Source organism: Saimiri boliviensis, chromosome 11 (genome assembly GCF_048565385.1).
Source record: "Saimiri boliviensis isolate mSaiBol1 chromosome 11, mSaiBol1.pri, whole genome shotgun sequence".
NCBI classification, from domain to species: domain Eukaryota; kingdom Metazoa; phylum Chordata; class Mammalia; order Primates; family Cebidae; genus Saimiri; species Saimiri boliviensis.
The window spans coordinates 241,622-301,199 of record NC_133459.1 but is presented as its reverse complement, the minus strand read 5'-3'; the positions used below and the strand labels follow the sequence as shown (position 1 = coordinate 301,199).

The following is a 59,578-nucleotide window of genomic DNA, read 5'->3' as shown; positions in this document are numbered from 1 at the left end:
CCAGCCCACTCTCCAGGCAGCCCCCTGCGAGCCCTGCCTCCCTCTGTTCTGAGTCCCCTCCCTCTCCTCTCACCCAGTGGCCCAAACCAGAAACCCAGGGTCATGCCGCCACCTCCACACACCACACGCCCTCCTCGCCGGGCACAGGAAGGCACACTGGCTGGGCCTCCCGCCAGAGTGGACACTGAGCCTGGCTGCGGGTCGGTGCCACACTGGAGATGAGTGACTCATTGGTAACACTAGGCCCGAGTCATTCCCAGAGCCCACCTGTCCCATCCCTGCTCCCCAGACTGGCCTCCCCTTAGCACACCTGGTCCTCAGGAAAGAAGTCCAGCCCTGGAGCCAACAGAGCAGCTGCACTTGAGCCAAGGGCCCAGCGTGGGGGGGTGGGCGGGGCAGGGCCGGGGGCCCCAGAGCAGCCCCGGCCTGGAAGGCCCCTCCCCCCCACCAGCCACCCCGTGTTCCCAGGCCTGGCAGCACCGGGTCTGACCCATAACCCAGGGGCCTGGTGGGGTGTAGAGGGGAAGGAGTCCCTGAGAGCGCGTGAGGAGACCAGAAGTGAAGGCGGTGGGGGGTCAGGCGCACACACCAGCATCCACACGCATCACGCACACGCGTGCTCACACACCCACCTGCTCAGCCTCCTGCTCACTAGCCAGGACAGAAGGGGCCAGGCAGGTCCACGCTCTGCCCCAGACACAGCTGGCCAAGCTGCTCCACGGTCCCCGAGAGCCCAGCGCCCTGGCCCCTGCCTGGTCTGGACTGGGAGGAGGGACGCCTGGCCTGGCCCCGAGACAGCACGTTCCTCAGGCCTTCCCTCACCTTCGCCTCCGGCACAAGTGTCAGCTGGGAGCCCAGAGTGACCTCAGTGCCCAGATATTCCCAGGAGCTGTTGGGAGGATGTTCCCAGAGCAGCAGGGACCTGGGCCCTTCCTGGAGGCAGCACGTGACCCCGAGTCACGACTTCAGGAAGCAGGAGGCTCCAGCAAGCAAATTCCAGGCTGGGTCTCACCATGGCTCCCGCACAGAGCTCCCATCCCCCCCCCACCCCTCCCTCTCTGGACCTCCATGCGTTCCTGAGACACCCTATCTTCCACCCCAGCCCTCACCCCCCTCTCTGAGCATCTGCCCCCACACCCTGCCCCTACTCTCCCTGGTCTGAGCACCCAATCCCCTCACGAGCTCCCGCACCCCTGCTGAGCCCCCACCCTCTCCCATGCTGGACCCCCATCCCCTGCTGAGGCCCCTCAGCCCCCACGGAGAGTCCCTCCTGGAACTGGCAGGGGCCCGCCCTCCTCCACAGGGCCTTCCCCGGCCCCTTCTGCAGTCACGGTTCCCACTTCCCAGTGTCCCTTGGGCTCCAAGATGCCTGGGGCAGCACTGGAGGAGCCTCTGGGTCCCCACTGAGGGGTCAGGGGCACCTGTAGGGGAAGTTGCCTGAGGCCTGGGGGTGCAGCCTGTGGGGTATCACCACCAGCTCTCCCACCAGGGTGGGCCCTCACGGTGGGGATGGGGCCGTGGCACCGGGTCTGACCTGCCCTTGCATGGGGTCCACTGGGCCTGCTGGGAGACAGCTCGCTGGACAGCCTGAGGGTGCAGCTCGGTCTACACCAGGCCCTCAAGCACATGGCAGAGTGTGCACTGCGGGTGCAGTCCAGGCCACTGGCTGCTCCTCTAGGCGCCCCCACACCGTCCATCCCAGCCCTGCTGGCCTCGGCCCCCAGACTCTCACCAGCTCCAGCCCTGGTCTTTGCACAAACCAGTCCTGTAGTGTGCTCTGGCGTGTGGATATTAGGGCACATGTGAGAGAGTGTGTGGCACTGAGAGGCATGTGTGAGGGCAGGTGACACGGGGGGTGAGCGTGTGATGGGTGTGTGTGACATGGGTGTGTGAGCGTGTGACGGGTGTGTGACACGGGCGTGTGACACGCACGACATGGGTGTGCGCGTGACAGGTGTGACACGGGTGTGTGAGCGTGACAGGTGTGTGACACGGGTGTGAGTGTGTGACGGGTGTGTGATGGGCGTGTGACATGCACATGGGTGTGTGCGTGACGGGTGTGTGACACGGGTGTGTGAGCGTGTGACGGGTGACACGGGCATGTGACACGCACATGGGTGTGTGCGTGACAGGTGTGTGACACGGGTGTATGAGCGTGTGACGGGTGTGTGACACGGGCGTGACACGCACATGGGTGTGTGCGTGACGTGTGTGACACGGGTGTGTGAACGTGTGACAGGTGTGCGTGTGACGGGTGTGTGTGTGACAGGTGTGAGAGTGACACGGGCATGTGACACGCACGACATGGGTGTGTGGCAGGTGTGACACGGGTGTGAGCGTGTGACGGGTGTGAGTGACACGGGCGTGTGACACGCACGACATGGGTGTGTGCGTGACGGGTGTGTGACACGGGTATGTAAGCGTGTGACGGGTGTGTGACACGGGCATGTGACATGCACGACATGGGTGTGTGCGTGACAGGTGTGTGACGGATGTGTGAGCGTGTGACAGGTGTGTGTGACACGGGTGTGACACGCACGACATGGGTGTGTGTGACAGGTGTGTGACGGATGTGTGAGCGTGTGACAGGTGTGAGTGTGACACGGGCGTGACACGCACGACATGAGTGTGTGCGTGACGGGTGTGTGACACGGGTGTGTGAGCGTGTGACAGGTGCACATGCGTGTCAGCGTGTGGCACTGAGGGGCGTGTGAGTGGACTCAGCCTGTGTGAGCGTTGGACATGGCTGTGTGTGACGGTGTGGCACTGAGGGGTGTGTGGACACGGGGCACATGTGAGTGTGGACATGGCCATGTTGAAAGCAGGCATGTGTGTGTGTGGATGAGGCAGGTCAGCGCACGGGTGGGTGTGGGCAGCGAAGTGGCAGGAATGGCTGGGTGCAGACTGCAGTGACCCCAGGCCGGGCTGAGGTTGTGGGGACTCGGGGAAGGTCTCTGCTGGGAGGTCCACCCAAGAACTCAGGGCCCCGGGGACCTGAACCTGGGGGCGAGCAGCTTCCAGAGGTTGCTCCGGGCTCCTGGGGCCGGAGGGGGAGAGGGCTTAGTCCACACCCCAGCCCAGACCTGCCCAGGCTGTGCCGACCCCACCAGGCTCCGACCCTCGCTCCTCACTCACTACCCTCCAGCCACCTCTGCCTGGCCCACCAAGGTGGGGACGAAGCCAGCCAATCCCTGCGGCCACACCCTCGGCTGGCACAACCCACAGAGTATAAATGGACGTGCCTGGGAGCCCACACCCGGCAACTCACACCTGCCTCCGACCAGAGCTCTGCCCTGCGCATTCCCTGTGCCCCGCCTGTCTGGGACGGAGCAGAAGCCACACCTGCCAGACCAGTGCCACCAGCACAGCCACTGGCAGCCGGCCTGGGAGAGTTACCTGCCAGGTGGAGCACAGGCCAGCGGAGGAGAGGAAGCAGACGCTGGGGCAGGACAGCCCCAGGCCCTGGAGCCCCACTGTGGCCGGCGAGGACAACCATGCCCAGGACCCCCTGACCGCCAGTGCCAGGTAAGGCCAGCTCAGCCCACGCTCACCCCTCACCCACACAGGCTCAAGGTGGGGCCCCATCATGGAGGGGTGGGGCCTGGGGCCAAGGAACTGGTTCTGTGGGGTGCTCAGGCCACAGAGGACACTCCCCAGGCCCCGGTGCCCGGGGCACTCACGACCTCACAGTGACGGTGCATGACTCAGGTGGTCACGGTGGCCTGTGTCATCCCACCAGCCTGCCTGGGACTCACTGGCAAGTCAGGGGTGGGGCAGGGCTGTGCCAGGAGGCACGTCACAGGGACGCACAGTCAGCCCCTCAAGGCTCACTGTTACCCCTTGACCCTTCCCTCAGGTGGGACACCTGTGGCCTGAGCCACCAGGGCCAGACAGTCCTGTGGCTCCTTGCAGGGGAGCCAGAGTGTGGGGGAGGGTGGCAGGGCAGGAGGCAGGGCAGGGCCGCAGGTCAGCTGAGATGCCCACCTGAGCCAGGTCAGGGGCAGAGTGGCATCCCCACGGCCCTGCCATGAGGTGGGAGTGGGTCAGGGAGAAGAAACACACCCTGCTTCCCCCTGGGTGGGTGGTGGAGGGTGTCCTGAGCGTCAGACGGGGGCTGGCCCAGAGGGAATGGCTGTGCTGGTCCAAGTCCCCACTCCCCGTGCCCAGACCCTCAGCAGCCAGACAGGCCGGCCCTGAAGGCCCCAGGCTGTGGCTGGCACGCACCTTCCTCAGGCACTGACCTGTGCCTGGGCCCTCCCTGTCTTCCCGAAGCCCCTGGGGCTCAGCTCGGCCCCCAGACCCAGAGACCCCCACATGCCACCCTCACACAGCTGCCTGCAAATCGGGCCTGCAACACCCAAGCCAGGGACCCATCCTGGGATCCGAGTTCAAACTCACTTCACCTAACTTGGAGTCCCCGGCCTGCCTGAGAGCCACATCTGCTGGGGCCCAGGGGCTGCTGACTCCCTTGGGGTGGCCCTGGCTGAGTCTCCCATGCTCTGGGCAGCCTTTTCCACATTGTGGTGTGTGTGAGTCCTGTGACGTGGGCCCTGTGGCGTGTGTGAGTCCCGTGATGTGGGCCCTGTGGTGTGAGTCCCGTGACATGGACCCTCCCGTGACGTGGACCCTGTGGCATCTGTGAGTCCCATGATGTGGGCCCTGTGGTGTGTGTGAGTCCTGTGATGTGGGTCCTGTGGTGTGAGTCCCGTGACGTGGGCCCTGTGGCGTCTGTGCGTCCCGTGACGTGGACCCCGTGGCATCTGTGAGTCCCGTGATGTGGACCCCGTGGCGTCTGTGAGTCCTGTGACGTGGGCCCTGTGGCGTGTTTGTCCCATGACGTGGGCCCTGTAGAGTGAGTCCCGTAACGTGGACCCTGTGTCGTCTGAGTCCTGCGACGTGGACCCTGTGGCGTCTGTGAGTCCCGTGACATGGGCCCTGTGGCATCTGTGAGTCCCATGACATGGGCCCGGCCTTGCATAAACAGTGGCAACTGTGGCCCGTCATCCTTACCATGATTTCCGTCCAGGCAGCAGGGCCAGGCGGGGCAAGGCCAGCAGGAAGCGCCTGCCGAGTGGTCAGTGAGACCCCCGTGCACGTGGCCGGCGTTCCCAGGGTAGGCTCACCACTGTAGCAGCCGTGTGATGACAGGTGGCGAGGGCTGGATCATGCTTGGGGCACAATGACCTCCCGGAGCACCGGAGGAACTTTTTCTAGGAGTGCACGGGGAACAGAGCCCTTCCCCGGGATCTCTGGGGCTGGTGCTGGGCAAAAGAGAAGGAGAGGGGGAGACAGAAGACCACCAGAAGGGGTGGCCTGTGGTTGCTCACCACAATCTCTGTCCCACAGCTCAGAGACGTGTCCTCAGGCCAGCAAGTGTGGCACACGGCTGTGCCACCCCCTTGCCGGAGCAGCTCCACAGCCTCCATGCCCCGGTCCCCCAGCTCGGCCGGCAGCCCCCGGTCCCCTGGCACCCCCGGCTCGGAGAAAGTGGCCTCCCCCCTGGAGTGCTCCATCTGCTTCTCCGGCTATGACAACATCTTCAAGACACCCAAGGAGCTCTCCTGCACCCACGTCTTCTGCCTGGAGTGCCTGGCCCGGCTGGTGGCTGCTCAGCCCGAAGGCAGCCCCGGTAGTGAGGCTGTGCCATGCCCCTTCTGCAGGCAGCCCACGGCCGTGCCGCCCGCCGGAGCCCCCGCTCTGCGCACCAGCCGCCAGCTGCAGGCCCGGATGCCAGCGCATCTGCGGCGCGAGGAGCCCGTGTGGCTGGAGGGCACCAAGCTGTGCTGCCAGCCGCCACCTGCCACGCCTGGCCGCAAGCCTGGCTTTGTATGTGTGGACGTGGGCCTGAGCAAGCCCGCCCAGCCCCCTGAACCCCTGCCCGTCCAGGACCCCGCCCCCCGCCGGGGCCGCCTGGCCCACTGCTGGGCGCGCTGCAGGGACTGGAAGCGCATGGCGCTGGTCTCCGCCCTGCTGCTGGTGCTCTTCTGTGTGGCGCTCTGGCCGGTGCAGTGCGCCCTCAAGACGGGGAACCTGCGCTGCCTGCCCCCGACCTCCCAACCCCCCACCACCACGGCCGCCTTCCCCCTCGGGCTTCTGACTGGCAACTAGGGTCACCAGCCTTGTCCAGGTCGGCCATGAGTGGCTCCCCAACTGGGGTCTCAAGGGCGCAGCAGCCACTGGAAGCCGGTCCCTAAGGACCCGAAAGCAGCCCAGCATGTCTGAGGATTCCACTTGGGCCCCGCCAAGTCCAGGCTCCATTTAGCTTGTTCACCCCTCACTCTCCAGGCTGGGCCCTAATGGGGTGGACGTGAGAGGGTCTCCAAAGCCTCCCAGAACCACAGGCTCCCACAAGCCGCAGAGACCACCTGCAGCTCCTGTTATGCAGATGGGGAAGGGCCCAGGAGGGAAGCCGGTCAGCACGCCGCGGTCCATGCACACAGAATCGCCCGCCAGGGAAGGGAGGGAGGGGCCTGCCAGGACCCAGCTCACACTCACGTTTCACCCCCAGGCCCTGCCCAGGCCTTCTTCAGGCGGGGCTGGTCCCTGCCGTTGGGTGGGGGTGCTAGTCTTGCCCTCTGACTGAGGGGACAGAGTGGGGGCAGGGCAGCCCCCAGTGCAAGATAACCATGGAAACTTCCAGCTGCCCTCCAACCCTTGTGAATTGTAGATTTTTAAATAAATTATTTGTATCCATCTTCTTTAAGAGGGCCTCACTCTGTGTGCCCCTGCCCCAGCCTCGACCGAGATTAGACCCCAGCGGGATCAGGCTCCCAGCAGCCACTGGGACAGGGGGGCCCAAGGTTCCAGGGGATCCAGCTCCCAGCCCCTCTGGCTGTGGACAGGCAGTGGGTTTCTGGAGTTGGCTAGCGCCTCAGCAGTGTGAGGCTCCCCATGGAGATGGGGAGAGCCCGGGACACCTGAGGCAGGCCAGGCAGGACCAGAGGGAGGGCTTCAGCTGGCCCAGAGCCCAGTGGCTGACAAAGGGAGCCTTTCTCTTCCCCCATCCCCCACCATGGCCACACTAGACTGCACCTCCAGGAAGTCATGCCCCATGGCCCTGCCAGGGTCCTGACTAGAGAACCCCAGAACCTGTGACCCCTGTGGGAACCCAGGCATAAGGGTCCCCAGAAGCAGAGGTAGGAACAGCCAGCGTCCAGCCTCCAGATCCGCAGACCTGCGGCCCCCACAGACCCTCTGGCCCTCCCAGGGCCAGCCTTGCTAGACAAGAGGCAGAATGTGGCTTCACGAGGGCTGGGCAGGAGGCTTGCCAACCCCAGCCCTACCTCGTCTGCCATAAGCCCCGGGAATCCTGCACCACCAGGCCGGCACAGCCAGGCCAGTTCCAGCTCAAGCAGGTCTCACACCCCTGACCCCAGAGCCCAGGGACTTCCTGCTCCAACCAGCTGGGCCTCTGGCCGGGGTGGGGAGGGGCTCGGGAAGGCCCCACAGAAGCCGAGTCCAGCTCTAGGGGCCCACAGACACCCTTGCCCCAGGCCCCCATGAAGACACAGAACAGAGAACACAGCACTTTACTGGAAGGCTGCAAAGCCACAGGCCATCCGTGATGTGGGGAGTGCAAGCACGGGCCGCGGCAGTGACGTCACTCTGTGACACACAGGCAGGCACACACAGACCCACACCCTTGTCACCGGCAGGGCCAGACGCATGACGCTGCACAGGTGGTCACAGGAGCACCTCACGCACACCTCACTCCACAAACATCCACCCTGTGACTGATGAGGCTGAGTCTCCCTGGGGCCACGTCCCAGACCACGGGAGCAGGCAGGGCCCGCAGACCGGTGTCCTGGCCGCTCAGACCCGCACTGAGAGGCTGAGCTAGCGGTGCACACGAGTTCACACACGGTCACGCGTGGGCTTCGCAGCCGCCACTCCCTCTGCCGCCCCTGGGCCTCCATGAGCTGGGGACGTGCTGTGGCTCTGTCCTGGACACAGTCCCGACCCGCAGCTCCCGCCCCACGCGGGCACGGCCAGGCCGGGCGTTCCCTGTGGCTCCTCAAGCACCCGCCGCTCCGCAGGTTCGCATCCTCGCGGTCCCAGGGCTCCGGCGTCCTGCGCGCGGAGCAGCGGCTCAGCCCTGCGCCGCGCACACCCCTAGTCCCTCCCGGAGGACCCGGCCCCTTCCCGGCGACCCATTCATACCGCGGGCGCCCGCGGAGACGTTGGCCGGGGGCTGCAACCCTATTCGCGGGGGGCGGCGCCCACGTTTTGGTTCTCGCGCTCCCGGACCGCTCGGGCGGGGGTGAGGGGCCGCCGGTCACCATGGCGACGCCAGCGCAGGCCCCGCCCCGCGCACGCCCCGCCCCCACCTGCTCGCGCAGGCGCAGTTGCTCGCACTGGATGTACCGCTGCAGCGCCGAGTACACGAACTTGTACTGCGCCTCTGTCTGCACCATCCCGGAGCGCAGCCGCCGAACCAGCTGCATCGTCTTCGGGACGTCGAAGTCGCAGTCCAGCCTTGGGGACACGCGCGCTCAGGGCGGGGCTATGGCTGTGGGGCGGGGCCTGCATGCAGGGGCGGGGCTGCGGCTGAGGGGCGGGGCCGGCGGGCAGGGGCGGGGCTACGGCTGAGGGGCGGGGCCGGCGGGCAGGGGTGGGGTCGTCCTGAAGGGTGGGGTTACAGCGGGGCCGGGAAGGGGCGGCTCACCCTCCCTGCGGGTGACATCCACCAGGATGCCAATCACGGTGATGGTGCCGGTGCGTCCGGGGCCGCGCTGAGGACAAACCAGGCGGCCTTTGATGAGAGTGGGGGGCGGGGCCGCCCCACCCACACGATGGCTCCGCCTGCAACGTCCCGCGTGGCCCCACCGGCCCCGCACCTGCACGGCCCGCGTGGCCCCGCCCTGCCGCACCTGCAGTGCACCAGCACGGTCCGGGCCCCCGGCTCGCTGCTCTGGGCCCGGTTCCCCTCGCCCGGGAAGCCAAGGACGCCGTGGTCCGGCCAGCTGAAGTACTAAGGTGCTGCACGGTGCGCGGTGGCTCCTCCTGGGCGGGGCAGACGGTCAGTGAGACCCCCGGGAGGGAGGGGTTGGGGGGGAGAGGCTGAGGCACAGCAGGGTTTATCTGGAGCGCCCAGGTGGAGGGGCTGCAGGGGCCCGGGCGAGCAGGAGGAGGGAGGAAATGGCTCAGGTACCTGGAGAAGGGAAGAGGAAGCTGGAGGGGGGAAAGCAGGCTGTGGGGACAGTGATTCTATAAGGAAGAACCAAATGTGAGGTCTCTATGGGGACCCGCAGGACCCCCCCCCCAACCGGGCGGGGGCTGCGGGGAGAAGCAGGTAATCTACCCGGGACAGAAATGGGCGCCGCTGGTATACAACAGAGGCCAAAGCTGCAGTTTGAAGAGGTGTATGTGAGGAGCGGCCGCTCGCCCACAACTGAGAATGTGGCCACCTGAGTGGCCCGAGCCCAGGCCTGGGTGAGCCTTCTGGGTTGAAGGGTGTGGAGGCCCCCGAAGGAAGTGGGGTTAGATGCAGCCAGGTGTTGGGGTCTCCCAGTGCAGGCCCACAGCGGGCACGCTCCACGGCTGCCGGGCTCACCAGGCTCTGGCCGCCACACCTGCAGCTCCCACACACAGTCGCCCTTGGCCTGGCAGCTCCCAGGTTACGCACACGCACCGGCCGGACTCCTGGCTGCCGTGCAGCTCGGGCCCGTACCGGAAACACCTGTTCTGGGGAGAACGCTTGCATCCGCCTTCCCGGCAGCCCCCGGCACCTCCCTGGCCCCGTGCCCTGCAGAGACACAGGCATGTGCGTGCAGCCACGGGACTCTCTGGGACCCTCCCCAGTCCCACGGCTTCCCACAGGCTCCTTGGCCTGGGCGGGATGGGCCCCAGGCAGCTGAAGTGTGCGGAGTGGGATGGGCACTGGCGTGCCCACTGGCACCTCGCCCCTACCCTGCCTCGCTCCACCTCCCTGGTGGTCATGAAGATGACACGTGTTCTCCTGGTGCACCATGGCCCAGAAAGCAGCCACCGTGGCAATGTACACGCTGGCCACACCATGGCCTGGCTCCTCCTCAGGGTCAGTCTGAAAAGGGGTGAGGTCAACTGCTGCTGGTTCCAGAGGAGAAACTAGTCCATGCAAATGACATGCAAATGACCTGTAAATGATATGCAAAGGAGCCCTGGTGGCTCACACTTCTCACTCCAGGCCCTCAAGGGGCTAAGGACCAAAGCCTATCCAGTCTCTCTGAGACCCCTGCGGACTGCCGCCCACCGCCTCCCCGGAGACCCTGGTTCTTCCTGGGCCCCCCAGGAACCATGAGTCCAGGCCCGCCTCCCGTGCACACCCTCCCTGATGTAGCTGGCATTGACGTCATCAGTTCCAGGCCTGCTGTCATCATGTCGAGCAGGATTACTCGAGTGGTGTCAGCTGGGAAGGGAGGTGCCGCTCAGGTCTCCAGGGTGGAGCTCATGGGCCCCACCCTGCCTCTTTGCCCACAGACCCCTGGAGAGCAGAGATGGGGGGTCCAGGTGCAAGAGGGAGCCTTAGGTCAGTGGTGGCAGAGGCACGGCCTCCCCCCACCTCCCCCAGGCCTGACGGATGAAGCCCTGCCCTCTGCCCTCACAGGGAAGGGTGTTCTTGTAGTGATTCTTGGGCTTGTTCTCCACCCACTGTCCCTCCTTCAGGGGTACAGGAACCCACATTCCTTCTGCTGCAGCACCTGAATGTGATGGAGCCTTCAGCCTACAGCCCCAGTCCGTCCCAGATCTTAGATGCCTACTCCAGCCCTAGATGTCCATCCCCAGACCCTAGATGCCCACCCCAGCCCATCCCAGACCCTGGATGCCCACCCCCAGCCTGTACTGGACCCTGTGCTCCTCTCAGGCACTTGCCCCAGCCCCAGGGGACAGAGTCGGAGGGTGGCAGCCATCAGGGCGCACCTCGAACTCCTCCCAGAAGCCCTTCTTGGCCTTTCTGCTGGCATTGGTGGTCCTGCTGAGCTCCTGTACCTGGCTCTCAAGGCTCCAAGTACTGATCCTCGTGGCTTAGAGGGGCTGCCACAGAGATGCCCATGTCCAAGCTGTGGGGGACCCAGGGCCCCTAGGACCCCAGCACACACCCCCAGGGCCCAGTGGAGCCCACCACACCCCCCGCCCCGAAGACCCCAAAATACCACCCTTGAGGGCAGCTGCCCCAGCCCCCACACCCCTCCACCTACCCCCCTGCCCCGGGCCCCAAACCCTCATCAGGTCACGGAGGTCGCCATCATGTGGACACTGGGAGAGGCTTGCAGGCTTCTCCTTCACGTGGCCATTCAGGCGCCTAGGGTTTCCCCTGGCAGGTGGTCTTCTCTGATGCCAGTCAATCCCCAGCCGCTTTCCCCTCATTCACATCCCCCCTGGAGGTCAGGGCCACCCTGCCCCGGGACCCTGTGAGTTCACACATGGGTAACCCCGCTTCTGGGCACTGAGGAAGGAGAGCTAAGGACCCAGGTCCCACTCTGGACCCAGGGCTCTGGTGCTGGGGAGGGGCCTACCTGCTGGAGGTGCACGACGGCCCCTGCCCTCTCCACCATCGGACTCTTCCTGCACTGCTCCCCCACGTCCCCGACAGCGAGGGGCCTGGCCAAGGCCACTTGCCCTTCCCAGGGGCCCCCGCGGCCCTCCGCCCCCTCCCACCTGTAATCGATCGTGATGCGGGCGCCCCGTGCCCTGCGCCTTGTCCTATTCCTGTGCCAGCACCGGCGGCGTGGCGTCCCCAAGCTTGCTCTGACTCACACCGGGAAGCTGCCGGGCGCCCCTTCACCAGCAGCAGCTTCTCGGCCTCCTTGCCAGACCACCTGGCAGGGGACAGGGGAGCACAGGTGAGGGGCAGAGACGCACATGGATGGGGCACAAGGCTCAGATAGACGCACGCAGACCTTTGGGGTCCAGGCAGCACCCCCATCCAGGCCCCATCGCTGCTCTGCCCGCCTCCCTGGCCCTCACCCCGTCCGGGAGCCGGCGGAAGGCTGGCGGGCTCTGCAGGGGCCGGCACCAGCCACCAGGTGGCAGCCTCGTCCTCAGCAAGGAGGGGCCCAGCAGCCTCCCCAGACCAGGCCTCCGTCCGGGCAGGTGCAGCCCCTGCTGGAGGGACCAGCTCGGCCCAGGGCACCACCCAGGAGGAACCGGCTCCCCAGGGCACCCGGGCGACCTTCAGGAAGAAACCCTCTGGGCCTCGGACTTCCAGCCTCCGAAGGGAGGGAGGCGCCTGCCTGCCCAGCTTACAGCAGCCCGGCCGCCTGACGGGCCTCATCTCCCGGAGGGCAGACGCTGTTCCACGCACGATGGCGTCCCAGGTCTGTTAACACTTGATGGAGAGGAGCGACTCAGAGAGGGGTGAGGGTGGGTGCGCAGGGAGGGGCGAGGCTGACGGGGCCTGTGTGGCCCCTGGGGGCCAGGCTCCGTGTCTCAGCGCAGGTCAGGAAGATGGGTGTCACGGAGGAGCTGGGTCCCGGCTCTGCACACCTCAGGGCCCAACTCAGGCAGAGGCTGGGGCTGTCGGTGTCGGGAGGGGAGGCTGCAGCCTGCAGCCCTGCCCCTTCCTGGAGAACAGCCTGCCCTGCCCCGGGACCCCCTTCATTCACATCCGCCCCAAGTTCAGGGCCGCCCTGCCCTGGGACCCCCCTCATCCACATCCCCCCTGAGCTCAGGGCGGCCCCAAGCCTGCGTATGAGATCACAACTGCTCCTTACTTTCTTGGCGTGCGTCTCCAGTGCTCAGGACTAAATTGTACGCATGTGGAGCCCCAGAGCCCAGAAGGTCAGCAGAAAGAGCCACACACGTGAGTGACAAACGGAGGGACGAGGGGCGGGGGCGAGGCAGGAGGCGGTGAAGGAAGGAGCCGAGGACTCAGCGCCCCAACCCTCTGCCTTCCTGGCTGCGATGTCTCCCCAGGGACGGCTCTGGGACATCTTCTGGCTGCACAGATGACACCCAGCGGGCCGGCGCCTCAGGACCTCCACACCCAGGTCCCCAGGACGGCGCCCCCACGCCCCACACTGGCCCAGTCCACTGGTTTGTGGAGTCATAACCTGTGCACAAATGGGGGGGGGCTGTGGCCTGCCCCGGCTCCGGCGGCCCCTCCACCCCACAAAGGGCTGTTGCTGGGCTCTTTCTGGAATAAAGGCCACACAGCAGTGAATGACAAAGGCCTCCATGGCCAGCTGCACTGGCTCATGCCTGTAATCCCAGTTACTCAGGAGGCGGGCAGATTGCCTGAGCCCAGGAGTTCAAAACCAGCCTGGGCAACACAGCCAGACCTCATCTCACTTAAAAGGAAAAGAAATAAAAAATAAAGGCCTCCACAGCCTCTCATTCTTGAGAGGAATTGAGTGGGATGAGTCGGTAGAGGGGCGGGGGTAGGTGCAGAGGGAGGGGGCGGGACCAACAGGTGCTAAGACCTTGCTCCACCTGTGGCACCCCCAGCCCTGGCTGGACCCCTGGAGACCCCATCCCTGGCTCTGGCCCGCCCTGGTTGGGTCCCTCTCCCCCTGGGAACCCCATCCCCGGCTCCGGCCTGCCCTGGCCTGGTCCCTCTCCCCCTGGGGACCCCATCCCAGGCTTCAGCCCGCCCTGGTTGGGTCCCTCTCCCCCTGGGGACCCCATCCCGGGCTCCAGCCCACCCTGGTTGGGTCCCTCTCCCCCTGGGGACCCCATCCCGGGCTCCAGCCCGCCCTGGCCTGGTCCCTCTCCCCCTGGGGACCCATCCCGGGCTCCAGCCCGCCCTGGCCTGGTCCCTCTCCCCCTGGGGACCCAATGCCGGGCTCCAGCCCGCCCTGGCCTCTTCCCTCTCCCCCTGGGGACCCCATCCCCGGCTCCAGCCCGCCCTGGCCTGGTCCCTCTCCCCCTGGGGACCCCATCCCTGGCTCCAGCCTACTCTGGTTGGGTCCCTCTCCCAAGCCCCAGCTCCCCCTCCTCCTTCAGGTGCTGCCTCCATCCCTGGAGCCTGCCCTGCCCCTCTGCTCGCCTCTGAGCACAGCTTCTGGAAGAAGTGCCATGGCTGTGTGATTTGTGAATGTGAATGAGTTAAAATTCAGCAACGGCAAAACTGCTGCTGCTCACGAACACCGTGGTGCGGCCGGGGCTGGTCGGCACCGCCACCCTCACCCACATCTTCAGGGCTGGGTCCCGCCCTCCAGGCCCACGCAGGACTTGGCGCTCGGGCTCCTTGTGGCTGGTCAGAGCTCCGTCCTTCCAGCGCGCCTTCTCCGGTGGCTCCACGGAGGCTGCACTCCCCGGCTTCCCACCTTCCCTGGCTGGGGCCCTTCACCCTCCTCCTCTTTTGGAGCCCTGATTGGGAGCCCCCAGGCTCTGAGCTCCTAACCGACACCTGGCTTCAGCATCGCGGTTTGGAACGTTAACAACACCTGTTTCCTGACATCTGCAAAACTCAAAGCTCCTGATCAGGCTCCACACCCCTGACCCTGTTCATCTTTCCCATTCGGGCAAGGGTGCCGGCCCTGCCCTCTGCCCCGCCCCCGGCCCCTTTTGGCACACCCCTCCCTGGCTCTGATCCATCAGCCCCTCTGGTTCTACCTTCAAAAGGTGCCCAGAGACCACACAGGGTGGTTTATGCCTGTAACCTCAGCACTCTGAAAGGTCTGAGGCGGCCCAGTCACCTGAGGTTGTAAGTTTGAGACCAGCCTAGCCTAACCAAGAAGGTAAAACCCCATCTCTCCTAAAAAAACAAAAATTAGTGAGGCATGGTGGTGTGTGCCTGTAGTCCCAGCTACTCAGGAGGCTGAGGCAGGAGAACTGCTTGAACCTGGGACGTGGAGGTTACGGTGAGCTGAGATCGCGCCGCTGCACTCCAGCCTGTAAGACAGAACAGGACGTGGTTTCAAATTTTAACAAAAGGTGCCCAGAACTGACCAGTTCTCCCACCACGCCTGGCTCCACCTGACCCCACAGCCACGCATGGCAGACAGGGGCTCTCAGGAATTGCAGGTTGGAGCTGCTCCCAGCTCAGTGTTGGCCTCTATGGCTCTCAACAGACACAGAGTTCCGTCAACCCCGCCCTGGCTAGCCACCTTGGCCTGCCCTGAAGCAAGGCACACACCTCCAGAGAGGCCCTCCCAGGCTGGCACTGACCCGTCCCTGTCCCTGCTTCTGTGTACAGTGCCGATAACAGCAGGCAGATCCCCCATGTTTGTGTTCACTGGTCTCCCTGTGTCTTTGCCTCTAGAGGAGGGCCCGGGGGAGTTGGCCCCGGCCTCAGTGGCACCCCAGGGCCTGCACACTGGTTCAGGGAGGCCCAGGCACTCAGAGGATCTGTGCAGGGCCCCCAGCAGTGAGCAGACCGCTGTCCACACCTGACCTGTGGGGAAAGGGGCATAGCCAGCCAGGCACATCCTGGGCACTTGCTGGAGTTGCTGCCTAAGCTCCTTCCCATGAAACTGGCTTGGTGGGGGGGCCAGACCTGGGGGCAGTTCCCACTGGGTGGTCCTCGGGGAGGCTACCAGGAAAGGCTTCCCGGAGGAGGAGTGCCACAGGGTGACCTCCAGGGCCAGTCATGGGAGAGCGGGGAAGGCCACCGGGAAAGGGTAAGCGCAGCCCTGGACCCAAACTGAGATGCCGCAGGTGCGGGGGTCGGGGGCAGGGACTAGAACCCAGGAGGGAGCTTCCACCCATGGCCTCAGCCTCCACCCACCCCCCAGAAGGGTGATGCCCAGGTGTGGGGGTGGGGACGAGGGTGGGGACACAGAGTGCGTGAGGGACCTTACCTGTTCTGTGGGGACTCTCAACCATACTTCCCCCCTCCTCTCCTGCCCGAAAGCTACCACCGAGTCTGTGGCATGGAAATCTCCAGGGGTGGGGCCCGAGGGCTGTATCGGCTCACACCGCCACCCCCATCCCTCTCAGGCAGCCGCTGCAAGGAGGGGAGGCACTTACGTTGGTACCTTTCTATGCACTTATCAGAGAGAGCAAAGGCTCTTACGATTCCTCTCTTCTTACTTCTCACAGCTTCTAAGAATTTACAAGGGCGCGTCGGGTGGGAAAGTGGAACATGAAGGTGGACGAGGTTGGTGACCGTTGGAGCACGGCACCTCGGAGAGGTGTTTAAGCCCCCGGACGTCTGTGGGTCGGCTGGCCAGTGTCACACCTTCCTCGAGAGCCGGCAGAGCAGCGTTTTCTCTGAACTCCCCAGTGAGAGGGAAACTCCCCCTCACGGCCTGCTAAGTCACGGGCGCCTCCCCAGGGCACTTCCCCAACGCTGCTACCACAAGGCATTTACTCTGGCCTTTTACCAAGGGACATTTACCATGTCCCTTCAGTTCCAAATTACATTTCACCCGATTATGTCTATACTATAAGAGGGCTGGGCGCGGTGGCTCACGTCTGTAATCCCAGAACTTTGGGAGGCCAAAGTGGGCGAATCACCTGAGGTCAGGAGTTCGAGACCAGTCTAGCCTGGCCAACATGGTGAAACCCCATCTCTAAATAAATAAAAATACAAATAAAAAGACTAGAATGTTCCTACACTAAAGCAAAGATTAATAGAGAATAAAGATGTAATAAGATTGATTATGTAATTGATTGTGTGATTGAATCTAAGTCTAACTGGTGTCATTGCTGTAACTAAGTGATCAGTCATTTATTGTGCTGGGATAGATTATGCCTTCCGTCTCTTGACGTGGCACCTGGACAACTTTCTTCCCACACCCACTGCCATCCCAGCCTGAGCCTGGGCCTCACACTGGGCCTCGAGGTGGAGCTGGGTGCTCAGCAGGCACGGGGGAGGCCCCGGTTCCCAGCTCCCACCCCTCCCCTGGAGGCGCTGCTCAGGCAGGAGAGGGGCTTGGAAGGCCCGATCCCCATCCCAAGGGCTAAGGGTCACCTCCGTGCCGAAGGGCTCCTGGCTCTGTGGGGGGCCGGTGACTCGGCTCTACCCTGGTGACGTGGCCCAAAGCTGAAGGGACAAGGTCGTGGGGACTGTGAGGTGGGCGGGACACACTGGGCTTTCGGCCCCCAAGGCCCCCAACAGGTCTAATGAGGTCACCCAAGAGGTCAGCCTGACCCAGACTGGCCGCCAGCTGCTGCAGCTCCCTGTGTGGCTTTGGTCTTGGCGTCTGATCCGTTGGGGGAATGGGTCCGATGCTGGGACCCTGGGACTCCCCCTGAGGAGAAGTGTGGGTGGGAGGACCCGTGAATTGCTTGTCAATGCTCGCACACACACACGCACACACACACACACACACACACACACACACGGGCACTGTATGGGGGCTGCTTTACCCCATGCCGGGGCCTGGCCACACCTGCCTCTTGGTGGCCGGCATGCAAGGCCGGGGGGAGGGTCTCAGAGCTCTGGAGGTGCCCTTCCCACCTCCCTCCCTAGAAGTGGAGGTCTCTCCTGCAGCCCCCAGGGCCAGCCACTCGGAGGCGGAGGAACCACAACCAGGGGGGACTCTGCCTCTGAGACCAGCCACAGCCCCATTTCTGTCCCCAGTCCCTGAAGAACAGGGGACCCAGGGGCTTGGGGGGCCCACCTTGGAGGGGCCCAGGACCCAGACACCAGCATTGCAACAAAACATGCACCAGTCAGGACCTCAACAGCCCAGCTCTGCCGCCCCATGTCCGAGTGGTGTTCACTGAGGTGCTGCTGACCCCCAGACCATGAGGAGGGGCTGGGGCAGCGGGGTGGGCTCGACCCTGGGATTTGGCCTGGCCTGCCCAGGCCTGATAGGGTTGTGGGCAGGGTCCCAGGGGCCAGAGGAGTAAACAGTCCAAATGGTCATCCCAGGGCAGGGTAGGGCAGGGTGGCAGGTTGCGGCAGAGCCTGGCCCGGGGCTTTCCCAGGCGGGCCCCGGTCACACGCTGATGACATGCACATGGCTCTCCCTGAGCCCCAGCACTTTGCCCAAGGGTCCTGCCAACCCGTCCCCAAAGGGACAGTACACAGCAGCCTCTTCCTTCCTGGGTTCCGGCTGGACGCAAAGCATGAGAAGCACAGGGCTTTGGACTGACAGGTTCTTGGTGACCTGACTCAGTTCCACTGTTGCTGAGCCTAAGGCGCCCAGGACCCTCCAGGAGGCTGCCCGGGTTCCCCACACACACCTCGTTTGCTGGGTAGGGTGGACCAAGGGTCTCTACAGACCTTGAGCTCTGGCCAGGAGAAGGCCTGTGAGCCCTACTGGTCCCTTCACGGATCTGGGGGTCACTCACGGTCACAGGGCAACTCCTTGAGCTCCAGGCTCGCCAAACCCCAGGCTCCAAAAGTGGGGGCTCTGGGTGTTGTGCCCGGACCTGGAAGTGGTGATGTGTGGCTGTCACCTCCGAAGCTCCCGGCTGATGGCAAATTCACGAGGCAAGGTGAGCCCACATGCGTGTGCACTCAAGCAGGTTGCAGGGGTCCAGCAGAAAGGGCAGGAGGTGCCCGGTTCCTGTAAATGTACCACCTCCCTCTCGCTGGAGGCAGGAAGCAGGCCAGACCGGCGGCCTGTCCCAGCTCTCATGCACATCCGCCCTGAGCCCCCCAGAGAGACAGGGATCCTGCCCTCCACACTGGGCTCCCTGGGGGGTCTGGAAGGGAACCTGGTCCCGGCAGGTGAGCAGAGGCCACGCCTGGGTTGGAAGAGAGACTCGGCCTCCAGGACCCCCTGGTGTTGACGCCTCAGTTTCAGGACTGGGAAAAGTGGGGTGCCCCCCGACAGACTGCATCGCCGGGGTAGCCAAAAGGAAGTCTGGAGGAGGGCACGGGGCCCAGGGGACAGAGGGAGAGGCTGTGTCAGCCACCCTCAGGACACCTTCCCGGGGTCGGGATGCTGCTGACTCTGACCAGGCCCAACCTCTGCAGCCCTTTCCACCCGCCTGAGGGAGGCCAGGCCTGGCGGACCAGGGACCAAGTACCCTCGCAGGGCCTGCGGGTGGAGGGGGTGGGGCGCGTGGGACCCCAGGTAGCGCGAGGACGTCCCGGGTGGCATCTCACCACGCCCACCCGTCGGGGCCCTCGGCGCTTCCCCTGGACTCTGGGCTGCGTGCCCCGGGCTCACCTGCACCAGGTCGGGTCTCACCGCGCAGCTCGCCGGTACCCGGGGTGCGCTCTGGGAGGCCCCGCCCCGTCCCCGCCCCACGCCACGCCTCGACCACGCCCCCGGCTTCCTTAAAGGGCCCGCGCCAGCCATCGTGCTGGGCGCTCGGGAGTCTGGGCTGCAGGCAGAAGCTCGGCGGTCCCCGCTTCAGAGCCGGGGGTCCCGCGGGCGCTGTAGTCGGCTCCATCCCGCGCTCCCTTCCAAGACCCTCCGGCCCTTCCGGGGCCGCCTCCTCTGTGGACAAGGGCAGGGGCTCCAGGCTTGGGGGGCGGGGCCCCCGGGACCCCGGCCCTCGCCTGCGCTCGGCCGCCCCCTTTTCATTGGCCCCGGGTTTTCACCTCTCAGACCCATAGCTTCCAACTCGGGACCCACCAGCGCCTCTCCGCCCGCGAGGCCTTTCTCCTCCTCACCCCAGGCCACGGAAGGTCTCGTCACCCTCCAGGTCCCATTTGAGTTCTCTGGGAGCTCCTCAAACCCCCTCTCCTGGTTCTGCGCCCCCTCCTCCTCCCTCCTCCATTTCCGGCATCGGGCTTTTTCTCCCCTCCTAGGCTCACCCAGCAGGGGCACCTGCCCGGGCTTAGGCCCAGCCAACCCCTGCCTGGCACCCCTCGGCCCCTTGGACCCCACTCAGGGGACCCCTAGCTCCCCCAGCCCTGCCCTCCCTCCAGACGCATCAGAGCGAATCCACCCAAAGCTCCGGTGCCTCCAGCTCCATCTCCACCTCCCTGAGAGCCTTTTCTCACCTCCTCAACCCACCCATTCTCCCCCAAATCCCTCCGTCTGCGCCCCTGCAGCCGAGCACCCTGTCCCAGACAGCGGCGTCCTCATGAGATCCAGTGGCCTCCTGCTTGGAGCCCTCCCGGAGCCTCCCCACCCACGCAGTCCCCGCTGCCCATCTCCATCCAGCCCCCATTGCTCTGACCCGTGGCCTCTGCCCCTGCACGCCATCCCGATGGACCCACACCACGTGCTTCACCCCGGGCCTCCTCACCTGCCCTCCCCCAGCTCATCGTTTGGGTCTGGGCTTGGGCGTCTGTTTTACCTGGACCTTTCCAGAAGCCCAAAATTAATCTGCTCCCCCACCTCCCACCACCAGAGACCTGTGTGTGCTGCTGATCCTGGACCCTCTCCTCCCTGACCCCTAGCACCTGCCACCTGCCAGGCACACAGGGTCACTCAGCGTGTCCCCAGAGAACCAAGTGCTGAAAGGCTGAGAAAGCAAATGTCCAGACGCATGGGCCCACCTGGGCGTGGAGCTCATGGCTGTTATTTTCCTTTTTTTTTTTTTTTGGAGAGATGAGTCTGGCTTTGTGGCCCACACTGGAGTGCGGTGTTGGCATCTCGGCTCACTGCCACCACAGAGTTGAGTGAGATGCCAGCAGGCCAGGGCTCTGGTGAGGATGGACACGTTTTCAGACTTTATTTCACAGCGATCGACAGAAACGTACTGGAGTTAGTAACATGGCGCCCCGCCTCCCCGCTGCCCGCTTTATCTGGTCCTGCTCCTCAGAGGACTGGGCTGGGGCTGGGGCTAGAGGTGGAGACAGGATGGGCCGTTGCAGTTTAAGGCATTTCTGGCTTCAGAGCCATCCCTGCCAGCCCTGCACCTGCCCCTTGACGTCGGTCAGACACTGGCTGGCCTGGGTCATTCTGAGACAGGGGTGACCATCCCTGGCGCTGGAGGGAGGATTTGCGGCGAGGCAGCCCTCAGCCGCTCTCGGCTGACACGAGAAGGAGGGGACCCACCACTCCTGGGGTCAAATGAAACAAACACATGAACACGGCAGGTGGCCAGGCCCAGATGCCCAGGCGGGCAGCAGAGGCCAACCGCATCCGACAGGGGCTCTGCTCAGGGGCTCCTCACAGGGCCTGGGGTGTGGCACAGGGACACGGCCACATCCAGGGTGCCTGGGTGGCTGGGCAGGGTGAGCTGAGGGTCACGGCACCCAGGTCGGCCCTGGTCTGGCCTCTGCTCCCTGGGGCTGGCGCAGGCAGCAGGGGCGGGACTTTGGAGCTGGCCAGTGGTAACATTGTTTGTAAGTCACAGTATTGGCCCCGGAGGCCCAGGCAGGACCAGGCCCTGGGATCTAGGCAGCCCTCGAGAAGGCCAGCCGCGGCCCAGAGCACACACAGGGAGAAGCAGCTCAAATGGGAGCTTGGAAAGCCCCGTGGGGGCACCCAGAGGAAGGGCCCCATCAGGCCTCACAGCCAGACGGAGTGAGGGTGACTCGGGAGCCTCGGCTGCTTCTCGGCAGGCGGGGACGCCATGGGGGAGGCACAGTGCAAGGCGGGGCTCGGTGCCCAGAGGCAGGGGGTGCATCCTGAGGCTGCCAGCCACACCCAGCCCTCCACGCTGCCACCTTGCCCGTACGTCCCTCGGCACCAGGTCTGTCTGCAGCACGGCTGCCTGGACGGAAGGGAAGCCGGGCCAGCAGTCCCTCCGGCCAACACGCAGGCAAGAAAATCATCAAAAAGCCACAAGTTTACAAAAATAGAAAATAATTGCAGCGGGGAGTGGGGGCTCTGGTGCCAGCTCACGGGGCGGGGCAGGGCCGCAGCTCCGGCTTGGCGACGGCGTCCTCCAGCAGACGCAGTGGGCGCCGGCCCACCACCACGTCCCGCAGGCAGCCCGCGAAGCCCGTGCCGTAGGCCTTGGGCAGCGCTGGGCCCGCTGGCAGCTCTGGCAGGCCCCCTGCAGCACAGACAGCGGGAGTCACCAGCTGCGACTCGGTGATGCCAATGGGCACAGGGACCCCCCGGCACCCCCACGAGCAGGTGGTCCACGGGAGGCTACACACAGGCCCTCGCCTCCTGACCCCACAGCACTGGAGAAGAAAGGGCCCAGCCTGCCAGCTTACATGCTGTCCTGACTCAAGGCCGGCCCCAGGGTGGAGTCTGTCCCTCAGGTATCAGGGGACCCTCCAGTCTCCCCAACACACTCACCAAGCCACAGGGCTCCATCAGTGTCCAGCTGCGTGGCGCCCAGCGGGGAGGAGCCAGTCACCGGGGCCTCATTGCCCACCTGCAGGGAACCTTCCCTCTGCTCCCTGGAACACAGGAGGGGGACCATCAGGGGCCAGAGCTCCCTCTACCTCCTCTAGACCCAAACTCCAACATCATTCCTATGCCTCACAGGTGCCTCAGCCGGGGGACCCCCCCAGGTGTCACCCTCGGGGGCAAGGAGGGGGTGGCCTTGACCCCAAGGAGAGCACCAGGAGCCAATGCCAGGGACATTCCTGCAGCTCAGGCTTTGCTGGAGGCGACGCCAGGCTCACACCAGAATGGCCCCAGCGGCATGTAGCAGGGCAGGGATGCCTTTCAGACCAGGAAACCCACCACTGCTTCCCCACAGCTCTCGTCCCTCCCTCCTCCCGCTGGCAGTGACCTCGGCTCAGGGAGCGAAGCGTGTCCTCCCTGACCCCTGGCCACAAGTGACTGGGCACCGCCCAGCTGGGCGAGTCTGGGCAGCACTTCCCACTATTTTGGCATGCTGAGTCCCCTACTAACCTATGTGCCACGACCCGCAGCCAGCGGCTGGTGTTGACAGGCACGGTGGAACGCAGCACCACGGGCTGAGAGCCCAGGTTGTAGCTCAGCTGTAGGTGCCCGTCCACTATGGCCAGTGCCACATAGTCTGCCCGCTCAGTGGCCTTGCCGCTCCAGAGAACCAGCCCCTGCGTGGCCTCCGTACGCAGGCTGAGTTCAAAGTGGTTGCTCTGCAGCGCCTTCTCGCTAGAGGGCAGAGGGTGGGTCAGGGCCTCCCAGAGGGTGGCAGCAGGGGGGAGGGGGGCAGGAGGACAAGGGCCCCAGCTTCGGAGGCCACAAGGGCTGGTGATGGGATCCAGGGGTCGCGGGTGGGCAAACATGGGCAGTGGGAGGGAGAAGAGGGATGGAGACGGGGCAGCCTGGCAGAGATGAGCGTGGCGTGGGAGGACAGATGGGCCAGCCGGGGGTCTGCAGGTACTGCTGCCACATGCTCACCTGTGAAGGGCCCCGGAATCCAGAGTTTTGGGGCTTAGAAGCAGGAAGAGAGGGAGGTGGGTAAGCAGGGGACAGGCGGCCCAATGCAAACCCTCCTCAACACTGGGGTGCAAGGAGCAGGCACCCACAGAAACCACGCATGACCTCGAAGATCACTAGCCCGCCCACCAGAGCCCCACCAGGGACACACATAATATGTGTGTGCAGACACGTGAGGGCACAGACACCCATGTGCAGGCAGTGGGAGAGCACAGCCAAGGGTGGGAGCAGAGATCAAGGAGGTGGGTGTAGGGTGGCATGGAGTGGAGACCTGGGGTCAGATGCCAGGGACACACATGCATGTGTGCATGCACACAAGCCTACACAAGGAAACACACCTGCATGTTCACACAGACCTGCACACACACACACGGAGACACACACCTGTTCACACAGACCTGCACACACACACACACGGAGACACACACCTGCATGTTCACACAGACCTGCACACACACACGGAGACACACACCTGTTCACACAGACCTACACACACACACACACACACACACACACACAGAGACACACACCTGCATGTTCACACAGACCTGCACACACACACACGGAGACACACACCTGCATGTTCACACAGACCTGCACACACACGGAGACACACCAGCATGTTCACACAGACCTGCACACACACACGGAGACACACACCTGCATGTTCACACAGACCTGCACACACACACGGAGACACACACCTGCATGTTCACACAGACCTGCACACACACACGGAGACACCTGCATGTTCACACAGACCTGCACACACACGGAGACACACACCTGCATGTTCACACAGACCTGCACACACACACGGAGACACACACCTGCATGTTCACACAGACCTACACACACACACGGAGACACACACCTGCATGTTCACACAGACCTGCACACACACGGAGACACACCTGCATTTTCACACAGACCTGCACACACACACGGAGACACACACCTGCATGTTCACACAGACCTACACACACACACGGACACACACCTGTTCACACAGACCTGCACACACACACGGAGACACCTGTTCACACAGACCTGCACACACACACGGAGACACACACCTGTTCACACAGACCTGCACACACACACGGAGACACACACCTGCATGTTCACACAGACCTGCACACACACACGGAGACACACCAGCATGTTCACACAGACCTGCACACACACACGGAGACACACACCTGTTCACACAGACCTGCACACACACACACACAGAAACACACACCTGCAAGTTCACACAGACCTGCACACACACACGGAGACACACCAGCATGTTCACACAGACCTGCACACACACACGGAGACACACACCTGTTCACACAGACCTGCACACACACACACACAGAAACACACACCTGCATGTTCACACAGACCTGCACACACACACGGACACACACCTGTTCACACAGACCTGCACACACACACGGAGACACCTGTTCACACAGACCTGCACACACACACGGAGACACATACCTGTTCACACAGACCTGCACACACACACACACAGAAACACACACCTGCATGTTCACACAGACCTGCACACACACACACCTGTTCACACAGACCTGCACACACACACGGAGACACACACCTGCATGTTCACACAGACCTGCACACACACGGAGACACACACCTGCATGTTCACACAGACCTGCACACACACACACACCTGTTCACACAGACCTGCACACACACACGGAGACACACACCTGTTCACACAGACCTGCACACACACACACACGGAGACACACACCTGCATGTTCACACAGACCTGCACACACACACAGAGACACACACCTGCATGTTCACACAGACCTGCACACACACCTGCATATTCAGATACACACAGGTTTACACATGGACACACATGTACATGCACACACCCACACCTACCTGCACACACACACAGACATATACACACACCTATATGCACGCAAACCTACACACGGACATACACACCTGCATACACACAAACCTACACACAAGACACATACCTGGATATTCACACGCATATACATTTCCCCCCACATATACTCACATGGACACATGGACACATACACACACCCCTAGATGTCCCCCACATAAACATGGACACGCATATGCACACCTGCATGCTCTCACACACATATACATGTCCCCCACATATACACACACGTACACACACACACATCTGCATGTTCTCACACACATATACATGTCCCCCCACATATACACACATGTACACATGGACATGCACACACACTTGCATGTTCTCACACACATATACATGTCCCCCACATATACACACACGTACACACACACTTGCATGTTCTCACACACATATACCTGTCCCCCCACATATACACACATGTACACACAGACATACACACACCTGCATGTTCTCACACACATGTACATGTCCCCCCACATATACACACATGTACACATGGACATGCACACACACTTGCATGTTCTCACACACATGTACATGTCCCCCACATATACACCCACGTACACACGGACATGCACACACACACACAGCTGCATGTTCTCACACACATATACACATCTCCCTACATACACACACGTACACACGTATACATAGACACACAGCTGCACATCCACTCCATATACACAGAAACGTACATATATATCACACCTGCATGTTCACACACGCACGCAGACATGCACACGTGTATGCAGCCGCAGTGGCGGGGGTTGGCTGTGGGGTGACCCTCGGCCTGTGTGCTGGGAGAGTTGACTGCACTTTTGAGGCAGGAACTAGCCTCCTGCTGCAAAAGAGCACCCACCCTCACCCTCCGCCACAAGGGATGGACAGTTGCAGGGCCCCACTCAGGCCTGTGCTCCCCACCGGGAAGAACAGAGGAGAGGGAGAGGGAGGGAGCAGGTGGGGGCCGAGCGCTACTCACACTGGGATCTCATTGGCCAGTTCGCTTGGAAACAAAGAGACAGACAGTGAGAGGAACAGAGGCGGCAGCACCGGGCCTTCCCTCCTGGCCTCGGAGCGAGCGTGTGTGGGGGTTGCCCCGAGGGCACGGGCGGCACAGGCGGCACGCGGAGGATGGCACGTTACCTCTCAGTCACAGCGTTGAGGTACTCGATGAAGGTCTGTCCGTCAAAGGCTAGGGCATCCAGGTCCCCCGCCGCCTTCTCCACCAGCCCTGTGACACCAGCAGATGAGGATGGGCTCCGAGGCTCCTGCCGTCCAGCCTCTGCCCTCTGCCCTGTGCCCAGCTCACCCTTCTCGCAGTGTGGCCCCGAGAATCCCCCCGGACACAGGCACACGTAGGCTGCCTCCCTCGGGATGCAGGAGGCCCCATTGAGGCAGGGGTGGCCTGAGGCCCGGGTGCAGGGGTGGTCGGCAAAGGATGTGACGTCCACCTGCCGTAGCACGTGCTCCGGGGTGAGCAGCTGGAGGCCTGCCAGGGAGACCTGCAGGGGCAGGGTGAGAACCGCGTCCCGCCGGCTACCCTCCCACCCCAGAGGCCCTGGTGGGACGCCCCATCTCCACTTACCATCTGGATGGCGCCGTTGAAGCCAGAGGACACCGCAGCAGCACGGGCCAGCTTGCTGAAGTCGGGGGCCCCCCCGACGTAGAGCGGCTCCTTCAGGTTGAGGACTGTGTGTGGAACCTGTGGGGGCACTGGGTGAGGGCTGTGCAGAGCCCACCCGCTGTGCAGACCCAGGGCCCAGCCCCCTGCACACCCATCCACTGCCTATCTAGGGGGCAGTGTTAATCACACAGACGTGGCAGGGTCCTTAGTGGGGAGGAGGTACCCTAGGGAGGCGGCATCAGAGATGGGGAGCAGACAAGGCCGACAGTACCTTGCGGGATTTCTGGCCTCCGGAGAGCGGGTGGGGTTGCAGAGCAAGAGCAGAGAGCAGGGAGGCAGAGGAGGCAGAGGACAGGACAGGCGGCCAAGAGAACAGGGCAGAGAAACAGCTCGGTGAGCGATGGCGGGGGCGGGGCCGCTGCCCGGAGGAGGAAGAGCAGGCGGCCGCGGGTCCCCTCACGGCCCCGGGCACTCACCGGGGACTCCCCCAGCACGCGGGGGCCATCACCCACACGCATGGCACCCTTGCGGCCGTTTCGCTCCAGTGAGACGCGGGTCCAGGCGCCCAGAGTGATGGGCTCCTTGCTCCTGGTGAGGAGGGGCAGGGTGAGTGGGCTCTGGCCACCGCCAGCCGCCTGCCTGCCCAGGGCCCCAGACACCTGGCCCCGGGCCAGCGCCCCAGGCCCAGAAGGTCACCCTCGCTGGCCCACCTGATGACCGCTGCACCCTTGCCCAGGTCATAGCGGAACTCCAGGTGGCGGTCCTGCAGCGCCAGCGACACGAAGTCCCCCTTGCCGTCCGTCTTCTGCCCGTTGTAGAGCAGGAGGCCGCTAGGGCCTCGCGCCAGGAACACCACCTCCAGCGCCATCTTCTCCCTGGGGTCACAGGGAGTTGGAGTGTCTCGGTGTCCCCAACAGGACAGATGCAGGTGGGGGCCGGCCCTTCCCCCGCACCTGACCCACTGACCCCAGGTCCCGTGCGAAGGTGTGCAAGCCTCTCAGCTCCAGGTGGGAGAAGCCGTTGAAGTCAGCCAGGAAGGTCCGGAAGCCGTCCTGCCCTGAGGCTGTAGGGAGTCACCCAGGCTTCAGTCCCGACCCCCAGGGCCTCCTGCACCCCCTGCCGGCCGCACATGGAAACCAACTCAAAACCTAAACTAGAACTGCACCCTAACTGCGATGCCACCTGGACCGTACCCGCCCACACGTTTGACCTCCCCACCCGCCTCACTGAGAGCCCCATGGCCCCGACCTGTCTGGCAGAGGGTGCCCCCCCGTCCCAGAGGGCACTGGCACTGGATGCCACCCTCGGGCAGCACACGGCATGGTGCCGCGCCGTGGCAGGGGTTGGGCTGGCAAGGGCTCTTCTCCTCGGCGCAGGTCGGTCCTGGTGGAGGAAGATGGCATCGGTTGGGCATTGTCCACAGGCCCTGGGGTCCCGCCCCCACCCACTCTGGCCCCACCCTCACCAAAGTGGCCAGGCGGGCACAGGCAGTGGAACCTTCCAGCCTCCAGGGCCTGGCATGGGGCCCCACCATGGCAAGGGTTGGGCAGGCAGGGGTGGTCCCCACACTCGCCCACGCCGGAGCCCCAGGCTGCAGCCCCGGGCCCAACGCTGAGCTCCAAGCGCTGGTTGTTGACGTCCAGCAAACGGATGCAGCCCCTCAGGCCAGTGCCAACGAAGATCCGCTCCAGCACCCTGCCACCAGGAGGAGCACCGGGTCAGGGTGCAGAGGCCACAGGCAAAGCCACCCCCAACAGAGACCCCAAAGGGCAGGAATCAGGGTTGGGGCCGCACCACCCTCCAGGGAGCTCACACAGTAGCCTGGTCCTCAGGTACACCGCCCACAAAGAGGTCTGTGTCCAGGTTGAGGCCGTCGGTGCCACTTGGGCTCTCGCCTAGAACGGGGGTCTCACCATCCACTGAGAGGGTGCCCCGGCGCCAATGCCGCGACAGCTCCAGTCGGTGCCACCGCCCCGGCTCTACCGGCACCGCACTGGTCAGCACCGCAGGCCCCGAGCCTGTGTCAAACCTGAGGGCGGAAGCAGGTGCTCAGGACCATCGCTGGCCCGGACGACCCCCACCCCACCCCACCCCACCCCACCCACCTGAACGGCACTTGGCCCTGCCCTCCCTGACCCCCTAAGTGGCACGCGGCCCCGCCCCGCCCACCTGAGCTGAACCCCCAAGCTGCACGAGGCCCAACCCCTCCCCGCCCCCCGAACTGCACGAGGCCACGCCCCTCCCCGCCCCCCTGAGCTGCACGAGGCCCCGCCCCTCCCCACCCACCTGAGCTGCACGGGCCCCGCCCCACCCTGCCCACCTGAGCTGCATGAAGCCCCGCCCCTCCCCGCCCACCTGAGCTGCCCAAGGCCCCGCCCCTCCCCGCCCACCTGACCTGCACGAGGCCCCGCCCCCTCCCCGCCCACCTGACCTGCACGAGGCCCCGCCCCTCCCCGCCCACCTGAACTGCACGAGGCCCCGCCCTTCCCCGCCCACCTGAGCTGCACGAGGCCCCGCCCCTCCCCGCCCACCTGAGCTGCACGAGGCCCCGCCCCGCCCTGCCCACCTGAGCTGCACGAGGCCCCGCCCCTCCCCTCCCCGCCCACCTGAGCTGCACACGGCCATCCAGCAGCGCCAACGCCAGGAAGTCCTTGCCCCGGGCGTTGCCATTGTACAGCAGCAGCCCCTGAGGCTCCAGTGTCCGGAATTCCAGCGCCAGGCGCAGCGTGTGGTAGGCGCGGAGGGTGGGGAAGGCCAGGAAGGAGTGGCCCCCGAAGGCCGGCACAGGGGCGTGCAGCCCTGCAAGGGCGACCGGTAGGGCCGGCTGGAACAGCTCCGAGGACTCCCCACTTTTACTCCTGAAACCGCCCCTTAATCCAGGCCGCTGCCCCCAGCCCAAAGCCTGATGGTGGTTGAGCCCCGCCCCCACCCGTGCCCCGACCCTGCCGCCTCCCCGCCCTCCCCTGCAGAGGACACCCTTACCCCTCTCACAGACGGCCCCGCCCCAGCCTGCCGGGCAGCTGCAGGTGAAGGCCCCACCTAAGGCCCGGTCCTGGCAGGTTCCCCCGTGGAAGCAGGGCTGCGAGTCACAGGCCTTGGGAGGCTGCTGGAGGGCTGGGGGCAGAGGCCGGCGTCCGGGCACACGGCTGGGGGCGGTGGGGGGGGGCCGACGCGTGGTGGGGGCTGCGGTGGTCTTGCCGACGGGCCGGCGTGTGTGACTGGGGTGTGGGGCCCGAGGGGTCACAGTAGAGGGCGGGGGACGGGACGCAGTGGTGGCTCTGGCCGTGGCTACCGCAGCGATGGCTCCCGACGTGGCCCCGGTGAATAACGCAGGAAACCAGTCTGTGAGCACAAAGAGCCGTTAGGGTTTCCTGGAAGCAGCGCCAGGAAGGGGTGGGGGCGTGGGCATGCGCAGAGGGTCGGTAAGCCGTGGCACACGGCCTGGCACTCACCAAAGTCCATAAATCGCACGTGCTCCTGCAGTGGCCTCCTCACCCCCAAGGACCGGCGCCTGGACACCTGGAGCTGCCGGAGCAGGGCCCGGGCCACGTCGGGGGCCCTGAAGGCCGTGGCTGGGGAGGAGGGGGCACTGAGCGCCGCAGAGCCCCAGGCAGCCCCCACCCATTGCCTCCCCGGAGGGGTGCGGGCTGGGGGTCTCACTGGGGTCAAAATGCACATCCACAACGGCACGGACGGATCTGCCAGGCCCCAGGTCCCGCAGGCGGACGCTCCGAAAATCCTTCTTGACGTCTGAATTCCGGAAGAGGTCGTCCAGCTGTAGGCAGGCAGTGGGCGAGGACTCGGGGGCCGCCCCAGCTGGCTGCCTGGTGCCGCTCTGGGTGTCTGGGGAGGAAGGCCCGTGGCTGGGGGGCGCTGCGCCTGCACCGTCTTACCGCGCTCTCGATGCTCCTGGCTGTTTCCCCAAACAGCTCGGACTTGGGGTCAGCCATCTCTGGGGTGTAGAACAGCTCCTGGCCCTCAACGCCCTCCAGCTCCAGCACGCCCTGGAACACCCTGGTGGCTGAGGGGGGAGGGGCAGTGAGGCCCTGCCTGGCATCTGCCTGGCCTTCAGGCTGGCCCCGGCACAGGCCCCAGCAGTGGGCCACACGGTGCAGGGGAGGGTGGCTGTTAGTCAGATGGCCATGAGGTTAGTGAGGACCCCAGGGTAGGGCTGGCGTCAGTTACCAGGCGGACTCCTCGGAGCAGGGTGCCACGCCGGCTTGCAACAAGAGAGACCGATTAGGCGCAGGGTCCCGGGCACGCACGTGTTTGTGGGGGCCGAGTCCCAAGACCATAACCCCCCGCACTGACCTGCTGCCCGGGCGAGGGACCGGCACCCCGGCGGAGCCCAGGCCGCTCCTCACGCCCCTCGCCCAGCCGCCCACTCACCGGGGCAGTTGGAGCCCTCCGCGTCCAGCGAGGGCGTCTTCCCATCCGAGCAGCAGCCCAAAGGGGCGTTGTCGCAGGAAGCCCTCTCGATGGGCGGCCCAGGGGTCGCCACGCTGCTGCCCTCCAAGGGCTCAAGGCCTGCAGAGCCCACGTCTGAGCCCAGGCCCTGGCAGAGCCTCCCCGGGCCCGCCACCACCCAAGTCCAGATCCCTGCTCACCCCCAGAGCCACCCCCACTGGCCTCCTGGTCCCCGCTCAGCTCCTCGTCCCCACTTCCATCAGCGCTGCCAGATTCACCAAAGGCAGACGCCACGAGGCTGGGTGCAGGGGAGGGTGCCGTGGGGGGCACGGGCCACACAGTGGTCCTGGGGATGCCGGCGGTGGTCTGAGGTCTCGATGAGGGCGGAGGGGTGGCCTGGCTGTGTGTGGTACTGCTGGGAGCCAGGGGGAGGGCGCTGGGGGGGGCTGGCAGTCCCTGGCTCAGGAGCCCTGGGGTGGTGACGATCACGGAGGCAGATGTTGGGTGAGTCCTGGGAGCAACAGCCTCTGCAGGGAGAGGGAGGTTGGCAGGGGGACCGGTTGGCAGAGGGGCAGAAGCAAGTGGCTCAGGGCGGGTGGGGCTGGACTTAGGGTGGGGTCAGGCCTTCCTGGCCAGTTCTGGGGCAGTGCCTGTCAGGCCTCACCCTGGCATGGGCCCAGGCTCTGGATAGAGAGGTGCAGGCCCTGGCGGCAGGCGATGGTCTTCAGCTGACACTCGTTGCCGTACGTGACTCCATCTGAACCGCAGACCTGGGGCGCAGAACAGGGGTGCTCAGGGCGAGGCCCCTCCCCACTGCCCCCTCTGAATTTCACACCCCTCACCTTGGAAGCATTGGCCTCCGGACAGGTAAGCGTCGGGCAGACACAGTGGGCCGAGCCGGAGTCCTCCACACACAGCGCACCGAATTCACAGCGCACCTCCGCACAGGTCTTGGGCGCAGAGGCGTCTGGGCCACAGGCATGGGAAACCCCTGTAGCTCAGGTGGCCTCACCCCAGCCCATGAAGCCCCAGGGCAGCGCCGGCCCTCACTCACCAGCTTCACAGCCCGCAGGGCCCAAGGCACGGCCATCTGGACACTGTCCGCACTTGGGCCCAGCTGCCCCGGGCTTGCAGGAGCACAGTCCAGACATCTGCTCACAGTCGTCCCGCACGGCGCCCTGGGGATCGCAGCTGCAGGCTTTGGGGGAAATGGGGGAGGAATCTTGTAGGGCTGAAGGCCCCACAGGGTCGTGGGGTGTCCCTTATGCGGTGCTGAGGCGCAGGATCCGAGATATAAAGAGACAGGACACAGAAGTACAAAGAAAATGCAGCTGGGCTCGCGGGGCCACGCCACCTATAAGCGGAGTCAGGCGAGGCCCCGAATGTCCAGAAGCGTGAGTATTTATTGTGTATAGGTTGGGGGCAGGGCAGTGAGTGAAATCATCTTTAAGGATAGTGATAGGGTCGTGAGCAATAAAACATGGGGTCCATCCCCATTAGGTCACCGAGGCCAGGAGGTGGACAGCGCGCAGCAAGGGCCCCGTTCCCATGAAGGCAGGGGCCATGTGCAGTAAGGGGTCCACCCCCATTAGGTCACCGAGGCATGTAGGTGGGCCGTGCGCAGTGAAGAGGGTGCAGAGTGCGATACTTCTGTCTACGGGAAACTAATTCTAAGAAGATTCATAGGAGGATGCTTTAAGTCTCACAGCAGTGACAGAGCTGTCACGGTTACTGCCACCTTCTGGCAGCTTCCAGTGGGTTCTGTGGGAAGATGCTTTTCGAGCAGCACAGTAGCAAGAGCTGATAAAGTTCAGTCACCAAGGTGGATTGCGGGTCTGAGGGCAGCCTTCCACGAGAACCGGAGCAAGGTCCTACGACTCCTTTATCAGGAGGAGTGGCTCTCGCCCCAAGCCTGCCATACAGCGGGTATCTTTACGACACTGAACGCTGCCGCCTGGGCCATGGATTCTTGTCCGGGTATAACTGTTTTCTCTTAAATCATGCTCTGCACTGTGTCTGCTCTAGGCATTCCTCCGACTACAAGCTGCTTATTCCTTAATTTCGTGTTCTGCACTGTGTCCGCTCTAGGCATTCCTCCGATTATGAACTAAGATATAATTATATATATGTACGAAAATATTCTTTAGGTACTCACATTATCAACTATTATGTGATTATATACAGAGAATTATATAAAAGGATTCTTCAAACCCTAATTCTATAAACTAATATATGACTGTATAAAGGATTATATAAAAGGAAATAACTAAGTAGTAACACTATAAAGTGAGATATTCCTCAAACGCTAACTGTGCCAGGGCTCTGCTGAGCTCTCATTCCTCAGTGCCTATATAGGGGGTTACCCACAGAATCTGATGTCTGCACCTGGACAGGCTTCCCCACCTCTTCCAGAGCCTGGCCCCTAACCCTGGCTCTGCCAGCCCTAGAAAGGTGTGTCTGGCCAGGGCCTGGGCAGGTGAGGAGGGGCGTAGCCATGGGGGTAAGACAGACAAGAGGGCCAGCCCCGGGCCCCATCACTCACGTGTGCAGCCACTGCGGCCATCAGTGACGATGCCTCGGAAGTTCCAGAAGCCAGGCTCACAGCGGTCACACCTGAGGCCCCCCACACCGGGGCGGCAGGAGCACTGGCCTGTGGCCGGGTCACAGGTGCTGCCATAGGAGCCATGGGGGTTGCACTGGCAGGCACCTGCAAAGCCAGGACAGGATGAGGTCACGTGGCCACACAGCTGCACCAGGCCAAGTCAGGACTCAGCTCAGGTACTCACTGGGGCAGCCAGCCAGGCCCACACCCCGGGCCATGGTGATATTGTCCTGGCAGCAGCCGTAGGGCGTCTGGGAGCAGTGAGAGGGGGCCACAGGTGGCAGCGGGGCGAAGGTGGGGCCTGCAGGGAAGGGTGCAGAACTCAAACTTCATGCAGTGCTGGACACCCACCTGGGCCCAGCCCCTCTACCTCAACCTGCCCCCACCATCACCACTAAGCCCTCCCGATCCCAGCTCCCAAAGGAGCCTGGGAGCCTGGGGCTGCGATCACAGATGAGGCCACCACATCACACACGAGGACGTGTCTGTAAATGCAGGCCCAGGAACACAGAACACAGAGTACCCAAAGATCACGGACATGCAGCTCCGTGACACACAGAGGAGCCGTGCACACGCAGATGGGCGTCCTTGCAAATCGAGACCCGTACATCTAAAGATGTCAGCACGTACTCACCCACGTCCCTCCAAACCCATGCGGTGAACGTACCACTGCAGACACGCATCTGTGTACGCGCCTGAGCCCACAACAGGCACCACTCATGATATAGAGCCGATCCGTGCATCCAGAGAAAGCACCCACAGGTGGAGCCCCACGCGGTCACGCTGCCTCCCAGCATTGGAGCCTGGTCTGGTGCAGGCTCACAGACTGACGGACACACACCCACACACACAGCTGCACAAACGTGCACCTGCAGCACTGGGGGCTTCTCGCTCACAACACAACATGCACGTCCACACGAGCCACCCACATGCCAGCTGCTCGTGTGCCCACGGAAACAGGCCGCTGCCCCTGTGCCCAGGATGCCGTGTGCAGAGCCCTCTCACCTTGGCAGGCTCCCTGAGCCACCACGCGGAGCTCCCGCTGTGACTCGCACCTGGCCTTCTTCAGGTCACACTCGGTGCCGTAGGTGACCCCGTCTGAGCCGCACACCTGGAGGGTGGTGTCAGGGTGAGCCGCTGCAGCCCCATCCTTGCCACCCCCCCCAGAGCCGGGGTGCAGGGCTCACCGGGCTGCCTGGGACACCCTGGCAGCTGAAGTCGCAGACGCACGGCCCATCCTCCGAGTCTTCGTCCCAGATGCCACCTTGCTGCCGGCACAGCTCCTGCTCACAGTCACCATCCTCCCCGGAGCCAGAGCCTCCGGAGCCGCACTCCGCTGCAGGGAAGCGGGGCCGCGTCAACCAGGGGCTTCGTGTCCAAGGCTGGAGCCCAGCAGTCTCGCCGGCCGTCCCCTGGCCTACCCTGCTCACACGGCCCTGCCCGGGCCTCCTCAATCTGCTTCTGCTGCTGGCAGGCGGCTTCCCGTAGCTCACAGGTGCTGTTGTAGGTGACGCCGTCGCTGCCGCACACGGGGCCGGGCGGGGGGTGCTCACACCGCGGACACACGCACCGCCCCGCAGAGCACACAGCCCCAAAAGCACACACGGCATGTCCACAGGTCTCTGCAGGAGACAGAGCCGGCGAGGGTCAGCAGGCCCCGGCTGAGGGAGGAACAGGACCTCAGACCGCCGGGCCCCACTCACCGCAAGGTCCAGCTGAGGCCACGTGCAGGCTGATCTGGTGAGTGCAAGCGTGAACGTGCAGCATGCACTCGCTGGCGTACGTGTGACCGTCGGAACCACACACGGGCTGCGCTGAAGCCACGCACTCGGAGGGGCACACGCAGCGCCCGGTCTCGGCCTCGCACAGAGCTCCAAAGCGGCACTGCCCGCAGTGGTCTGGGGAGGCGGCTCCGTCACCACGGTGCCCAGGAACCTCCCTCCCACGGCACCCACCCGGCCCCTCGCCTGCCACTGACCACAGGGTCCTTTCCGCACCACCCGGACCTCCCGCCCGAGGGTGCAGGCCGTGGCCTCCAGCTCGCACACGCTGCCGTAGGTGACGCCGTCGCTGCCGCACACGGGATCGTAGAGGCCCGAGCACGCCTGCCGGCATTCACACGCCGCCTGCCCGTTCTTCACCGCACACGTCGCCCCAAACGCACACTGAACCCCGAGGCACGGGGACGGGGCCTGGTCTGTGGAGGACACTGGCACTCAGCGGGCCCACAAGCCCCCCTCAGCTGCGGGCAAAACCCCCAGCCCCACGCAGCAGTCCCTGTCCCAGGGAGGGGATGGTAGAGGAAAAGACAACACAGGAGAAGGGCCAGATGCACAGCAAACACGGCAGAGAAAGCGACAGACACGCGGCAGAGGCGGGTGGGACACACCCAGGAGGCCCGGCGTGGCCACGGGCGGGGCTGCCCCCAAGCTCGGGGCTTCCTGACCATCCACAGCAGGCTATGGGAGGGCCAGGCTTCCTCAGCCTGCCCAGGCCACTGACCCCTGACTGCCAGCATCCCCGGGACACCCATGCATGTGGGGATGTGGGGGGAGCTCTCCATGGGTGGGAGGAGTCTCGTCCCCCCCCCACCGAGCCACACCCAGGGCTGCACGGGGGAGGAGGTGTCTGTCCACTTGCTCTGAGGACCACAAGGCCAGGCAGCAGCAAGCCACCCCCCCGCCACGCCGGGGGCAGACCTCGGGCTGTGGGCTCCTGGCGGGCAGGCACGGCACCTCATCCTGCCAGCAGGTCAGGCTGGAAGACACAAGAGGCGGAGCCGACAGGGAAGAAAAGACCAAGGAGAAGAGACAAGACGCAGAGAGAACGACCAGAAGATAGAAGAACCGAGAGAACCGACCGAGACGGACACGGGCAGGCAGAGCCATGGCGCTGCGCCCACATGGGACACGGTGGCCACCGCCTCCACCTGGCCCGCCGTGTCCTGATGCAGACACTGCCTCCAAACGGGCTGAGGGCTGCCCATGTCCCAAGAGTGAGGGCCCTGGTGTCGTGTCCAGCCTGCCCGCCCCAGCAGTCTGTGCTCACTTAGTGTGGAGAAGCACGAACAGACCAGAGAGCTCGCCGGGACAATGTGGCTGAGTGCAGGGACCACGGAGCCCGAATGAGGCCCTGCCTCTGCCCCACCAGCCCCTACCAGGGTCCTAGGCACCCTGTGCACAGTTTCTACCCTCCCCAGTGACCAGCCCACCCCCCCAGACCCCAGGAGGAGCGTGACAGATGAAGATGGTGTGTGATGTCTGGCCAGGGACTGATGCAGGACCAGCCCTCACCCTGCCTGGCCTCCACCCTGGGGTGCTCACCACACGGGCCCTGGTGCTTGCTGGGGATGGCACGCTGCTGCCGGCACTCGGCCTGCTGGCGCCAGCAATCATTGTCATACGTGCGCCCATCCTGGGCACACACAGGCCTGTAGGCCCCGTCACAGGTGACACGGTCGCAGGAGCAGCGGGGACGGCCACGGCGGGAGAGGCACACGGCATTGAACGGGCACGGCTCCGGGCACTGGTCTAGGGAGCAGAGATGAGGAGATCATGGAGGCCAGAGCACCCTTGAGCCCTGCCCTGGGATATGCAGAGAGCACAGGAGCAGACGGCCCTCCCCAAAAGAGCCACCCATCTCGAGGCTGGCACTGCCCAGAGCCCTCCCCTGGGAAACTGCCCACCCACCTCGAGGCTGGCACGGGCCAGAGCGCACTTTCTGCAGGAGGAGGCCACGGGCGGCCCCCGATCGGCCCATGACACAGTCGTTTTCGTAGGTAACGCCGTCGTCCCCACACACTGGCACCCGCCGGGTAGGGCAGCTCTCGGGCCGTAGAAGCATCTCCGGGCGCCGCGTGCGCGGGTTCACGCGGCAGCTGCGGCTCAGCTCGGCGAGGGCGCCCTGGCAAGGGTCTGGGGGTCGAGGGCAGGGGTCAGGACACTGTTGCCGCGCGCCCACAGAGGTCGAGCCGTGCGCCCACCGCCGCGCTCACCGCAGGGGCCGTCGAACTTCTTGAAGATGTTCTCCTGGCGGGCACAGGCGCGGCGCAGGAGCTGGCACTCGCCGAGGTAGTCAGTGCCGTCGCTGCCACATACGGTGCCCTCAGGGGCGCCCCGGCAGGTCTCGGGGCACAGGCACGAGGCCGTCAGCCCGTCGGCCGAGCGCGCACACGTGCTGCCGAAACTGCAGGTCACGTTGGAGCAGGGGTCCCGGGAGCCTGTGGGCGGGGCTCGCCTGTCACACAGGCCAAACTCCCACCGCCTTTCCCCAACGGGCCCCGCCCCGCAGGTCCCGCCCCCGGCCCCCTGGCCCTTCACATTCCCACACCGCAGGCCCCGCCCCTCCGCCCACAGGCCCCCTCCCAGGCCCCGCCCCCACACATGCCCCTCCCCTCCGGCCCACAGGCCCCGCCCCGGCCCCGCCCCCAGGCACCTCCCCGCCCCGCTCACCGCAGGGCCCGCCCCACAGCCCCTCCCACCCCGCCCCCGGCCCACCCCATACCTGCCCCTCCCCTCGCATGCCCCGCCCCTCCGACCTACAGGCCCCGCCCCCGCCTACAGGCCCCGCCCCGCTCCGCTCCGCCCCGCCCCGCTCCGCCCCGCCCCGCTCCGCTCACCGCAGGGCCCGCGGCGGAGCAGGCGGATGCGGCGCTGCTGGCTGCACTGCGCCCGCTGCAGCTCGCACTCGTTGCTGTAAGTGGAGGCGTCCGAGCCACACACCGGCGCCACCACGCTGGGGCACGGGCTCTTCTTGCACACGCAGGACGCCCGTCCCGTCCCCTCCGCGCTGGGTTCGCACACGGCGCCGAAGCCGCACAGCATCCCCCGGCACGCTGGGGCGGGTGTGGGGGAAGGAAGGGGTCAGGGCGCCGCGCCCACTCCACACGCCCGCGAGACCTTGCCGAGGTCGCGGCCCGTTCATTAGCTGCCCCCGCGGACGCGTCCACCACGGACACGGGGCGGCCCTGCCCCTCGCAGACCCCGCCACCCAGGCTTCCCGCCAGCCCTGGGCCTCTCCAGGGAGCACATTCTCCCCCACCCCGCCCCTGCAGCCGCGGAGAGGGGCGTCTCCTGCAGCCGGCACCTGCCCCTGTTTCTGCGACGGGCGAGCACCCACTTCCCACCCACCTGGTGGGCCCCCAACGAAAAGCAGAGATGCCTCGAAACCAACTCGGGCACAAGTAGACCAGGCCCCAGTTGTGCACCAGACCCCCTCACCGACTCAGCCGGTGGCGCTCCGGGTGTCCCTTCCCGCGCTGCTGCAGCGTCCAGCACACCCGAGCCTTGCCGCCTCCCACCCGGGTCCGCCCAGGTCCCGCCCGGCACTCAGGGACTTGAGGGCACCACAGGGGGGTGGTGAGGTCTGAGGCCTGGTCACAGCTCTGACCCACCTCTGGCACCTCCAAACCTTCCTGCTGGATCCCTGCACCCAAGGCGGGTAGGTGACCTTCCAGCGGCCTCTCCTCCCCAACTCTTCCCCAACTTCCCTGCAGAAGTGCACATTCCGGCCTCCGCTGCCTCTACTACCTCCTATTTTCCCTGGCCAGCGCCCCGCCCTTCCCACCCCCACTGGCACCCGTCCTTCCGCAGCCTCCAGTCGCTCCCTGGGATCTCTGGGGCACCCACACTCCCCCTCCTCCCCCTGCATCCCCCTGGGCCCCACTTTATCCCTGCCTCCTCCATCCCCCTCACTCTGACAAAGCGACCTTCTTGGGAGATGCAGGAACTGTCTTTCATTTTAGTTCTTAACTCTTGCAGACCTTAGTGCCTGGCACACATCCCTTCTCTACACCACGTGGCCGGCAAAGCCGCCCCAGGCACGTTAAAACCCAGAGGCCCTGGGGCAGCCCCTTCTGAGCACTCCCCACCCCCAGGATGGCCCACCCAGGATCAGGGAAGGGCCCATTAGGGGCTGCAGCTGTCTGCATTTAATAAATATTTAATTGGGCCCAATTATCATTAGTAAGTCACGTCAGAGGGGTGGCTACCACCCATCACTTCCCAGCACGCTCGGGAAATGGGGCAGGAGGGACCCCCCCCTCCCCGTCTCCAAGGAGGGTGAGTGCACCGGGAGCTGGAGCCAGCTGTTGCCATGGCAACAGCCAACCCCAGGCTCCAGTGCTGTCTGGGTGTTCCTGCCCCACCCCAGAAGGCTGAGTGAGGGTCATCAGCCTGCCATCTCTGCAACCCACCCATGCCCCCTCCACCCCAGCCCTGTCCTCCTCCCAAACCTGGGCTGTACGCCCCCCTTCCACTCCTCTCCCACCTCAGGTCCTGTAGCCAGGCTGCTCTGCTCTGCACTACCTACCATGGGACTGTGGACAGGTTTTCACCTGCCTGTGCCTCCGTGTCCCCTTCTGTGAGTAGGAGTAACGGCACCTATCTCCCAGGATTGTGGGGTAAATCGGCCAGAATCTGCAAAGCTTAGAGAGTGCCCAGCACACAGCACTATGTGGCCTGTCTGCTACCACCGTAAGTACTGCAATGAAAGCTGCCATCACCACTGGCCACCCCTCTGTCCTGGCTCAAACTAAACTCAAAACCACGTGCACCCCCGGCCGCTTCACTTCCCGCTGCCCTCAGCATCTCCCTCTCTCTTTTGTCCCTGTCTTGTCCAAGGCCTTCGGACTCCCAGCCCAAATCCAACGGGCACCTACCGATGCCCAGCCAGCTGTTCTCCTGGGCTTCAGCTGGACCAATGAGGCAGGGCAGTCGAGAGACCCTGGGTGCCTGGGGGGAACCTCGGAGCCAGGCTGAGCGCCGGTCTCCCCACCCGCATCTGGTGCACCCGGCCGGTTCAGCCCCTCCCCCTCTGCCTCCAGGGTCTCCGAGAGTCCACTCCTCTTGGGACGTCCTCGGATAGGAGTGGGGGTGGCAGTGTTTGATGATGTGACGCTACCAGCCAGCACAGGGTTTAAAGATCACGGCGCTGGTCCCTCCTTCCTATTCCCACCCAGGCTTGAAACACATCGGCCCCTCAAGAGTGAGCTCAGTAAGTCACCGCCTCCAGGAAGACCCCCCTTCTATGCTCAGGCTGCGGCTTGGGTGAGGGGCCGCTCACGCCACAGCGCTGCGTAACCGCATGCTTCCCCGCAGGCCTAGGGGATCACAGAGGCTCCACGCGTGATCAGCGCAGACAGGTGCACGCGGGGACGGCACGCACGCACGCACCCGCCGGCGCCGGACGCAGTGTCGGCACGCACGCACGCACGCACCCGCCGGCGCCGGACGCAGTGTCGGCACGCACGCACGCACACACACGCCGGCGCCGGACGCAGTGACAGCACGCACGCACGCACGCACCCGCCGGCGCCGGACGCAGTGACGGCACGCATGCACGTTCACGCTGGCGCTGGACGGACTTGGGGACGGCACGCACGCACGCACACGCTGGCGCCAGACGCAGTGACGGCACGCACGCACGTACACGCTGGCGCCGGACTTGGGGACAGCACGCACGCACGCACACGCTGGCGCCGGACTTGGGGACAGCACGCACGCACGCACACGCTGGCGCCGGACGCAGTGACGGCACGCACGCACGTACACGCTGGCGCTGGACGGACTTGGGGACGGCACGCACGCACGCACACGCTGGCGCCGGACGCAGTGACGGCACGCACTCACGTACACGCTGGCGCTGGACGGACTTGGGGACGGCACGCACGCACGCACACGCTGGCGCTGGACGCAGTGACGGCACGCACGCACGTACACGCTGGCGCTGGACGGACTTGGGGACGGCACGCACGCACGCACACGGTGGCGTTGGACTTGGGGACGGCACACATGAACGTACACGATGGCGCCGGACGCAGTGACGGCACGCACGCACGCACATGCCGGCGCCGGACTTGGGGGTTGCCCGGGCCTGCAGTGGGCTGGGAGAGCGGGTAGGTGAGCAGGTGGTCTGAAGACAGGGTGGAGTCTTCCCTGGGAGTGCGGAGTTTGGGCACTTGGGAACCGGAGCTGGATTCAGGGGCGTGAGATGGAGGTGCCTCTGCCTCCTGAGCCGCCGTCCACTCTCACGGCACGCACGCACACGCTGGCGCCGGACTTGGGGCGGCACGCACGCACGCACGCACGCACACGCTGGCGCCGGACTTGGGGACGGCACGCACGCACGGACGCACACGCTGGCGCCGGACTTGGGGACGGCACCCACGGACGCACACGCTGGCGCCGGACTTGGGGACGGCACGCACGCACGCACACGCTGGCGCCGGACTTGGGGACGGCACGCACGCACGCACACGCTGGCGCCGGACTTGGGGACGGCACGCACGCACGCACACGCTGGCGCCGGACTTGGGGACGGCACGCACGCACGCACACGCTGGCGCCGGACTTGGGGACGGCACGCACGCACGCACACGCTGGCGCCGGACTTGGGGACGGCACGCACGCACGCACACACTGGCGCCAGGCACAGCGCATCGCAGCAGCCACGCCCCGAGCCGTCAGTCCGCTCGCCTCGCCAGCCAGACGGCAGGAAGAAGGTGAGACACAGCTGAGGCCGCCCTGCTGGAAACGCAGCGCTGGCCCAGACGCAGCCGTGCTCCGGTTGCTGCCCACGCGGCCCCTCCTAGATGCAGTTGGCGCACCTCGGCCCGAGAGCCCCGCGTTCCTGCTGGGTCACCTCGGGGTCCGGCCGCGCCTGCCCCAGCTCCGCCGCCTGCAGGAGCCCCGCCCCGGTCACTCTCCCACGGCGTGCTGGGCCCCTCCCTCGCCATGTGCAATGCTGGAGGCGGCAGTGCTTTTTATAGGAGCGGGTATATTTAACTCCCTTCCTGGTCCCGGGTAGGCTGGGGGATGGAGAGAACCCAGCCCTGCTATGGGCCCTGGCCCGTAACTATGACCGCAGTGAGGTGGCGCGTGGGTCATGACGGCCTTGTTGTGGAGCCCTCCGTGTGCAAAGAAAAGGAGACACTCCCCAGCCTGCTGGGCGTCGGGAGAGGAGGCTGAGGACCCTGAGAGAGGGGACCTCCCACCTGAGCACATCTTTAAATCCACGTGGCTTCGGGCCTCTTGCTCACAGGTGGTGCAAACTCAGTTCTTGCCCTGGCCCCAGCCACCAGCGCAGACCTGTCTCCTCCCCAGGACCCAGCCCACTGGGAGGGTTCAGGCGCCTTCCTGCAAGACTCAGGTCCTTCTCCGAGTCCCTACCCTCCTGAACTGGCCAGGCGGGAGGACAAGCCAGCTGCTCACCTACCTTTCTCCCAGCCCACTGCAGGCCCCTGCAACCCCATGTCCCCTCACACACCTTGGGTCACAAACCACCCATGGTGCGGCGCTGCGCTGACCACAGGGCTCCTGAATCTCAGGAGGGGAACAGCAACCCCACCAGGAGGAGGCCCCTCGGAGGCCACAGGCCTCTCACCTTGGCCATGCAGACAGCTCTGCCCTTCACACAGTCCAAGAGGAGCCTGGCACTCTTGAGGGGCCCTTGAGATCCCACAGGAACAGCCTGGGGAGTTGGAGGGCCATCAGGGGCTGAGGCTGGAGGCCAACAGACAGGTCGCAGGGCCAGAACCCAGGGGTAGGCCGGGTTCCCCACAGCCACTGCCCCTCATTCCCACTGCCCAGCTCCTCGCCCCAGGCCCAGAGCTGACCCTGCCCGGACTCCCTGGGACCAGGAGCTGAGTGGCCTCGCGTGGGAGAACAGGCTGCTCGCTCACTGGCTCAAGGCTCCTGGAGTGAAGGACAGTTGACTGTAGGCAACCCCAGCCTGGGCGGCAGCCCAGGAGGCACAGGCACCTCCATCTCACAACCCTGAATCCAGCTCCGGTTCCCAACTGCCCAAACTCCGCACTCCCAGGAAGACTCCACCCTGTCTTCAGACCACCGAGCACCCCAAGCTGCCCCCACCTCTCAGCACACGTGGGCAGCACAGAGCTGCGGACAGTGGAATGGAGGCCCCACTCCCACCAGGCCCAGGCCCACAGCCACCTCCTCCAGCCATCGTCCCCCACTCCCAAGACCTGAGAGTGGCCCAGATGACCTATCCAGCTCAGGCCCTGTCCTCAGGCCACTCCAGGATTCCCCAGGTTGTCCTCCCCACCCCATGTCCTGGTCAGGAAGGCCTCACAGCACAGCCCTCGAACAGACAGCCCCGCATTTGGGACTGAACACAAGACCCAGGGAAGGGGCAGGTGCTGAGAGGACAGCTGGGTGCCCCTTCCCCGCCTGCTGGAGAGGACCCCAGTCTTGGGGAGGGAGGCGCCAGTCCCCCCGTCCCTGCTCCCTCTAGGTGCTGACCGCTCCCTCTCTCCCCCTCTCACTACCCTGATGACAGCGGCCCAAACACCAGCAGCGCCCCAGGAAGACAGGCCCCACCTCTCACAAAGCAGGTTAACAGGGTCAGCCCGCCGTCTCCCTCACTTGTGCTCCCCGCGACAGCCTTCAGAGTCCCAGGGACAGACTGGCCTCCAGGCCCCTCCCCCAGCCCAGCCTCCCCTCTGGGCTCCCGTCCACTTCCAGCCTCTGTCCAGCCCCACCCTTTGCTTAACAGGGAGAAGGGAGGACAAAGGAGAGGAGCCCTCTGACTAGACTGGCCCTGCCCCACGTGGGCAGACACCACCTCACAACCTGTGGGTACCAGGACTGGTTCCCAATTTTGAGGCTGAGGGGGCCAAGACCCAGAGAAGTGAGAGCCATGCTCAGGGGCAGCCACCTCCAGACCCCCAGCCCTGTCTGCTGCCCCCCGCTGTGGACTCCCAGGACAGGCCCACGTGCCCTTGTCCAGCCTCCTCCCCACTCCAGACACACTTCACACATCTGGGGTGCACACCCCCAAATGGCCCTGACTCCCAAGCATGCCATGGCCCATCCAGGTCCCCAGACAGCCCCACTCACCATCAGGAGGCGTCGGAGGCACTGGGGTAAAGTGGGTCCCAGGTTTGTCTGGAAGAAAACAAATCTCCAAGTTAGGCCCCCTCGGAGCAGGCCCTTCCCTGTCCCAACCCTCTGCCCGGACGGAAAGGGGGTCACCCCTGCCCACCCCTCCTGCACCCCAGAGATCGAGGCCAGGAGGCAGGGATGCTGAAGTGTCCAACCCTGACCCCATGGGCTGCTTGAGGCCGTGGGGTGGATGCAGATAGAGACCCTTGCTTTTCTCCGCCCCTCCAGCCAAATGGTCATGGCCTGACCTCTGTCAGCCGGGGCCCCAGGCACAGGGGTGCAGGCAGATCCCGATTCCGAAGAGTCCACCGCAGGCCCTGCCCTACGCGAAACTGCCCCTCCCTCCCCAGCTGTCGGAGAAAGAGTTTCTGCAGCTTTGGGTGAGGGCCGGGACCCAAGGACAGGCCTCCAGGGTCCCAGGGGTCTGGACAGTGACCCATCCCATCACCAGGAAGCTGTGGGCAGCCCCTGGGGTTCCGCCGCGGGCCCTAGGCCCTATGCGCCCGGCTCCGGGGTTGGGGCTTGGCCAGTGCAGCGACCCGGCCCGCGGCCACCTACAGTTGTTGAGGAACAGCAGCACCGCGAAGCCCAGGGTGGCGGTGGCCAGCAGGATCAGGCAGGCGTTGCAGGGGACCATGAAGCCCCGCACCAGCAGGGACGCGCCAGGCGGCTGCCGGGTGTCCCGCGCCAGCGGCAGTGGAGGCATGGCCCGGGGCTCCAGCTCTGCACCCCGCTCTGAGCGCGGGGGCTCCTCACGGGGTGCCCTTAGGCCTCTTCAGGGCTGCTCGCCCCATCCTGGGACCCCTGGGGCAGCAACAGCAGCTGTGCTCTCAGAGTTCACCCAGGCACAGCCCTGGGTACGCCAGGTCCCTGCGCCAGCCCTGCAGGCTCATCGTGGGAGGAGTGCAGGGTTCTCTCGGAGTCGAAATCCCAAACGTGGGCTCAGAGCAGGAGGAGAAGAGACTGGGAGCCCGCGGCCTCCGCTGCTGCCCCCACGTCCGCCGGGCCGGCCGCCCTCCCCGGAGCCCGCCGGCTGGAGACGCGGTGCGCGCGGCAGGCAGGTGCGCGGGGTCCCGGCGCCCAGGTCCGGGCAGCTCCTGTCCCCGGTAGAGGCGGGAGCGGCGAAGGCAGCGCGCAGGCAGGAGGGGCGGCCGCGTCAGGAGCGAGGAGAAAGCGCCGCCTGCGGAGGCCGCGCCGGCTCCCAGGCTCCCGCCACTGGGCGAGCAGCGCCAGCTCCCCTGGCCCGGCCAGGGAGGCGAGTGAGGGGCGAGGGCGCCGCGGAGGGAGGGCGGGAGCAGAGACAAAGGAAGCCGCCTCCGGGGACCCCGGCGTCCACGGGGAGTCGCAGAGGATCGCGCGGACGCGGACGGGAGAGCGCGGCACAAAAGGCAACGCAGGGCAGGCGAGGGCGGCGACGGAGCTGGGGGCGCTGGGGCTGGGACTGGGCAGGAGATGGGACTCGGGCTAGGGGTGCTGGGGCTGGGGCTGGGGCGGGGCCGGGGATGGGGCTGGGGATGGGGATGGAGATGGGGGCGCTGGGGCTGGGACTCGGGCTAGGGGTGCTGGGGCTGGGCCGGGGATGGGGCTGGGGGCGCTCAACCGGGACTGAGTCGGCGGCGGGGCTGGGCCGGGGGAGCAGGGGTCGCGCCGGGCAGGGTCTCCTGCTGGAGTGGAGGCGGGGGCGGCCGGGGCAGGTCGGGAGGAGGATGCGCCGGGCGAGCAGGAGCTGGGCAGGGCGGGTCCGCGCCCCGCGCCCGCTGGGGTGAATCGGAGTCGCCGCCGGGGGCTCGGGCGGGCGGCGTGCGCTCGCGTGTGCGCGTCGTGCGTGTGCCCGAGTGTGCGCCCGCGGCCCCACCCTGGCGGGGCGTATTTGGGGGAGGCCCCAGGTGGGGCGCACGCTGCGGGGTGGGGTGAGGTGAGCGGCCCACGCTCCCCTGGGAATTGACGGCGGCACCTCCTGTCGCCCGCGGCCCCCCTTCCCGCGCGGGGCGGGGCCATGCAAATGAGCCCCATGCAAATAGCGGCGGCGCCTCCCTGCGGGTCTGGAGCGCCCCCCAGAGGCGGCTCCGGGAACGGCTGGGCCCTGACGTCACTGCGGCCCCGGGTGGGGGTGGGGACTCGGCCCAGCGAGGACCCGCGTCGCGGAGTCCCTTCCCCACAGCAGCCCCCGTAGGTCGCCCCTTTCCCCGGCCGCTGCCCAGCAGGGGAATCCGGGGGTCAACGAGGGGCCCATCTGGTCCGGTGTGCGCACCATCTCCACGGTCCACGCCAGGCCTCCACGATGCACCTCGGCCCTCCACACCCCTAACTACCCGCAGCCTTTGGAAGAAGCCCCTGCAATTACCTACCCCCGTCCCCCAAGCCCCAGCTCCAGGAAAGCAAGGACCTGGCGCCAGGGCGCTTCTGCTACGCCAGTCCCCCCGGCACCGCGGACCAAGCCGTCTGCCACATGGCCTCACCCACGCTGCAGACGACAGCTGCCGGCAGCCACCGGTGCCTCCACGTGGTCACACCCAGGCCTCACCTCAGTCCACCCGGAGGACCCACTGCCCCCACCCGCCTTCCTGAAGTCCCCCAGCCGCGTCTGTGGGCCCCTCGACCCCCACAGCCTCCTCGCCTCCGGGTGCTGGGTCTCACCTTCCCGCTGAGCCTCCTCCAAGAGCCCCGCCCAAATCCCACCAACCAGGCGTCCAGCCCACGTCCCATCACCCACACTGGAAGCCTCCACATCTCTATGGCCATGGAATCTGGTGTTCCAGTGAAACCTTGCAGGAAAATCCAAACGCAGCCAAGGGGTCTCCCGCACCCCAAACCACGTCCCATCCACAGGAGCTGTCAAAGGAACCACTTGGAGACCCACCCCTGCTGGCCTCACCCTCTCAGGGCAGCTCCCATCCCATCCACTCCGCCCCGCTGGACCTTGGCACTGTCCATGCCAGGCGGAGTGTTCCAGCGGCACTGACCGTGGGCACCTCGGGCAGGGACTTTTTATCTCCCCAGCGTAGGGTGTGGCCCAGGGACGGGAAAACCCAGAACAGGACTTGCTGTGCACAGCTCTGGCAGCTCACACGCACTGCATTTCTCACCTCCCAGCTCAGAGTCCCAGGGGCAGTGCCAGGGTCAAAACCCAGGCTGTGCTACCAGGTCACGTGCCAACCTGCCTGCTGCCACCACCTCCAGCCATGGGATCTCTTGGGGGCTCTGCAGGAGGAAGTAATGCAGGTACCAGGACGTGGAAGGGGTGGGGGAGCCCCAGGTATGGGCTGGTGGAGGGGGCCTCAAACACTGCCTGGGGAGTTTGCCCCCACACAGAGAGACCATGGGATCTGCCAGCCAAGGGGGTCCAACAGGCTGAAAGTCACATGGTGGGCCTGGTGAGCCTGGGCTGAGGCCGACACTGGAATCAGGCTTAGGGCCTCTTGGGCTGAGCCAGGGGGAAGGGGGACCACGCAGGCAGCCTGGCTCCACCCAGCCCCAGTCAGTGTCTGAGCCCCCCACAGAGGCTCAGATGCCTTCAGAAAGACAAAGGGCCATTGAGGCCCCAGGCCCAGCCAGGGAGGGGAGCTCAGGCGACTTGAGCTATTTTAGGATCTTCAAGAAAAAATCATTCAGCCCTCACCAGCCCACCAGGCTCATGCGTGGGAAAGTGCAGGGCACTCTGAGCCAGGCATGAGCCCCCTGGTCTCTGAGCTCACACTCACAGCACCTTGCGCTGCGCACACACCGCCACAAAATAGGTGCCCCAGGCCTGCCCAGCACCACCCTGCTCCCCGACGCCCCACCCCTGGAACCCCGCCCAGCCCCATTGGGGCCCCAGTCCCAGCCCCAGTCCCAGCATCCCCTCCCACCCAGCCTAGGTGTAGCCGTAGTATCAGCTGCTATGCGTACACTCACAGCTATACCCACAGTCACCAGGTGTCAGACATGCACCCCCCCACCACCTGCCGGCATAGCCACTGATGTCCCCACACCACCTGCCGCGTAGACACTGACGTCCCCACACCTGCCCGCCTACAGGCTGACGCCCCCTCCACCTGCCCGCGTACACACTGACGTCCCCCTCCACCTGCCCGCGTACACGCCGACGCCCCCTCCACCTGCCCGCGTAGATGCTGATGTCCTCACACCTGCCCGCGTTCACGCCGATGTCCCCTCCACCTGCCTGCGTGGACGCTGATGTCCCCACACCTGCCCTTGTGGACGCTGATGTCCCCCTCCACCTGCCCATGTACACTGACGTCCCCACACCTGCCCACGTACACGCTGACGCCCCCCTCCACCTGCTCGCGTACACCGACGTCCCCACACCTGCCCGCGTAGATGCTGACATCCCCCTCCACCTGCCCGCGTACACGCTGACGCCCCCTCCACCTGCCCGCGTACACGCTGATGTCCCCCTCCACCTGCCCGCGTACACGCTGATGTCCCCACCTGCCCGCGTAGACGCTGACGTCCCTTCCACCTGCCCGCGTACACGCTGACGTCCCCCTCCACCTGACCGTGTGGACGCTGATGTCCCCCTACCTGCCCGCATGGACGCTGATGTCCCCCTCCACCTGCCTGTATAGACACTGGCTGTTTCACACACCTCTGTAACATTGTGTCTCTCAACCCCCACCCACACACCGGAAGGCATGTTCCCCCCACACTCACAGGCTTATCCTGCCCTCAGAGGGAGGGTTGTGGCCTGGAAAGGTGGGAGCCCTGGGGCCCTCTGGCAATTGGCAGGCTGTGGCTCAGTTCCTTTGGAAAGGGGGGGTGGGGGTGGGGGTGGGTGCCGTCGGCCACACATTGCACGTGCAGGCATACAGGCTCTGAAGCAGACACCGACTCCTGGTTTAAGCAAGCGCGCTTGGTGCCCCCACCCCCAGTCAAGGGAAACAGCTACCATGGAGCAGTCAGTGCTTACAGGGGCTGCCAAGCAGGGGCTGGGGAGCTCTTCCTGCCGCGAGAGGGGATGGCTAGCAGGGAGGCCTCCGAGGCAGGAATCGGCCGCGGGGTCACGGCGGTTGCGCTCCAGCCGTCTCCCCTGCTGCACGTCCACAGCATCTCTCTCCCACCCTCACCCAAACCACAGGGACCACTGTTCCCTGCACTCACCTTCACCCCTCAAGGCACAGCTCACCCCTGGCTTCCTTGGGAAGCCCTGTGGAGGTGGTCGTAAGAGGATCCATGGCCAACCGTGAGTGTGTGAATGGGGACAGGACCGATGAACGCATCAGTGAAGTGCATGGCAAGCCCTGTCCACGCCCAGGCGTCCCCTGGGAGAGAAGTGGGTGCACGGCCCCTCCCCACCAGCACTGTGGGCCATGGGCGCTGCGGGCCTGGGAGCCGTGGGCCGTGGGCGCTGTGGGCTGTGGGCACCGTGGGCCGTGGGTGCCGTGGGCTGGGTGCTAGGGCTAGGGCTTCTCCAGTGGGGCTGCATGGGTGCCTCCTATCTGTAGATACACAGGGGCTGCTTCTCCTAGGGCTTGGTGTGAGGGTGGCCAAGGCGGGCTGCCAAGGGGCAGGGCAGGGTGGCTCAGGTGGACAACAGACCCCCCTCCCGCCCTTCCCCTGCTGCCCCCAGACAGAGCCCCATCTGGGCAGGGGTGGGCATCTGTGTCAGTCTGGAGGTCCCCATGTGAGGGTACAGTGACCCAGGACCCTCCTGTCCTCACTGTAGCCCCAAGAGACCCCAATGTCCTCATGCAAACATTCAGAAGCCACATTGGGCATCCCAGAGGCAGCGCCTGCAGAAGGTACCGGGCCCTTTGTCAGGCTCAGGGCAGTGCTGGATGCAGTGAGTGGGGGGCAGGAGACTGGGCAACCAGCAGCAAACTGAGGCGAGACTCACATGTGCAGGAGGTCAGAGGCTAGAATCCAGCTCCAAGATCCTCCAGGACAGGACAGGGTCACCCACCACGAGATCCCCAGGACAGGACAGGGTCACCCACCACCAGCCCCACCCCTGCAGCACCGGCCTGGGCTGAGTCCAGGGAAACGGGGCAGAAGCCATGGCCCATGGGCGGAGGCTCCAGCCACAGTTCTGAAGGGCACGGGCTGGTACATCTGAGGCTGCAGGCATGTGCACACACGTGCATACAAACACACACGTGTATACAAACACATACACACACATGCAGGCCACACAGCTGGAAACAGCCGGCCGCCTGTAGGACAGAAAGCTCCCCTTCTCCCACGCCTCTGCTCAGTGGGGGGACTGCAGGGGGAGGGGGCGGGGAGGAGCCATCTCCCCTTTCCCAGGTCCCGCTGTGAGCTGCCCCTGGCAGGGGGCCTTCCTCAGAGGAAGTTCCCAGGATCTGCACTGGGGGGTGAGGCCCCTTCAGGGGGGCTTCCCTCTGTGCTGGAACCTACATTAGAGAGCCGCTTCACCCCCCCCCCCAGATCCCAGCCACAATCTTGCCACAGCCTGGGGGTGCCCAGGACTCCTCCGGAGCCCCAGTGTAGCCCGCGCAGCAGGCGGGGGGTGCGGGAGCACAGCTGGCGACTGTCACGGGGTGACATTTCAGCCCTGAGCTTCCTTCTCATGTGTGAGGGGCAGGCACCCCAAGTGGGGGTCAATCCTCAGGCGGTGGGACCACCACGTGATTATGTCTGCAGCCCCAGTCCAGCTGGGCCTCGGCGGCCCTGGGGAGCCCAGTCCAAATGGGGAGGGGATGCCAGAACTAGGAGTGCAGGAAGGGGGTCCATTCCTGCCCCACCCAGGCCACTGGAGGGGTGGAGCGTGGCACCCCACCCCCAGCTCTGAAGTGGGCTGTGGACCTGGGTTCCACAGGGGGTGGCAGCCTGCTGCTGCAGCTGACAGCTGTTTTCCACCCTCCTGTGGTGATGGGGGCAGGTCAACCCTTCAGGAAGGAAGCTGCATGGGCCTGGCCAGAATGACCTCTGGCTGGACCTGTGGCCCTGAAGCATGGGCACCCCCCTTCTCTTGAGCAGTCCCTCCCGCTCTCTGCAGGCTGTGGGGCTACAGATTCCCTCTCCTGATACTGTGGGGACAGGAGCCTGTCCTCGCCCTAAACCTCTTCTCCCCTCTCAGCCTGGAGGCTGCAGCAGGTGCCATCCTCACCGCCACCCACAGAGGCCCCACCAGAGTGGCCAGTGTGGACAAGCGGGAGGGAACCCAGCTCCAAAACAGCTTTCCACCTCCAGTCTGCAGGGAGAATGGAGCCAGGCTTTTCTCTGGGTGGGGAGTGAGGGGTGGGGTGGGGTCTGGAAAAAGCCTAGTATAGTTTCCACCAGCTCAGCCTGGCCCTTCAGAGGCCATCCCCACAGAAGCGAGCTATCAAGCTCCCCTACCCCTCCCAGCACCTAGCTCCCTTTGCTTTCAGCGGGCAAAGCCCACCCCAGGGCCACCCCAGTGAGCCCGTGGCGAGGCAGGGGCAAGCCCAGGTGAAGTCAAAGCCGAGACAAGTCGGTTCATGCACTGGGGAAGCACCCAGCCAACTTCCCACTGGGAGCCCCTGAGCGGGCAGAAGACAGAGGTGGGCCCTCCCGATCCCGCAGACCCCTCCCAGCTGCAGGAGGGAGACGGGGCAGCAGCCTCCAGCCCAGGCCTGCCTGTGGGAGACCCTAAGAGAGGCCCATGGGGTGGGGCTGGGGGGATCGGGGGCTGGATGAGAACCTAGAGTCAGAAGGGGCAGGAGAGGGTGGCAGGAACGGAGAAGCTCCCTCCCCCTGTGCAAGAGGAAGGTGGAGAAGTTGGGGGCAGGAACTGAGCCCTGGGCAGGAGAGGGGGACGGGCCCAGCCCTCTGGGAGGTCCGCCTGCAGCCCAGAAACCTCACCCATGTCCTAGACTTCCCCACACTGAGGGGAGCCTGGTCTGGGGCTGTCCAGCCCCTCACCCCCAGCACCGATGCTGCCCCCTGGGCCGTGGGACCCTGGGCTTCCCCCAGGACTGCCGTCCAGAGGCCTAGACAGCTGGCCAGACAGGGAGGAAGGGAGGGCGGGAAGGCCGGAATACAGGCGGGGCTGGGACCCGGCCGCCAGGACCCTGGGCTTCAGAGTTGGGCAAGGCCGGGCTGGGAAGACGCCAGACTCACTCCGACCCTGGTCCCTGCCCTGTCCCTGTGCCAGGCCCCAGCAGGGGCAGACAACACTTCCTTTCTCTGCTCCTGGCTCCTATTGGGGCGGGATGGGCCCCAGGCAGCCTGGAGGGCCCTCAGCCAGCGTCCCTGGGAGGCATCAGGGGGGCTCTACGACCAGCCTTTGTGAGGTAGGCTGGGAGTGCATGCTCAGTGTCCAGACAGGTCAGGGTGGTGAGGGCCGCAGGAGTGGCCTGCTCAGCCGCCAGCCCTGGGCAGCTAGCACTGCGGAGACCAGGCCAGTTCCCTCGAAAAGCAGGGGCGGGGGTCTCCTTCCGGAGGGAGCAGCGGGCCTCCTCCCCTGCCCAAAGGTGGCGCAGAGGGAGGGACACATACCTGCCTTAGTTATGCCAGGAATGTGGCTCCCCAGGCAGGAGGGGGAGGAGCCTGGGGGCTGTGGACTGGGGGAGGGGCCCTGGCTGGGCAGGGCCAGGAAGACGGGCAGGGCCAGGAAAACCAGGCAGGGCAGAGCCAGGCGAGAAACTGAGGAAGGAAGTCCCCGTGGAGTCGGTCCAGGTGTGGCCCAGCAGCAGGTTTGCCTCCTGCACAGCGTGGGCAGGCCTGGTGGGGGCGTGGCCTGGGAGGACGTGCCCTCCCCCACCCTAAGAGCTCGGAAGGGCCTTTGGCTCCAGGACGGGGGTTCCCCATTAAACGTGGGGCCCAGCCGGGCGAGGTGGCTCACACCTGTAATCCCAGCACTTTAGAAGGCCGAGACGGGCAGATCACGAGGTCAGGAGTTCGAGACCAGCCTGACCAACATGGTAAAACCCGTCTCTGCCAAAAATACAAAAATGAGCCGGGCGTGGTGGTGCACGCCTATAATCCCAGCTACTCAAGAGGCTGTGACAGGAGAATCGCTTGAACCCAGGAGGCGGAGGTTGCCACGAGCCAATTGTGCCATTACCCTCCAGCCGGGGTGACAGAGCGAGACTCCATCTCAAAAAAAAAAAACAACAGGTGGCAACTAGTGGACTCAGGAGTGGCTTCCGAAGATGAGGGGCCACCCAGACTTCACCCTGTGCCCCGGGAGGTGGGGTTAGAGTCAGATAGGGAGAGGCCAGCTAGGCACAAGGCCCCTTCATCCATCCCCTCACTAGGGTGAGGCCTTGGCTCCCAGAGGGCCTAGGGTGGGCTTCAATGTCCTTATCTCCCACAGCTGAGGGGAGGGGAGGGCACACAGGACCGTCCCTTCTCCAGCCAGGCCGGCTCCAGGGACCTTGTGCCTCGGGGCTCACCCAGGCTTCTGGGAGGCATTTTCCCCATCCTGGCACCTGTGCGCCCAGCCCCTGCAGACATGGCTGGCCGGCTTCCAGAGCAGAGGCCCACCTGTCCCATGGGAAGCTCCTGGGCTCCTGGGCACCTTCCAGGGGCCCTGCTCATGCTGCTTCCCTCCCAGAGGCGAAGCCACCGACCCTCCTCCTCGTGCTGGGCTCAGCCTGGGCACTCACTCCAGAGCCAGGCCTGGCATGCGTAGACTGGCTTTGGCAGGAGTGCCGGGGTGGCTCTCCTGCCACGCGCCCTCTGACCCCACAGCAACTCCTCAGTTCCTGAGTCACAGACCCTCGAGCTGGACCTGCCTGGCTGTGGGTTAATGATCCTGCAGAGACAGCAGCTGTCCTCACGCCAACCTCCTCCTCCAGCCCCTCCTCAGCTCCCTACATCAGCGCGACATCAGCGCCCCACAGCCAGTCCTGGCTCTGTAAAGCCACATCTTTTCCCGGACTACAAGGACCCCGAAGACGGCTAAGGTATCGCATCCCTCCCGTGGAGGCTGGGTTGGGGAGGGACCCAGGGACCCTCCTCTGTGCTGCATTTGGACCCTGGACCCTGAAGACAGCATGGGCGCTGCTGACCACTGGCTAGGCGAGAGGCCGCAGTGCTGGCTGCTTTGGGCGCTGCCCCTCCCCCTGCACAGCCCCCCTCCCCACCCCCGCCCTGGCAAGTACAGAGACAGGGAGGCCAGAGCAGTGGTCAGTCCAGGACCCCGCAAGGACCCCACAAGAGCCAGGCCAGCGTCAGGGCAGCAAAGTAGACAGAAGCCAGCACTTCCCTGCTGCCCAGCAGAGCAGATCGGAGGGACAGGAAGTCAGGACCCTCGCCGTGGCCTGGGGAGGAAGCATTCCCCGGGCCCCCCACCGACATCCCTTCCCAGGCAGCCATGAGGGAGCAGACAGGATGTGGGGGCGACAGGGACCTCCTATGTTTTCCCTGCCACATTCCCCAGCCAAGGACCTCAGCCCCCAACCAGGGCTCGTCCCGGGACTGTCATGGGACTTCTGCTCCCCCTGCCCCCACCCCCACTGGGGTCAGGGTTAGGGCCACTCTCAGGCCGTTCAGCAGAGACTTGGGAACTTCGAGCAGGAAGACCTCTCAGGGGCGAATTTCGCACCATCCAAATTCACAGAAGCCCTCACCTTGCAGCCGCTGTCCCACCCTACCCCCACGGTGTGGGGTGCTCAAGGTGTGGGGTGCTCAAGGTGCGGGCCCCTCTAAATGGATGTCTGGGCTAACACAGGAACTTAACAGCTGGTGACATTCACCTGTCCAGCTTCTCCCTAGAAGGGGCCTCGAGGAGGAAGTGTGGAGAGCGGGGAGGAGGCAGGAGGCCAACCCTTGCAGGGCTGGGACTTGCCTTCCGCCACAGGGCCAAAGATGTCTAACCTCCAACGGCTGGAGGTGTAGCCGGGAGGCAGGGAGGAGAAGCTAGCGGAGAACGAGGTTAGATCACAGTCAGACCACGGATCAGACCACAAGACGCCGGGTGCTGCAGCAGGGCACGAGAGGACCCCTCCAGCGACCCCCGCAGCCTGCCCACCTTGGCCACCAGCCTGACCCCCATCGGCCCCCACACGAGCCCTCCATCACGAACCTTCCACACAGAATTCCACCTCCTCCAGGTTCCGCAGAGTAATGCGCATGAGACTGGAGTTGAGCATCAGTTCGTTCTTGTGAGCCGGCCACAGGTACGGGGGTGCGGGGTTCACGAAGAAGATCCGGGTGTCCCCAGTGGACACCTGGTTGTCACAGATGAGGGGGTCTCCAAAGCCGCTGATCACCACCTTGTTGCCGCCGTCCAGCAGGCTCTCCCGGGCCACCAGGTCTTTGCCCTTCAAGTACCTCCAGACCCGGACCTGGGGTGGACATGGGGGTAGGTGTCATTAGTCCTTGCCTGGGGAGGGGGCTAGACGGGGGCTTCAGCTGCTCAGTACAATGTCCACAGTAGATTCAAGCCCTGCGCAGAGATGTGGGGAGACCTCTGGTTAACCCCGCTGGGTAGAGGCTGGGTAGGCACACCCATGGCGGCCACAGCCCACGCAGGAACGCTTAGGGGGTGCGCCGCCTGTGAACACATCGCCCCTCCGGGAAGCAGCTCCCATCCCAGGTCTAACCAACTTCAGCCACCCCAGCTCCAATAACGTCCCTCTTAGCTGAGGCTGGACTGGGGAAGGGGGCCCACCTGGCCCCGGGTGCCTGCCTCCCATCCCCTCCCCACCTGCCCACCGCTCAGAGCCCACCTCCCGGCAATCCTGGGCAGTGGCCGTGGAGGACTCAGGTTCAGGGTAAGGGGGCAGCATGGCTCCTGGTGGCTCTGCTCTCGGGAAGGGAGAGCCCCTTTTCTGGGCTCCTGCTCTGTGCCGTCAGGGCAGCCCCAGAACCACGGAATCAAGTTTGGGCAGCACAGGGCGCCCCACCCTCCACCTTTTCAGCTGCTCTAACGGTGGCCTGTGGTGAGCCAGCAGCAGGCCTGGGGGCCCTCGCAGGAACAGGGACCCAGGCACCCCTTGAAAACGGAGACGGGAGAAGCCCCCTTCAGGAGCTCTGCGAGGCTGGGGCTGCAGGATGGGGTGAGACAATGGCTGGCCTGTCCACTGCGCAGCCCCGCGGGGAGCCTCAGGACTGCCGCATCTGCAGGGACCCCTCCAGCGCCCGGGCAGAGCCGCTTCCAACCCCGCCCCCCCAACAGTAGCTTCAGGAGGCAGATCACCCAGCAGGGGGAGGGTCTGGTGGCTTTCATCGCCTTCCCCCACCCCAGCCACACCCAGGAGCAGCGGGGAGGAAGTCGGGAAAATCCTGCAGGGACCTGGCAAAGTGCCCTGGCCGCTGTGGAGGAGACGGGGCCGGCGGGGGAGCCCAGCCGTAGCCCGCACCGGCCGGCGTTAAAGAGGCTGCCGCCTTCTCCACCTCCGTGGAGGGGAAGCAAGCTCATTTCTGGTCCCAGGAGTTGGTTTGGGGGGGTACAGGGGAGCCGGCTCTGGGTCTCCCGGGCCCCTGCTAGGAGAAGATGGTGGGGGGCCCCCAGAGGCACCTGAGGGAGACGCAGGGCAAACTTCCCGGGCTGGGGGAGCTCCGGTTCCCGCAAGAGCGCGACGGGGCACCGGCCCTGCCCCCAGCACACGAGGCCCGGCGACGGCCCCGCCCACTTCTCGGCTCCTGCCCCCCCCACAATGCGGCACCCCCCGCCCGGCTCCTGGGGTCGGGAGCTCAGGCCGCGCGCCCCGTTTTCTCTCCTGACCACCCCCTCTCGCCCGGGGAAAGGCGTCTCGGGAGGCGACCAGCGGGCTCAGGCCCACCCAGCTCCCCACGGGGCGAAGGCCCCCCCAGGTCCCTCCGGTTCTCCGCGGCGGGGGTGGGGGGCGCGCGGCAGCCGCAGTCCCGGGCGAGGTGCACTTGTTTCCGCGGTCGGGGGGGGGGGCTGCGGTGGAGGCGCGGGCGGGACCCGCAGCAACTTTCCCGGCGCCCCCGCCCCCTCCCCCGGGCTTGGCGGTCGTCAAGGGAGCGGAGTCGGGGCTGCGCGGCGGCCGCGCCGGTTCCCACGGCCCGGGGCGCGGTCCGGGCGGGAAAGCGGCGTCGCGGGGCGCACCTTGCAGGAGTAGGTGTGCTGCACCGGGTCCACGTTCAGGATCTCCTCCACCGTGCCCGTGAGCACCACGTTCGCCTCCTCCTCCCGCCGCTCCAGCGCGCGCTCCGGGCACGTCCCGCCGGCGCCGGGCAGGACGCGCGCGGCCACCACCAGGAGCAGCGGCAGCAGCGGCCGCAGCGGGCCCGGGCGGGACGGGCCGGGGCCGGCCATGGCGCAGGGGAGGCGGCGAGGAGCGCGCGGGCCGCGCCGGGGACGGGACTGGACAGGACGGGACGCGGCTCCGGAGGCGGCGGCGGAGGGCGGAGGCGGGGGGCGGAGGCGGGGGCGGGGGCGGGGCCCGGGAGCGCCCCTCCCCTCCCCTCCCCTCCCCTCCCCTCCCCTCCCCTCCCCTCCCCTCCTCCTCCCTTCTCCTCTCCCCTCCCCTCCCCTCCCCTCCTCCTCCCCGGCCCGCCCCGCGCCCTGCGACCCGCGCTGGCTGCGAACAAAGCCCTGGGACGCGGCGCCCGGCGAGGCCGTGGGGCGGGGAGGGGCGGCCCGGGAGGGGGCGGGGAAGGAGTTGGGGGGCCGGCTCCCGCCGGCGCCCCCCCCGCCGCGGCCCCCCGGAAGTGCGGCTGCACCCGAGTTAATGCCTAATCTGGAGGAGACGTGACCGGACTGCCGAGGGGCTTCGGGCGGGCCGCCGGGAGGAGCCCCCGCCCCGGCCCCGATCCCGCCCCGCAGGCCGCGCCCCTCCCCCGCGGGACCGAGGCTGGGCCGCGCCGGGACCCCGGGGGCAGCGGCGGGGGGGGGGCGGGTCCCGGCGCCAGGGCGGACGCTGATTGGCCAGCAGGGTGCGCGGCCCCGCCCTCCCGGCCCCGCCGCGGGGAGGTGCGCGCCCCCTGCCGTTCCGCGTCTGCAAGCGCGGGTCCCGCCACGCCCCCTCCCCTACGGGCCGCGCGCCGCGGCAGCTTGGCCGGGCTGGGTGCAGGGAAACGCGGCTGGAGGGCCTGAGAGCCGGGCCCAGCGGAATTCGAGGGCGTAGCGGAGGCCCCCTTTGTCCCCTCAGAACTGAGTCTAGGCCGGGCGTCGTGACTCACGCCTGTCATCCCAGCACTTGGGAGGTGGAGGCGGGAGGATCGCTTGAGCCCAGGTGTTCGAGACCAGCCTGGGCAACATAGCAAGACCCCCGTCTCTCAAACAGAATTAAAAATTAACTGGACGTGGTGGCGCCCACCTGTGGTCCCAGCTGCTCAGGAGGCTGAGGCGGGAGGATCGCTGGAGTGTGGGAGGGGGAGGCTGCAGTGAGGGTGGTTTTACCACTGCACTCCAGCCTAGCGAAGAGTATGACCCTGCTTTTAGCAAGTGATTTTTTTGTTTTTTTTGAGACAGAGTCTGGTTGTGTTGCCCAGGCTGGAGTGCAGTGGCACGATCTTGGCTCACTGCAACCTCCACCTCCTGGGTTCAAGCGATTCTCTTGCCTCAGACTCCTGAGTAGCTGGGATTACAGGTGCCCACCACCATGCCTGGCTAATTTTTGTATTTTTAGTAGAGACGGGGTTTCACCATCTTGGCCAGGCTGGTCTCGACTCCTGATCTCATGATCCACTCACCTCAGTTTCTCAAAGTGCTGGGATTACAGGCATGAGCCACTGCATGTGGCCTGTATTTATTTTTAAAGGACTGGGTCAGCCGTGTGCAGTGGTTTAATCCCAGCTGTAATCCCAGCACTTTGGGAGGCTGAGGCACACAGATCGCTTGAGACCAGGAGTTCAAGACCAGCCTGGCCAGGATGGTAAAATCCCTGTCCCTACTAAAAATACAAAAATTAGGCCAGGCAAGGTGGCACACACTTGTAATCGCAGCACTTTGAGAGGCCGAGGAGGGCAGATCTTGAGATTAGGAACTCGAGACCAGCCTGGCCAACACAGCGAAACCGTGTCTACTAAAAATATAAAACAAAACAAAAAATTAGCTGGGCATGGTGGCAAGCACCAGGAGGCTGAGGCAGGAGAATCGCTTGAACCTGGGAGGCAGAGGTTGTAGTGAGCCGAGATCCTGCCACTGCTCTCTAGCCTGCACAACAGAGCAAGACTCCGTCTAAAAAAAAAAAAAAAAAA

At 65.4% G+C, this 59,578-nt stretch overlaps 3 protein-coding genes and 1 long non-coding RNA gene across 17 annotated transcripts; 2 read left to right on the top strand and 2 right to left on the bottom strand.

Moving 5' to 3' along the window:
• Positions 1-4,142: 4,142 nt before the first annotated feature.
• RNF223 (ring finger protein 223) lies at positions 4,143-6,698 on the top strand. Its single transcript, XM_074379914.1, has 2 exons — positions 4,143-5,113; positions 5,347-6,698. The coding sequence occupies exons 1-2, from the start codon at positions 4,961-4,963 to the stop codon at positions 6,106-6,108; spliced, it is 915 nt and encodes a 304-aa protein (XP_074236015.1). The 5' UTR covers positions 4,143-4,960; the 3' UTR covers positions 6,109-6,698.
• Positions 6,699-7,479: 781 nt separating this feature from the next.
• Positions 7,480-11,116, bottom strand: LOC104653146 (uncharacterized). The gene is made up of 6 exons (XM_074379913.1): positions 10,305-11,116; positions 9,554-10,042; positions 8,871-9,003; positions 8,666-8,732; positions 8,161-8,475; positions 7,480-8,070 (listed from the first exon to the last, which is right to left on the bottom strand). The coding sequence occupies exons 1-6, from the start codon at positions 10,356-10,358 to the stop codon at positions 7,530-7,532; spliced, it is 1,599 nt and encodes a 532-aa protein (XP_074236014.1). The 5' UTR covers positions 10,359-11,116; the 3' UTR covers positions 7,480-7,529.
• Positions 8,916-13,302, top strand: LOC104653134 (uncharacterized). 4 transcript variants are annotated; one of them, XR_012512283.1, is made up of 4 exons: positions 8,916-8,976; positions 12,073-12,296; positions 12,714-12,781; positions 12,895-13,302. It is a non-coding gene; the product is annotated as an uncharacterized LOC104653134 (long non-coding RNA). The 4 variants fall into 4 exon arrangements; XR_012512282.1 differs by having other exon boundaries at positions 8,958-9,019; XR_012512284.1 differs by lacking the exon at positions 8,916-8,976 and adding an exon at positions 11,218-11,822.
• Positions 13,303-20,421: 7,119 nt separating this feature from the next.
• On the bottom strand, positions 20,422-57,780 carry AGRN (agrin). 11 transcript variants are annotated; one of them, XM_039473850.2, is made up of 39 exons: positions 57,483-57,780; positions 55,491-55,752; positions 44,492-44,539; positions 38,254-38,469; positions 37,630-37,854; positions 37,325-37,549; positions 36,959-37,165; positions 35,614-35,832; positions 35,339-35,533; positions 35,057-35,257; positions 34,823-34,971; positions 34,641-34,746; positions 33,820-33,936; positions 33,576-33,740; positions 32,088-32,231; positions 31,876-32,000; positions 31,698-31,803; positions 31,234-31,560; positions 31,016-31,153; positions 30,520-30,647; positions 30,287-30,401; positions 30,079-30,198; positions 29,609-29,968; positions 29,233-29,425; positions 28,440-28,655; positions 28,092-28,321; positions 27,875-28,009; positions 27,593-27,689; positions 27,337-27,501; positions 27,103-27,214; positions 26,898-26,909; positions 26,588-26,704; positions 26,312-26,504; positions 26,146-26,233; positions 25,982-26,005; positions 23,013-23,045; positions 22,539-22,763; positions 21,975-22,078; positions 20,422-21,723 (listed from the first exon to the last, which is right to left on the bottom strand). In XM_039473850.2, the coding sequence occupies exons 1-39, from the start codon at positions 57,690-57,692 to the stop codon at positions 21,566-21,568; spliced, it is 6,210 nt and encodes a 2,069-aa protein (XP_039329784.1). In that variant the 5' UTR covers positions 57,693-57,780; the 3' UTR covers positions 20,422-21,565. The 11 variants fall into 11 exon arrangements, with proteins under 11 accessions (XP_039329784.1, XP_039329788.1, XP_074236012.1 ...); XM_039473854.2 differs by having other exon boundaries at positions 29,666-29,968; XM_074379911.1 differs by lacking the exon at positions 23,013-23,045.
• Positions 57,781-59,578: the final 1,798 nt, after the last annotated feature.

Coding starts and splice junctions, on each gene's coding strand:
- LOC104653146 (XM_074379913.1), bottom strand. CDS start 10,358: ATGATGACAGCAGGCCTGGAACTGATGACGTCAATGCCAGCTACATCA. Junction 10,043..10,304: donor TGCCAGCTACATCAGGGAGG/GTGTGCACGGGA, acceptor ACCCCTTTTCAG/ACTGACCCTGAGGAGGAGCC. Junction 8,476..8,665: donor GGATGTCACCCGCAGGGAGG/GTGAGCCGCCCC, acceptor CGTGTCCCCAAG/GCTGGACTGCGACTTCGACG.
- AGRN (XM_039473850.2), bottom strand. CDS start 57,692: ATGGCCGGCCCCGGCCCGTCCCGCCCGGGCCCGCTGCGGCCGCTGCTG. Junction 34,972..35,056: donor GGCAGGGCCGTGTGAGCAGG/GTAGGCCAGGGG, acceptor GCTTCCCTGCAG/CGGAGTGCGGCTCCGGAGGC. Junction 27,215..27,336: donor AAGGGTGCAGCGGTCATCAG/GTGGGCCAGCGA, acceptor CCTCCTCACCAG/GAGCAAGGAGCCCATCACTC.
- RNF223 (XM_074379914.1), top strand. CDS start 4,961: ATGGGCCCGGCCTTGCATAAACAGTGGCAACTGTGGCCCGTCATCCTT. Junction 5,114..5,346: donor ACGTGGCCGGCGTTCCCAGG/GTAGGCTCACCA, acceptor TCTGTCCCACAG/CTCAGAGACGTGTCCTCAGG.